Source organism: Lycium barbarum, chromosome 2, assembly GCF_019175385.1.
Source record: "Lycium barbarum isolate Lr01 chromosome 2, ASM1917538v2, whole genome shotgun sequence".
In the NCBI taxonomy this organism is placed as follows: domain Eukaryota; kingdom Viridiplantae; phylum Streptophyta; class Magnoliopsida; order Solanales; family Solanaceae; genus Lycium; species Lycium barbarum.
In genome coordinates, this window is record NC_083338.1 from 140,462,236 (window position 1) to 140,534,324 (window position 72,089).

At 34.1% G+C, this 72,089-nt stretch overlaps 6 protein-coding genes across 11 annotated transcripts; 1 reads left to right on the forward strand and 5 right to left on the reverse strand.

The window, feature by feature from the left end:
* Positions 1 to 7,376: 7,376 nt before the first annotated feature.
* LOC132627619 (AT-hook motif nuclear-localized protein 28-like) lies at positions 7,377 to 9,002 on the reverse strand. The gene is made up of 2 exons (XM_060343058.1): positions 8,129 to 9,002; positions 7,377 to 8,049 (listed from the first exon to the last, which is right to left on the reverse strand). Exons 1-2 carry the CDS (start codon positions 8,676 to 8,678, stop codon positions 7,568 to 7,570), a joined length of 1,032 nt encoding a protein of 343 aa, XP_060199041.1. The 5' UTR covers positions 8,679 to 9,002; the 3' UTR covers positions 7,377 to 7,567.
* An 18,577-nt stretch (positions 9,003 to 27,579) lies between these two features.
* On the reverse strand, positions 27,580 to 38,609 carry LOC132627620 (AP-4 complex subunit mu). Of its 5 annotated transcripts, none has more exons than XM_060343060.1 (13): positions 38,441 to 38,609; positions 37,249 to 37,343; positions 33,632 to 33,835; positions 32,706 to 32,822; positions 32,457 to 32,582; positions 31,904 to 32,033; positions 31,617 to 31,720; positions 31,398 to 31,502; positions 31,114 to 31,208; positions 29,061 to 29,148; positions 28,898 to 28,958; positions 28,699 to 28,772; positions 27,580 to 27,949 (listed from the first exon to the last, which is right to left on the reverse strand). In XM_060343060.1, exons 1-13 carry the CDS (start codon positions 38,496 to 38,498, stop codon positions 27,851 to 27,853), a joined length of 1,356 nt encoding a protein of 451 aa, XP_060199043.1. In that variant the 5' UTR covers positions 38,499 to 38,609; the 3' UTR covers positions 27,580 to 27,850. The 5 variants fall into 5 exon arrangements, with proteins under 5 accessions (XP_060199043.1, XP_060199042.1, XP_060199044.1 ...); XM_060343059.1 differs by having other exon boundaries at positions 32,457 to 32,585; positions 38,441 to 38,608; XM_060343061.1 differs by lacking the exons at positions 37,249 to 37,343; positions 38,441 to 38,609 and adding an exon at positions 36,799 to 36,816 and having other exon boundaries at positions 32,457 to 32,585.
* Positions 38,610 to 39,435: 826 nt separating this feature from the next.
* LOC132622994 (putative transcription factor bHLH107) lies at positions 39,436 to 41,533 on the reverse strand. Its single transcript, XM_060337696.1, has 2 exons — positions 41,191 to 41,533; positions 39,436 to 40,044 (listed from the first exon to the last, which is right to left on the reverse strand). The coding sequence occupies exons 1-2, from the start codon at positions 41,401 to 41,403 to the stop codon at positions 39,568 to 39,570; spliced, it is 690 nt and encodes a 229-aa protein (XP_060193679.1). The 5' UTR covers positions 41,404 to 41,533; the 3' UTR covers positions 39,436 to 39,567.
* A 7,416-nt stretch (positions 41,534 to 48,949) lies between these two features.
* Positions 48,950 to 54,889, reverse strand: LOC132627621 (protein pxr1-like). Of its 2 annotated transcripts, none has more exons than XM_060343066.1 (5): positions 54,712 to 54,889; positions 53,595 to 53,672; positions 50,405 to 50,773; positions 50,022 to 50,153; positions 48,950 to 49,619 (listed from the first exon to the last, which is right to left on the reverse strand). In XM_060343066.1, the coding sequence occupies exons 3-5, from the start codon at positions 50,705 to 50,707 to the stop codon at positions 49,356 to 49,358; spliced, it is 699 nt and encodes a 232-aa protein (XP_060199049.1). In that variant the 5' UTR covers positions 50,708 to 50,773; positions 53,595 to 53,672; positions 54,712 to 54,889; the 3' UTR covers positions 48,950 to 49,355. The 2 variants fall into 2 exon arrangements, with proteins under 2 accessions (XP_060199049.1, XP_060199047.1); XM_060343064.1 differs by having other exon boundaries at positions 50,405 to 50,753; positions 54,712 to 54,879.
* Positions 54,890 to 57,224: 2,335 nt separating this feature from the next.
* On the forward strand, positions 57,225 to 59,488 carry LOC132627622 (uncharacterized protein At5g64816-like). Its single transcript, XM_060343067.1, has one exon. It carries the CDS (start codon positions 59,012 to 59,014, stop codon positions 59,396 to 59,398), a length of 387 nt encoding a protein of 128 aa, XP_060199050.1. The 5' UTR covers positions 57,225 to 59,011; the 3' UTR covers positions 59,399 to 59,488.
* A 3,288-nt stretch (positions 59,489 to 62,776) lies between these two features.
* Positions 62,777 to 64,481, reverse strand: LOC132627623 (uncharacterized). The gene has a single exon (XM_060343068.1). It carries the CDS (start codon positions 64,346 to 64,348, stop codon positions 63,206 to 63,208), a length of 1,143 nt encoding a protein of 380 aa, XP_060199051.1. The 5' UTR covers positions 64,349 to 64,481; the 3' UTR covers positions 62,777 to 63,205.
* Between the last annotated feature and the right edge of the window lie 7,608 nt (positions 64,482 to 72,089).

Below are 72,089 nucleotides of genomic sequence, written 5' to 3' on the forward strand. Positions count from 1 at the left end.
TCCTCTTACCATCCCAAGACCTCCACCATTATCTCCTATAAATTCAAAAAGACCACCTAATGAGAATAATGGTAGAGAAAAACTATGAAACTCTCCTTTTAAAAAAAAAAAAAAAAGAAAAACGACAGGTGCAAATCTCTTGATCTATATCAATTGTTTTTTAACAACTTTTCTCTTTTGCAGAGCAATGTTGAATAATTGATTCAGAATTCTTTATTAGCATATTTACTGTTCGATTAGTTCATATCAATCGTTTGAAGAATATGTAATTATTTGTGGTATGTAAAAGTTGTGATATTTTTTTTTAAATGTGATATTTTTCAAATTTGTGTGATCTTTTAATGTTGGGATTTATGTTTGTATTATGTGATCTCGTCATGCCCGTGACTACTCTGCTAGAATGTACTTAGTATGCACCTTTTAAGTATTCAAGAACTTTAAGATGAGATTCTCCATTTTCCATGCTTTAACAAACATATACATCAAGTTCAGAAAAAGAACATACGAAATTTCAAAAATGAAAATCTTTATTGTATAGTTGAAAATACCACTAAAGTTAGTCAAAAATATATAAATCAGAAACAAAATCATTAAAATCATAATATGTCAATAGTATTTGGATCAACCAATAAGCAGAAGGATATAATATTGAATGGTTCAGAGGTAAAAAGTAAATGTTGCAAGTTGCAACAATACATGGGTCTCTTTATATAATTATCCCAACAAAACATGGCTCTTGCTCTCCTCTCATAATGTCAGCAATAATACATGGGTCTCTTGCTATACTCTCATACATGTTCAACATATATTTATTTGTCAGTTCGTGATTCATGATTCATGATTCATGATTGCTGCTATTAAATGTCATAACTGCAGGTAAAATAAATTATAGCAAGACATTATTTTCTTCCTACTTTCTTCTTCTCTGTTTCTGAAGCATAAAAATAAGGTGGGGAAAGCAAAAAAGAGAGAAAAAGAATAAATACGAATGGTGGTCATAAAGAGGTGTTATATCACCTTGTCTATGTCTAGCTTTATATTATATTATAGATTATTTAACCAAATATAATTAAATAAGTAAATTCATATTTATAAAAGTGATCACGAAGCAATTAATAATTATTTTGATCATCTTACTCGGTGATGAAAGTTCGTGACTGAAATTCGGTCCCACAATTCTTAACTAGGCATGGCAAGAGAATCAATTAAAAACTACTTTCAAGTTTATATATTCATGCATGTGTTATAATTGAAATAGAGTAATTAAAATAAAAATAAAAATCTAAATGAGAAAAACAAATTAACAATAAGTGAAACGATAAATTCATCAGACAAGATCAACATTAAGATATATACATACACACACGCATATGTATATATAAACTTGAACATCCAAATGCATGAGTCAAACACATCTTGTGCTTTATTATTATAGTATTGCACTACAGTATGTGCTGGACAACATGATTGTATAATATCTGCAACCGCGTGCATATAAAGTCTATAAATTATGATATCTATATTGCGCCGTAAAGCAATTTTATGATTTAACATACATTCATATAGATTAAAGTATTCAATCTCATAATTAGTCCACAAAAAGAATATACACGCCATATTATTTTAACTATTTACAGTGCTTAATGAGAATTAAACTTTGTGTCTGAAAGATATAAATTAGTAATTAAGTTATCTCAATTCTCGTGATCAAAGATTAGAGCCCTAAACAGTGAGTAAATACTCAAAATACCCCCAACGTTTGACCAAAATCCCAACTACACACCTAACCTTTGCGGGGGTCCTATTACCCTCCTGGACAAATTTTTTTAGTATCAAAATGACCATTTTTTGCTGATGTGGCAGAGAGCGTGACTGCACCGCCCAGTGGCGCGTGACAGCCTTTAAAAAACAGCATCTGAGGTGTTTTTGAGCGCCAACTCAGCTGCCACATAGATGCCACATGGATTAATTTTGAACTCCCTCCATTTTTAGGCTACTTCATCTTCTTCTTCACCCTATTTAATACCCACCTCCATTTTTTTTTTTGTCAAAATAATTTCCATTATAAATTCATAAAACATAAAAAATAATACCGCCCACGAAAATCTAATCTTGTTAAATAAAAAACGAAAATCTGAAAAAAAAAATGAAAAAAAAAACGAAAAATCTGAAGAAAAAAAAAACGAAAAATCTGGAAAAAAAAAACAAGGTTGAAAAATCTAATCTTGTTAAAGAAAATATGTTTGGAAGTTACTTGTTTGGAGTTGCTACTTGTTGCTTGGTTGGAGTTGTTTAAGCACTAATTCTTTGAGTTGATTTGGAGAGAAAATTAAACTCCATTGCTAGGAATTTGGAGAAAGTTATGAAGAACACCAAATGGGTTTCTTTAATTCTTGATTGTTTGATCAAATTAATTAATGAACTTTGTTCTATTTGGTGTTAGGAAGCTTCCTTTCACATTTGAGTTTGTTTGGATTAGATTTGAGGAAGTTGGTGTGATTTTGTTTTTTCAACTCCTAATGAAGATGATGATGATGATGATGATGATAATGTTGATGAAGATGAAGGAGAATTAGGTATGGATTTTCGGATCCTTACTAAAAATGGAGTATGGAAAATTGAGAGATTTTTTTATTTTTTATTTTATTTTTTTCCCCACCCCATTTAGGAGGATTTATAGTGTTTCCACACTTCCCCTCCAGTGTGACTCGAACCCAGGACCTACCGGTCGTTGGTGGAGGTGCTTAACCACTGAGCCATCCCTCACTTGTCAGATTTTTTTTGAGTTGATTTGGTGTGATTTTTTTTTTCAACTCCTAATGAAGACGATGATGACGTGGCAGGTGGGCCAGGCGCATGTAGACAAGCGCCTGTCCTAAATTGGGGGTTGTCATATTGGACTGCCACATCAGCAAAAAATGGGCATTTTGATACTGAAAAAATTTGTTCAGGGGGGTAATAGAACCCCCGCAAAGGTTAGGTGTGTAGTTGGGATTTTGATCAAACGTTGGGGGTATTTTGAGTATTTTCTCCCTAAACAGTAGTAACGCCTTCAGAACTTATGGTCTATATATGACTATAAAACCATGTCTCTAAATAAAATATAAAATTAAAATTTAAAATATTAAAAAGAAGCTTTTTTAACATACTAAATAATACTTTCGATTTTCAAAGTACAAAATTTATCAATAATACGTGTAATACGAAATGAGTTTAAAAAAAAAAAACCAAATATGACCAATCAAAGTATCAAACCATGTACATGCAATAAGTGTCCTTTGAATTTAAATAAAGAGAAGAATAAATGGAGCGTAAAGTATCCATGTCTCAACCTTACAAATTACGATGCCTAAATTGTCAAGAATAGCAAAGACTGCAAGAGGTGTGGAAGAAAACAGCAAAAGGCAATTGGACCAAAAATAGAAAGAGGCAAAAACTTGAAGGAAAAGCCATCATCATCAACCGTCTTTCATCTTTTTCCCCCCTCGGCCTTTTTGTCATTTCAATGAAAAAGGGATAAGAACCCCAAAAGATAAAGACAAACCAAAGTACTGTTTTGTGATCAGAGAGTCGTGAGAAAGAGAGAAACATGAAAGTCTTGAAGTGAGAATTTGAAAGAAAGCGGAACGAAATAAGATCTCTTGTTCTTGCAATTTTAAATAGAAGAAAATAAATTTTTTAGATTTTTTAGGTTTTTTTTTCAGATATTTTATGAGCGAAAAATAATTTTTTTTGTAAAAGGATTATAAAATCAAAAAAAAAAAATTGTAAAAAGTCAAATAATCATTTCTCCTTAAAAGTTTTTCCAAAGGGGCCGTTTGGCCGCTGGTTAAGAATGAAACTATTTGTATATTAAAATTAGCATAGCTAATGGAGTATGATATTTGATTATGATTGAATGAAATTAATAAGATTTCTCACCTTAATTAAACTTGTCGGAGTCTGAGTCCTGAATAAAGATTATGATTCTGAAAGAGAAAACCTTCCCTTTAATGATTTTATGTAGCACGGATTCGAATTTATTTAAATCACAATACGGATATCAAACCGAATAATAATAAAAAGTTTTTTTTTTCCAAAGAGAAATGATAAGATGAATAAATCTTATGCGGTATAAATTTAAATTAATTGAATCAACATATTTAAATTGAATCAACATATTGGATAATGCATGGTTAAACAAAAAGGCTTCATTTCATCATATTGAATAAAGTGTTTACATTCAGAAAAACAAATCAAAAACCCACAAAAACCATTCCATTCCCAACCCCACATTTCTAAGAGTCCGGAACCAAAATGTCCTAAAAAAATCACTTTGAACTAAAATATCCTAACAAAAAAAAATATTACAAAACTATCTTTAGTGCAGTAATTTACTGCTCTAAAGCAGTTCACGGAGACGGAGCCGTTAACTGCTTTAGCGCAGTATTTTACTGCGTTATAGAAGCAGTTAAAAAAAAATTCTATAACGCAGTAAAATACTGCGTTATAGAAATAGTACCAAAAAAAAAAAATTGGTCAACTTTATTTTTTGCAACACTTAGTGTTTTTTTTTTTTCTTCATATTTTGACCAATGATTAGTCGTGTGTCAAGACTCCGAAACGTCAATATTTTATATAGAACCTGATATTTTTTTCTGCGTACAATAATGTAGGTTCAATACATCAAGGATACGTAAACGTTCGTATCGTCATTTTAGGGGTTGAAAAGATGCCCGAAATAAGTTTTATTTATAAACTTTAGGTTTAAGTATTCTATATATACGTCCATTTTTGTTTGAAAATTTGTTGTCAGTAGCTTATGGTTTTTTATTTTTAGGGTTTAGATTTATTGAAAATAAAGTCGTTGTCAAAAGGTTTTTAACTGCTTTAGCGCAGTGTTCTATATACATAGACATCCATTTTGTTTGAAGACTTGTTGTCAGTAGCTTAAAGTTTTTTATTTTTAGGGTTGAGATTTATTGAAAATAAAGCCGTTTGCCAAAAGGTTTTTACTGCGCTAAAGAATTTTTTTCTTTTGTTTATATAGCGCAGTAAAATAGCAACACTAAAAAAAAAATGGAGATTTTTTTTTTGCAACACTTAGTGTGTTTTTTCATACTTTGACCAACGATTAGTCATGTGTCAAGACTCCAAAACGTCAATATTTTATATAAAACTTGATATTTTTTTCTGCGTACAATAATGTAGGCTCAATACATCAAGGATACGTATACGTTCGAATCATCATTTTAGGGGTTGAAAAGGTGCCCGAAGTAAGTTTTGTTTGAAAAAATTTAGTGTTTGACTGTAAGGTTATTTTAGCCAACTTTATATGTCGAGAAAATTAGTCAGCTTTATTTTCAAAAATTGAAATCGCAGAAGTGAAATTGACATTCACAGCTACATTTCCCCGGAATTTTTACGTTGAAATCTATTGCGTATCATCTTATAAGTAAATAAAACTGAAAATTTCAGGCCAATTTGGAGGAAAATTAAAATTGAATGGGATAAAAGGTGTTTTTTTAAAAAAATCGGCTCGGCCAAACCGCCTGGCGACAGTTTGTCCGCATAGATCTCGGAAAACTCCGTAAGTTAAAAAAAATGCGTAAATCGGACATCCGAGCGCAAAGTTATGACCATCTAAAGTTTGATCACTTTACAACTAGCATTTCTCCCTATATTTTTTAGAATTATATTTATATTCAAAATAAAATTATGTCTTGATTAAAAAATAACACGCTTAAATCAAAACCTTAAAAAATAAAACACTTAAACCTTAAATAAAACTTACTTCGGGTACGTTTTCAACTCCTAAAACGACGATCCGAATGTTTACGTATCCTTGATGTATTGAGCCTACATTGTAATACGCAGAAAAAAATATCAAGTTCTATATAAAATATTGACGTTTCGGAGTCTTGACACACGACTAATCATTGGTCAACGTATGGAAAAAAACACTAAGTGTTGCAAAAAATAAAATTGACCATTTTTTTTTTATACTGTTTCTATAACGCAGTATTTTACCGCGTTATAGAATTTGTTTTTTAACTGCTTCTATAACGCAGTAAAATATTGCGCTAAAGCAGTTAACGGCTCCGTCTCCGTGAACTGCTTAAAGATAATTTTGTAATATTTTTTTTTATTGGGATATTTTAGTTCAAAGTGATTTTTTTAAGACATTTTGGTTCCGGACTCCATTTCTAATGCCAATGAATGTTACAGTACTCTCTGTGCTAACAAAGACCTTACTGTGGGATTACCCTAGCCACATGTTATATTCCAAAGTAGAGTCTTTTTCACATTTATACCTACCACAAACACAAAAACTAAAGAAGCTAAAGGGCTTAACAATAAAATCAGAAAAATCCATGTAGACCCAGAATGAAGGGAAAAGTCTAGCATCATCTTTAATTCCACTTGCTGCATTTTTGCCAGAAACTGTAAAGCAAATGCCAGAAATGAAAGAAAAAAAAATCTCTTATCTCTTCGTCATCAAGTGTCAGCACCAGTACTGCAGACAGATGTGACCCTCCCTCCCACACTTCAAAGCAACTCCATGCCAACTTGCTCCCACTTCATTCTTTGAATTTGGAGTTTGATTTTGAATGGAGAACACTTCTAGAAAAACATGTAACAAAATGCCAACTAAGATGAAAAAACCATGTTTCTTGATCGAAAACTAACAGTTTCTGTCATTGCTATTAACAATAAAAATACTCTATTTTCAGTTTAGTGGTCAATAAAGTGTGTGTTTTCTAAACCATGGAATTTCAGATTCAAGCTCCAACGAATGTAAAAGTATCTGAAAATACTTAACTCATTTATTATTCAAAGAAAAGCTTTGATAGACAGAATTGTGCTTGCACTAATCTGAGATAGCAAGTATCCCGTTGAGCACGGTTTGAGAGTTCACTAACCAGGATTTAAGTTATAAGCAGAGTGTACTTGTTTTCTTATATTATTGTTCAATTTAAACCGGCTTATGTAAATTATTATTTCAAGTTGTTACGACAGTTGCATGTCAGATATGGTAGGCCTTAATAAAATAGGGAGAAATAAATTTTTAATCCATTACAATTTTTTTTTTGTTTTATAACCTTTTTACATATAAGAGATTTGTAAAAAACACATAAAAAATCTAAAAAAAATCATTTTCTTCCCAAGAACAAGAGATCTCATTTTCTCCTTAAATCCTTCCATAGATCACATCACTCAACCATAACAAACTCCAGTAGGATGACCACCATTATTTTATTAACCAAATGCTAAACAATGTTTGAGTGGTTAAGAGATACTAATGAAATATCAGCGCAAATTTTAATGGCTAATATCAACAAAATCACTAGAACTACTACCAAAACATTCTCCTATCTGCCTACTAAACAAAACAATAACAAAAAGAGCTAAGCCTTTAAATTTTTAATTACCATAAAGGTACATGAACTAATGTCAACTAAATAAACTAAACCAAAAACAAGAAAATCCCAAAATCAAAACCCAACGTCAGTGAAGGAGAAATGACAAAAGGTAACACATATCCCAATAACGTGAAAACAAAACAAGAACCTATCTTCAAGAATAATCAGTAAGGTGGTGGTGGTGGCGGCTGTGGTTGTCTAGCAGTAGGTGCCCAAATCACATCCGATGGCAAATGACAACTATACATCGATATTTCCGGCGCCGCCGTGGACGGTGGTTGTCCACTATCTCCGCCGGAAACCGCCGTATTCGGCGGCGACTGATGGTCACCGCCCTCACCGGAATTCCTAGGTAATTCTTCTTCAACAGGCAATCTATGAAAAGATGGTCCATTAAAAGTTGCAGCAATTAAGTACACTGTCCCTGCTGTTACAAGTGGCCCAACTACACCACCACCCACCACTTGACCTTGTGGACCTGCCAGTGAAATTGTGAACCCATTTGCGATCCCATTGTTTGATGGAACACTAGCATTTGGTTGAACTACTGTTGCTGATATGGAAAGTATATCAAATCTGCCATGAAAGGTAACAGTCGAAACAGGCGTCGTTGATGGTTGCCGCAGAGTAACGTTAGATACGGTACCTGAAAAGTAAGGGTGACTCAATAAAATTAGTGGTCTAAAGTCAAATTTTAATAGAAAGCCTTAGATATTGATTAGAACCTGAACCGTTGAGAACACAAAGACCCATATTCCGTTTTCTGCAGAATTTGGTAATAGAGTTGATAATATCAACACCAATTGGAATTTCAAGAATATAAGGGCTCATGGAAGGTTCAGCATCACGTGTTATGATGACAGGCGGTTTAGGTTTGTTCTTCGAACCAGGTGGACGGCCACGTGGACGGCGAACAACCTCGATGGTAGCACCGTCGTTGGCGACGGAGGAAGGAGGCTGTGGCGGCCCAACGGTGGAAACGGGTTGTGGGTTTAACGGGTCGGGTCGGTCCGTAGGACTCATGTGATGAGTAGTACTGTCTGCTTCTTCTGAAGTTTGGCATTCGCGAGTTAGTTGAAAAGCTGGGTGGTGAAAATTGGGAGAAGGATTATGTTGTTGTTGTTGATGATGATGGTGATGATGGTGTGAAGGATTTTGCTGAAAGTTCTGAGGAGATTGATGATGGTGAAGAAGTTTACCACCAAACATACTGTTTTTGTTACTATTACTACTTGAATGATCTTTTTTTTCTTCTAGTACATATTCTCCTTTCATTTGAAATAATAAAAAAACTCTTAATATATTTTTATATGTAATGAGTAAGATAGTGTGTAGTGTAGATGATTGGGTTGTAGGTATGGGCTATCCAATAACTATATTGAAGAAAGACTAGGCAGTGCACAGTTTTGATGAACAGATAAGGGAAAAGGATAGAGATAAATGAAAGAGAAATGGAGTTTTGGAATTTTCCTTGATAGGGTAATAAATGAATCTAGAAGTGAAGGGTGGGGTAGGTGGATGAACTTGGAAACTAAGACTAATGGCGCCGCTGGTTGAAGGCAAAGTAGGCTCCACATGAGACTAGAGAGAGACGAGAGAGATTTGGTTAGCTTGAACTTCTACTCACCGCCATACTTTTCAAATTTTAGTTTTTTTAACTATAAGAAATGAAACTCGACACCAAAATAGTGAGAGGGGTTCAATAGTGATAGTTTGGAATTTAAGAAGGTGTTTAGACATGAATGAGATTGATACTTGAATATTATAGTACTTGTTGAAGATAAAGTTGACAACAAATACTCCATTATAGAAATTAAAGTTATGTTTTGATTCATTTTTTTAAGTCGAGGTTTATTGGAACAATCTCTCTGTCTCGTAAAGATATAAGTAACATTTGCGTACATTCTACTCTCCTCAAACTCCATTTATAAAAATACGTTGGGTATGTTGTTATTGTTAGACATGTAATACTCTTTGAGGATAGAATGCGAAAAACCCTTTTGAAATCGTTTGGATATATCATGCGTTGATCTAGGGGTGTCAATGGTACGGTTCGGACAGTTATTTTATAAATTTTATACCGTACCAATTTTTCGGTTAAACCGTCCCATCATGCCGATTTCTCTTCGGTATCGGTACGGTTCGGTTTAGTTTCTTTTTTTTTAAAAAAAAAAGAATATCATGTTATAGTCACTAGTAAAAGTTAAGACACAATATTATACATACTTCTATAGAATTTTGACAAAAAACTCTCTAGATATTTTTACTGATTAAAAGGTGATGAATCAAGAAAACTTGAAAGACGACAAGAATAGAGATTGATCCCATTATTTTACGGTAGTGTAAATTAAATAATGTTAAGCAAAAAGAAATATATTTTAGATCGCACGAGGGGATAAATCAATGAAGATGAGACTCAAGAAATAAGACTACTAAGATTGAGTATCGACTAAGAGAATTTAAAATCATACGAGAGGAAAAATATCTAATATTTTGTAGCTTTCTATCCAAAATCGTTGGAATACCATGTAGCTTACTAGTTACTACTCGAGATGTTAGAACTAATTTAAGTTCAATAGGAGTAATATAATAGGTTTCAGAGTTGCAACTTTAGGTGTTAATTATGTTGCCGGCTTGTAGTCATTTTCATCATCCCAAACCCAAGGCGAAAATTTTAATATTTTATTGTATGTAAATTTAATATATAAAATATATTTTACATATATATACTTATTCGGTTCGGTTCGGTATTTTTTCGGTTTATTTTTATAAAATTAAAAATCAACCTAATTATTCGGTACGGTTATAAATTTATATAAAGACCGTCGGTTTTATTAAAAGAAACCTAAAAATCGGTTCGGTCGGTTAAGTCGGTTTTTTGAAAACCATTGACACCCCTACGTTGACCTACCGATGCAACAATTAGTAGGTATGAAATTATAGTAATTTTTTTTCTTTTTTAAATTATACTCCAGTAAATAAACGTGTTAAAAATAAATAAATAAATAAATAAATAAATTTAAAATCGCATGAAAGGAAGTTATTTCAAAAGACTTAATCTTTAATAATAATGTAGAATTGAAGTAGTATTTAACTCATTATTTATATGTTAAGTTTTTTATTAAGTCAAGCTTTGTGCGTGTGTGAAGCCAGATCAGTTACCAATTAATTGTCATCTTATGATGTCTCACTTGGGATTGTCTTGGCACGACATTAATAGGAGTACCATCACTCTTACAGTTTTCAATATTTCTAGCTCACTTACTTTGACAATGTTCTGTATTCTTTTAGTTTTATTCCAAAAATGTCAAAGATTTGGATGAGCTTTGAACAGCCTGAGTTGTGACCCTTGGGTATCCTTTGTTGGCTCATTAGAGTTATACAATCGCTATTATCGTTTGGTTGGTGGATAGAATAGATAAGGATATTTCATGACTTTTTTTTTTTTTTTTTAAATATGAGGATATTGCAAGGGATTAACTATCTCGCCTTATATACCAGATAGCTAATTCCCTCATTTTAGTACAAATAATAGGATAAAATAATTTTATGACTAGTTAATATCTATAACCAAGCATATGTTAAAATAATCCCACATTTTTATGTTAAAATAATCTCACATTTTGGTGGGATTAATTATTATCTTTATCCCAACAACCAAACGACCCCTAGTTATGCTCAAGGTTTAGTTATTCATGTAGCATTAGTTATTTCAGTTTTTACTTTGCATATACTTATACATAAATAGACTCATGACCTATACGTGTTTTAGTTACGTGAGATTGTAAAATGATGGCAATTTGCCTGATTGCCCTTATTCGGGGGTGATCTTTAATTTTTGCGAAATTCTGGGTTCGAACCACGGCTCACTCAAAAAAAAAAAAAATTGCAAGACAGAATTTCGTGGAAAAATTAGGCCTATTCAGGCAAGGCCTAACTTTTGTATTCCAGCAGAGTAAAAAATTATACTCGGTGTACTAAATTTGATACAAACCAAATAAACGCTATCAAATATTGATTTAACTATGCTAATTTTAATGTATGAATAATCCCCTTATGAGTTATGGCCCTTCCCCTCTTACTCCTTTATCACATTATAAGAAACAAAAAAAATGCAGTCAAGGAAATACAAGTTAAATTACATTAATAACTTGGCTCGAAATCAAAATTCTTATAGGTAGTTAGTGCATATTTTAATATATACATATATTGAATTTAGGTATAATCTATTCAGTTTCTATGAAACTGCATGTTACTTGCTGGATCCGCTCCGGAAGAGGTGAAATATATTTCAGGAAAACGTATATAATCATTTAAAAGCTTTTTTAAACGAATTTACATAATCATTTCATAAAAAATTACTATTAGTAATTTTATTTGTTTTCTATTAAATATTAGTTGTTACCTTAAGAAAAGAGAAGAAATCTTCTGGGACATATAAAAATATTCTGATAATATAAGTAAATTTGTACATTGTTAATGTGAACAAACGGAGTTATGGAAGAGGTATTTTTACATAGATTTTCGCCAGTTATCCCTTTTTGAGAGCTATTTACTAAATGGTAGCTTTTTAAAAATTTATAGATCTTTTAGACCACGGTCTAAAGTTTTCATTTGAGCAAACTAAAAGTCTAGTAGTAAGAAAATAGTACACGACGTTTCAAAAAATCTGGAATGTTAGATGTAAAGGGTGGGCATGGTTTGGGCCAACCCGAAATTCGAATTTTGTGAATATTTGGTTTAGATTTTTGGATTATGGATTGGACTACGGATTTTATTTTTAAATTTTTTGAATTTTGGATTGGATATCGGCTTTAGTACTTTGGGTTCTCTAATATATGAAAATCCGAAATTTTTATACCTTATATTTAGCCCTACTCATGTTATATGCGCCCAATACTAATTAAGTGCAATATAGAATTTTCTAAAAATTAAGGACCCGTTTGGCCATAAGAATTTTCACTTTTTTCTAGAAAATTATTTCACTTTATTTGGAAATCAATGTTTGGCCATGAAAATTCCAAATTTTGAAAAATGCCTAAAACCTAGTTTTTACTTTTTTCACCTTCAATACATTCAAACAACCAAATATTATTTGTAAAGACTATAACCAAACATAACTCCATCTTCAACTTCAACTTCGAAATTCCAAATAAAGTGAAAAATATTTGGTTTTCATGGCCAAACACCTACTAAATATAATATACCTTGCAAAACTGGATTTTACTTCATAACTTTAAGAATAAGATAACTTCCAATGAAACAAAGAGAATAATATAGATTGAACTGTGTAACTTGATACCTTTTGGTTTAGTGTTATTAACTCTTTGCTTAATTCACATATTTGGTTTCACATTATGCTAAGACTTCTAACTTGGTAACTGACCCACATGAATTTCGTTCTTAATAACCCTGTCTTAAAGGCACAAAATTTAAAATCGAAAATCCAAAATATCCGAGTCGGTTAACCCGAAACCAAGCTTAAAGAATCCAATCCGATCCGAGTTTATTTGTATTGGATTTGGATTGTAATTTCTTCTATCCAAAAATTGAAAATCCAAACGAAATTATCATATCCAATCCGATAGCCCAAACGCCCACCCCTAATTAGATGACAATTTAATGTTTTGTTAATCTCAAGTATTGTATTTACACTAATTTTTAAAATAGGAACAAAATCTAAACAATGCCCCTGAAAAGGGACATTAGCCTAAATTACCCAATTTTTACGTAACTTAGGGGGTGAGACATTCTGTTTCTTCCCTTTACCTTTTCCTGTCTATAGTATTGATACTTATCGTTTCTATGCATGAATGTTTGTTTAACACGTCGTAATCGTGATTTAACATCTAGACTTGCTAGTTATCATACTTGCTTATTTGACATGACAAAAAGGTGATTAAGAATGAAAAGCTAATTAAAGAGTTCAATTACATCCATCTAGCAAGAATATGCGAAACATAACAGGTTAAGCTTGTAATAATAATTACACGTTTTGAAAGCTAATTGTCAGCTTTAAATGTCAAAATCTGAACAAGTAACCTCTATAATCTCATATTAAGAATTTACTAGTGAATGTATCCGCGCTTCGCACGGTCATAAATGTAAATATTGTTAAATTATGTTAGTTGTATTAGGAATTTCGAGATAGAGAAAAAACTATTAGTAGTAATTATATATGTAGTTTGGAAACAATATTATTAGCTATTGTAAATAATAATATTTATTGCTAATTATATTTAGAGACTTTTGGAATTTAATAATGAAAAAAATTACTAATTTTATATAGAAGTATTGCCGCCTTGTCTTGTTCGAATGCAACCAAGTATTAATTTCATAAACAAAATTAGATAGCATAAAAATATGAGTCTATCATTACTTATATTTATATGGGTTTTAATAAGAAAAGAAAAAAGAATAGAAAAATAAGAGTCTTTGTCTAAGAAGTGCCACTTCAACTCTCTCCAAAATGAATAAAATTCATCATGAAAAATAATTTTTTAAAAATATTTTTTACTTTTCCTAAAACACAATTTCTAAATTTAGTATATAAAGTTTTCTTTTCATGACATTCAATTTTCATTTTTCACACGTATTTGTATCTTCAATTTTAAAAGAGAATGAAATGTGCAAATTGCGCTAGCGAGTTTATAATTAGTTTTCTTATTATGATTTTTAATATGGAACTCATTAATACCATTATTACAATGTTCTTAATTATTTTTAGCTTCAGTTGAACTTTTCTAGAGAACCTTATTAGTTCTCCTTTTTGTTTTTGTTTTAAACCTTGCTTTATAAGCTCTCAAAAAAAAAAAAAAAAAACTTAGGAAGTATAATTTTTTTGACAATTATCAGGCTGATCCCCTTCATCAAGGGATTTCTTAAAATGCAATAAAAAACTCAAAATTAGAAAAAATGAACAAAAAGATAACGTAACATATTTTGCTAGCAAATAACTGCAATTTCAGTAATGCTAATATAAAATGAAAAAGCATAATTTCATGTAGAGACCATCACATCTTAACTATTCTGCATGTGAATTCAAACCCTACGCACCTAATTTCTCTATCTCTATTAATAATATTCTGTAATATCAGTAATATTGATAATATAACTTGTAAAGTTGAAATTCTGGTTACGCCTTCTGTCTTTAATATTTGGAAAACTTCTAATATATGGTTGCAAAATAGTTTTTGTTGTAGTGCCTTGGAGCAGAGAGAGTTGATCATCATTGAGTAACACCAAACATAAGATAGAATTATTTGAATAAACCCAAAATATTCGTTGATTCTTCATGTCTTGCAACAACTTTACTTAGTATCAAAGACTCCTATCTTCATCCCTATAAAGTTGAAAAAGAACTCACTCAAAGAGAAAAAGAAAAATAGAAGATTAAAACAAAAGAGGGATTGAGGAGTCATCCAAATTCGAGAGAGGTAGAGCGTCTGGAATTGTAGTCCAACTGATCAGCCCGCTTTCGTGGGCATTGTTATTACCCATATGTCTTCTTGTTTCTCCTGTGATTAAAGATGAGAATTTTATCAGAAGGAAGAAGTACACACAAGCAATAAGAAACGTTGGGAAAAAAGAAAAAAAAAATAGGTAGATACAACAAAAGATAAGGAAAAATTTAACGACATACCATTATGAACTATAGATCAACCATTTTATTCATTGTTGACATGTAACTATATGAAGATTATCTTAATCCAAGCAATTAGTCATGTCTTCGTACGAAAAAATGCTGGGCGAAAATGACAATTAGTCTATAGTATTGGTGAAAAATGAAACGTAGGCATGGAGAATATATGAAATTTCTGCTGTGATCAAAGATGAGAATGAACCTAATTATAGTATATACTAATCCCGCACCGTCACATTATGGACATTCATTAACAGTATAAAACTTCAATATGCGAATTCTTACTAATAGTTATGACTCTTCTCATAACATGATGAGAGAGCATAGATTAAATGAGATTCATCCAAAGAGCTTTGTAACAAAAACCCACGTTGTTGAATAGTCTTCTGATCTTTCATTTCCCAAACGTTTTTTGCATTTACTTAGGTAATTGAGGAGATTATGTTTGAAAATTTAATGATATAAATATAAATGGTATACAGTTACAATTTTATGGGAATAGGCCGTAGAGGACTAAATGTCCTCCTCATTTAATAATGCAATTATTTCTTCTTCATTTAATAATGTAATTATTTAGCCACTTTTAGATTTTTAAAAATAAGTTAAATAATAATATTAGGAGTTAAGGGAAAAAACCCACAAAAAAGATAAATAGCAATGGTGGCCATAGAGAGGTGCTACATCACCTTGCCTATGCCTAACTTTATATTATATATAGATTAGTATTTAAAACCTTTTATTAAACGAGATTCTGGTACCTAATCATTGAAAAAAGTAAAATTACCTCATGAGGATGCATGTTAGGTCATTAAATGGAATAAGAAGACAACTTAAGAAAACAATCCTTAACTAGCTCATGTTTCTATCAAATGTTATTGCAAAAAAAAAAAAGGTGATTGTCAAAGGATGTAATGATTTTATCTAATGCGTTACGTGTAGATTGATTTGTTGACGAACAGAGAGTCAATAGGAGTTGGGTAGGCAGTAGTTGGTGCACTAGTATAGTTTACTTTAGATATCAAGAGAGTTAATAGAGTTTTAAATACACAGTGAGGGGACGAGAAAGCACTGATATGGTGTGATGATTGAGATCTCGTTATTGTTATTTAAAGGTTTTGTGTTTGAATTATAAGAATGGAATTTTTTTTAATAGGAACCGTTTAATCCCTCAACAGTGATCGATAGAGTCAGATTCCTCACCAAAAGATTCAATTAAAAATCAATAGATGAATAAGTTAAGGAAATTTAACATACAATATATACATTTTAAAACATTAACCAATCTACCAATGCAAGTGTTCAGCGAAACAATATAAATTAATTCCCCTTTGATAAGAATAGCTTCGATCCTATCTGACTGAAATTCAAATTAGTCGAGTCAATTGGCTTGAATACATGATAATTAAATTAGAAAAATAAAAATGAGAGAGGAGAGAGAGAGTGTAATGAAAATTGAGAAAACTTGAACCAATGGGGAAGTAAGGTGTTAGGTACTTGTGGTGGAGTTGTGAGCATGTGATGGAATAACTTTGGAGTTTTGTCATAATGGTAAAATCCTTTTCAATGCAAGTGCAGGGTAGACCATCCCTGTTGGGCCACCTTTTAGTCTAGAAGGATGGACTCTGTGGGCCCAAGGCCCATATCCCTGAAATGCCTTAATCCCTTGTGATTCAATTGGAAGACCCTCAATGATGCATTAAAGATAAATATTTTAGAATACTATATAGGCAAAAGTGATAAGCGCTCCCTAAACTTTTCCACATATTCTTTATGGTCATCTAAATTGACGCTTGTTCCGATTGAACACCTAGCCTATTAAAAAATATACCTATTACACACTTTTTGCTGATGTGGCATAAAATGAAAAGTGTGTGTAATACACTTGCCAATGACGTGATAAGGTGATGAATTAAATGTGAACACGTGGTATATGGGACCTAAATAATAATTAAAAATTGTATTATGTGTAAAAGAAAAAGAAAAATTTAATTTTAAGCAAGAAAGAAATAAAAAAGAATATTCCCTAAACCTTAATATCTAATGGCTGTTATCCATCGGAACCCCTTCACCCGCCGCCATCACCGCCGACGAACTGAAAACGTGAATCTAAATGTGAACACGTGGTATATGGGACCTAAATAATAATTAAAAATTGTATTATGTGTAAAAGAAAAAGAAAAAGTTAATTTTAAACATGCTCTTTATAGTAAGTCCCTTTCGGTTACCTTACTTGTTATAACTAATCAATACACTATCCGCCTCTCTCAATTACAAATAAGTGTAAAATTAATTATGACATAAAAGAGATAGATGTCACTAAATAAATGTTAACATCTATCAATACGACAATTAACTATGTTACTTCTTCCGCCTCTCTCGATTATAGAATTAGTAACAAATTAATTGGTAGTATAAATTAGATAAACGTTAACAAATAAAGTAACATCTAACTGTAAAGCATATAAAAGTTAAATAGAAAGCTTCCGCTCAAACATGTGAAATTGAGGAATGATATTATCTACTATTATATAGAAATATCTAGATCCGTCATTCTCCCAACACAAAAGAAAGTTACTCCATATTGGAGTTAATAAAACTAATGGAAATATTCTTATCCATTAATAAGAAAATAGAAGAAATATTCAAGAAGAATAATTCTGCTATTTAATTAAAAGTAGGAACTAGAATAATTTCCTAAAATTAAATAACCAAGGAAGCTATAAGGAAAAGGCTCTAGAATGGAAACAAAGTATTATTTTGCTTCCTCTCTATGTTTTTTTGTCCCTCTAAGCAGCTTCAAATGTTGATATTTATAGAGTTTCCTTCTTCAGCAAAATCTTCCCGTGTGCACACAAGCTTTTTGCAATATATTTCTTCCAATTTCGCCAATCAACAATAGGGTGTTGATTCAAGAAATTGGTGTGTTCATGAACTTTTTTTCCAATTTGTAAGTATACATTGCTGCTCCCTTTCTTTTATTGAGAATAAGGTATTAAGGTTTGTCTTCCTTTTCCTTTAGCTTTCTTAGTTTCAATTTTGATGGGTCCCACATTAAGGAAAATTTGCAAAATTGTTTTCATCTTTGCAGCACTTCCTTTTCTCTTTCTTTTGCTTTTCCTTTTTTGGATCTTCTTATTCATTTTGCTCTCTTGATTTATTTATTGAATTATGATATTTCGTGCAAATAAAATATAGAAATATTAATATTTAAATTAAATAACAACTTCATTTATATATGGATTTTTGTCTTATCAGTGCCCAAGTTCGTGTGATGGGCATCCAACTTACAAGGTACCCAAGTTCATGTGATGGGCATCCAACTTACAACACTCCCCCTTGGATGTCCATTAATTTGTGCCTCGTTAAAACCTTATTAGGAAAAACCCCGTGGGAAAAAAAGTCCTAATGAAGGAAAAATAGTACACATATCTAGTAATACGCTTTGAAAGCTGCCTCATTAAAAACCTTACCAAGAAACCCAATGGGACAAGACTTGGTTAAGGAAAAAAGAGAACAACACGTATTTCACTCCCCCTGACGAAGACCAAAATTTAGATGTCGGAGTCTTCGCATTCCAATCTTGAATATCATCTTCTTAAGAGTTGAAGTTGGCAAAGATTTGTTGAACAAATCTGCAGGATTGTCACTTGAACGGATTTGTTGCACATCAATAGCACCATTCTTCTGGAGATCATATGTGAAGAATAACTTTGGTAAAATGTGCTTCGTTCTATCTCCTTTTATGAAACCTCATTTTAATTGAGCTATGCATGCAACATTATCTTCATATAATACTGTGGGTATTTTTGTATCACACTTCAAGCCACATCTTTCTTTGATGAAATGTATCACTGATCTCAACCACACACGTTCTCTACTTGCTTCATGAATAGCGATTATCTCAGCATGATTTGAAGAAGTAGCAACAATGGACTGTTTTGTAGATCGCCATGATATAGCAGTACCTCCGCATGTAAAGAGATAGCTTGTTTGAGATTGAGCTTTATGTGGATCAGATAAATAACCTGCATCTGCATAACCAACAAGATCTGCACTACCTTTGTTAGTATAAAACAGACCCATATCGATAGTTCCCTTCAGATATCGCAATATATGCTTAACTCTATTCCAATGTCTTCGTGTACGAGAAGAGCTATATCTTGCTAGAAAATTAACAGAGAATGTTATGTCAGGTCTTGTAACGTTAGCAAGATACATAAGTGCACCAATTGCACTAAGATATGGTACTTCAGGACCAAGAAGCTTTTCATTTTCTTCCTGAGGTCGGAATGGATCTTTACTCACTTCAAGTGAGCGAACAACCATTGGAGTATTTAAAGGTTGCGCATTGTCCATGTAAAATCATTTTAAAACTTTGTCGGTATAAGCAGATTGATAGATAATGATCCTGTCTGCTAAATGTTCAACCTGAAAACCAAGACAAAGTTTTGTTTTTCCGAGATCTTTCATCTCAAATTCTTTCTTTAAATATTCAATTGCCTTTTAGAGCTCTTCTGAAGTTCCAATTAGGTTTATGTCATCAACATAAACATCAAGTATAATGAACTCTGATTTTGTTTTCTTAATAAAAACGCATAGACAAATGGCATCATTTATATAACTTTCATTTACCAAGTACTCACTGAGGCGATTGTACCACATACGCCCTGATTGTTTTAGACCATACAACGACCTTTGTAATCCGATTGAATATATCTCCCGAGACTTTGAACTAATTGCTTCAGGCATTTTAAATCCTTTAGGAATTTTCATATAGATTTCATTATCAAGTGAGCCATAAAAGTAAGCTGTAACCACATCCATCAGATGTATTCCAAGGTTTTCATGTACAGCTAAACTGATGAGATATCGAAATGTTATGCCATCCATCACGGGAGAATATTTTTCTTCATAGTCGATACCGGGTCTTTGAGAGAATCCTTGTGCAACAAGGCGTGCCTTGTATCTCACAATTTCATTTCTCTCATTCCTTTTCCGCACAAAGACCCATTTGTGGCAAACTGGTTTTACACCATTAGCCGTTTGGACTACTAGTCCAAAACCCCCACGTTTGGCAAGTGAATTCAATTCTGATTGAAGTGTCTCTTGCCATTTTGGCCAATCATATCTTCGTCGACATTCTTCGACATATTGAGGTTCTTGATCCTCAATGTCTTTCATAATATTCAGTGCAACATTATATGCAAAAACATTATCCATCATAATCTTCGATCGATTCAAATCTATTCCATCACCAAAAGAACTCAATGATAGTTCTTTACTCACTTGAGTCTAGGGTTTCCTAATATCTTCAGGAATATCAGGATTAATCAGATCTTGAATATCCTCATGATATTCTTTCATAGTGTCATTCTGATCATTTTTCGTGTTTTTTTTTCTAGGATTTTTATCCTTAGAACCCAATGGCCTACCACGCTTCAGCTGTATATGAGATTGAAAGGCTATGACACTAGTAGATTTTCCCTTTGGGACATCAATTCGGATAGGCATATTCTCTGCAGGAATATGTGACTTAGTTATTCTTTTCAAATCAGTAAATGCGTCTGCATTTGATTTGCTATTTTTTGCAAGTGAATGATCTTCTCGATCTCCTGTTCACGTATAGGGGGCACGTGGATCAAAATGAGATAATGATGAAACTCTCCACGCAATTTCTCTTTTGATTTCTTTTCTCTCTCCCCTTAATTGTGGAAAATGTGTTTCATCAAATTGACAATCTGCAAATCGAGCAGTGAATAAATCTCCCGTCAATGGCTCAAGATAGCGAATAATAGAGGGTGATTCAAATCCAACATATATTCCTAACCTTCTTTGGGGCCCATCTTAGTACGCTGTAGTGGTGCTATCGGCACATATACAGCATAGCCAAAGATTCGGAGATGAGCAATATTTGGTTCATGACCAAATACTAATTGTGACGGGGAGTATTTATTATAATGAGTCAGTCTGAGACGAATAAGAGATGTTGCATGTAAGATAGCATGACCCAGACGGTAGCGGGAAACCGTGTTTTCATAAGTAGTGGTCTTGCTATCAATTGTAGTCGTTTGATAAATGACTTAGCAAGGCTATTTTGGGTATGAACATGAGCTACTGGATGTTCAACTTTTATCCCAACAGATAAACAATAATCATCAAAAGATTGAGACGTAAATTCTCCAGCATTATCGAGGCGTATAGCCTTAATGGTATAATCCGAAAACTATTCCCTTAAGCATATTATTTGTGCCAATAATTTCGCAAACGCCAGGTTGCGAGACGAGAGGAGGCATACATGAGACCATCTTGAAGATGCGTCTATTAGGACTATACAATAGCTGAATGACCCATAAGGTGGATGAATAGGTCCACATATATCCCCATGTATACGCTCTAGAAAGGCAGGGGATTCAATGTCAACTTTCATTAGTGAAGGCTTAGTTATTAATTTACCCTGATAACAAGCAGCACATGAAAATTCACCACTTTCAAGAATCTTTAGGTTCTTAAGTGGATGCCCATTTTAATTTTCAATAATTCGTCTCATCCTTATTGATCCAGGGTGACCTATTCGGTCATGCCAAAACATAAACGTACTTGAATCATTAAACTTCTAATTTACGATCAAGTGTGCTTCAATTATACTAATTTCTGCATAATACAGACCAGAAGACAAAGTTGGTAATTTCTCAAAAACATATTTCTGGCCGGAGACATTCTTTGTAATGGCAAGGTATTCATCATTTATTTCGTTTAATGTCTCAACGTGATACCCATTACGGCGGATATCTTTGAAACTTAACAAGTTTCTTAGGGATTTAGAAGAGAATAATGCATCTTCTAAAACAAGTTTCGTCCCCTTTGGCAAAAATATAGTAGCACTTCCAGAGCCTTCAATCAATTTCGAATTGCCAGAAATTGTATTAACGTTTCCTCTTTTCCTACGCAAGTGAGAAAAGTTTTTCTCATCTTTGAATATGGCATGCGTTGTTCCACTATCAATCACACAAATATATTCATGATTGACCATTGATCCAAATAAAATCTTTGAGGCTTTCAAAGTATTTGCTCGAGATGGCAGAGTCTCATGCTGATAACGTGTTATAAAAATAAAAACTATGAAGTAAATACACCAGAGAGAAGTATATAGAGAGGAATTGATTGTATATCTAACTTCTTCAAATGAACTCCTATTTATAGGAGGAAATAAGTTAACAACTTGGTGGCCACACATACTTGGTGGGCAAATATTCTTGGTGCCCAAGTTCATGTGATGGGCATCCAACTTACAACAATATATATATATATATATATATATATATATATATATATAAAAGTAAATAATCAAAACCTTTGATGTAAAAATGGGAAGGACAACTGTCATGTGAATCTAAATAAGAATTACAGGGAAATAAAAACAAGGTAAAATGGAGAGGAGTCGGATCCATTAACTCTTAAATAAACACATCTTCTTTTAACATTAAATAGCCAATTTTACATTTAAGTATGTACTATGGGCATATAAAGAAGTCCTTTAAATATATTAAAGGGAAAAGGGTCAAATATACCCCTCTACTTTAGTTTATTAGCTAGCTTTGCCCTCTGTTAGCCAAAGTAGTCAAATATACCCCTCCCGTTACAAGTTGGGGCCAATTATACCCCTACTGTTAGCAAAGTTTCAAAATAACCCCTCATTTCTAACGTATTTCCACATAAACAAGTCTAGTCATTGGAATTGGGTGACATGGACGCCAGATGTCATTTAACTTATTCTATGTGGTGCCTACGTAACAATTTTTTTTAACAATAATCTGGAAAATTGATTTTTCTAAAAACAAATCTGTTAAAAATGGTTTTTATTAAAAATCTGAATTTTTTCTGGAAAATGATTTTTTTAAAATCAGTTTTTCAGATTTTTAAAAATTAATCCAGATTTAAAAAAAATAATTAGGACACTTTAAAAAAAAAAAAACTTTACAGTTTTGCAGATTTAAAAAAAAAATCATTTTCCAAATTTTTAACTAAAATATCCAATTTTTGAGAATATATTTTAAAAAAACGGGTTTTATTAAAACAAAAAAGTTTCAGATATTTAATAAAAGCCATTTTTTTTAGATTTGTTTTAAAAAAATCAATTTTCTAGATTATATTTTAAAAATTGCCACGTAAGCACTACATAGAATAAGTTAAATGCCATATGACGTCCATGTCACCCAATTCCAATGACTAGACTTGCTTATGTGGGAATATGTTAGAAATGAGGGGTATTTTTGAAACTTTGCTAACGGTAAGAGTATATTTGGCCCCAACTTATAACGGAAGGAGTATATTTGACTATTTTGGCTAACAGAGGGAAAAGTTAACCTATAAACTAAAGTAGAAAGATATATTTGACCCTTTTCCCAATATTAAATATCCAATGAACACTTACACGTTGATAACTGTGAGAAAGAACATCCATTGGAAAACATATAAAGTACTGATTAACGTGTGCTACTGCTCTAAGAACTAGAAGATAGGAGTAAGGTTAACGTACATTATATTCTTTTCAAACATTATTTATGGAATTACATTGAATATATTGTTGTTGTTATCGAGGATTGCTCTTAATTTTTCGTATGTTTCTTTTTTCATATTGTGTTAGTGGGTTACTCGTTAGAAAGTACTCAATAAAATTAACTCTTCTAATAATTCGATTTCAATTAATTCATATGTCGTACTTTTAACCAATTAACTCGCAAATATTTAAGGCCTCTTACCAATTACTCTATCCGAACAAAACAAAAATGTTCACTTAGCCATTTGCAAACTCTTTACAAAAATGTTAACTCTTAAGCAAAAATAGATAATTTAACTAAACTGCCCATAATTAAATAGGTATTGAGATTTGATAACATAACACTTAATAGGGGTAAAACTGAAAAACAAGATTAATTCTTTCTTAATTTGATAAGTGGATACTCTTTTTGAACCAAGAAAAAAAGGCTAAATAGACACTCTTTTTGATCCGGAGAGAGTAATATCTTAGTGATCTTGAACATATTAGTATTTCAAAGAGCAGAAAGACCTTATATTTGAACCGTTTGAAATAGCTAGCCAGAACAAGAAGTAGATTAAAAATTAAAGTTGAAAAGAAAGAACGGTGAAGAACAAGGAAAAATATGCTTATTATCATAAGGTATTTGATGCTTATAGTTTGACTAATTCTGGTTCGTGTCAGCCAGTTAGTTATTAATTGAACTTAACAAGTTCTTTTTTTTTTTTTCTTTTGTGCACTGGGTATGTCGTTGTGGTTGTAACGAGTTGCTTTTTGTTATTTTTATGAACTGTATAAAAGAAACGACATCTTGTAGTATGTATGTGCAAAGTTTTAAGGATATGTGTAAAGTATGAGAGACATTTATCAGTTTATGTGTCACCCTCGATCGAGCCTCAAACAACAAAGAAACAATAATTCGTAGCACTTTATAAACATGTAGTATAATATAATACTTCTCGCTTCCAAAGAGTTGACACAGTAACAATTTGTATTTGACTAAATTATTTAAAGAATTTGTTTAGTAATTTGTATCTATTAATTTTTTTTTTAAAATGCATTTAATGTGAAATTATGAAAAAGAATATATATACCAGTTGTCACAACTCGTATATTTATCACTTAACAAAGTGACTCACAAAAATTTGTTAAACGCTTATTCTGTTTGTAAAATAATAACAATGTATTTATTATTCACAAAAATAATAACAATGTATTTATTATTTTACAACGATTTATTAACGACTTATTGATAGAGTTTTAATGATACATATAAAATGTGAAAGCGATTTATTAGTTGATAGCACACCCTCGACCTTCATACAGCAGAAGAAACAATAATATAGGCCTAAGTTTTTAGTAAATGATTGAGTACTATACAGGATCCGAGGCCATAAAAAATTTAAAAACCTTAATCAATTTATTTAATCTGTTTTACTCTGTTTATCGATTTGATTTGATTTTGCGGTTTCAGTCAATAGCGAACCGAATGAAAGATCAGCCGCCATAGCCAAGTCTTTTATAAAGTATTATACCATGTTCTTGTTCCCCTTTACCGTAAGTCATTAAAACTAGTACTCCATATAATTTCTACTTTTGGATGTTCTCGTTTTTTTTTTTTTTTTTTTCTTGTCAGAATTTTTTATTTTGGGTATTTCTGCCCCCTCAATTTTGTATGATGGAGTATTTTCTAATTTCCTGATGATTTGGTAACAGAGGTACTAGTAAAGCTGCCAGTGAAATCTCTTTTGCATTCAAATGCGTGGGCAAGAATTGGTACTCTCTTATTACAAGCTCTTTTTTAGTGAGAGAGCACCTTCATCACAAGGAAAACCCAACCCGTCTCTTAATACACACTCTCGAGCAATATCCCATGGGATCCATCACCACTTTTATGTTGCCCGAAAAAGGATCGTCCGATGTTATTCTGGTACTTGAAAAGCCTAGTTATTTACAGATCCCTACCACGTTGGATGAGATCATTGGTCCCGTAGACGGCATATATTTCTTGTCAGAATACAAAAATTATTCTGGTGGACCCTGGCTACAAGAGACACTACTAGAAATAAAGAGTTCCCACCAACATTCAGTGATAAATTTGTGTTATAAAACATAATTTTCGCACTTTATTCCCACGAACCAGCTCACTAAAAAACACATGGTGGGAAGCAAATTCCCATTAAAATGCTAGGAAACTTCATAAATTTTATGTGTGAAAATACTACTATTTAAGTTTTTCTCACCGACATTCAGTGGGAGATCACTGAACATCTTTCAGTGAAAAATTCAATAGAAAAATAAAGATTTTTTAGTAGTGAGAGTTCAGACCAATTCCACCATATCTCGTGAAGGTTGTGTTGATCAAATATTTGGCTATGGCTTTGATCCATTGAGTCACGATTATAAGGTGGTTTACAATACTAAGGAATATTGGGAAGGAGACCCGGGCAGCAGTAAACCTCGTGTGTTTGCTGCCATTTACTCAATAAGCAACGATTGTTGGAGAAATTTAATATTCAACTCTGACACCAGTGCTACACTCATGCACAATTCATTGTGCTCGACCTGTGTGAATGGAGTTTATTATTGGCGTACACAGAGCTCAATTGAAGTCGGTCCGATACCTTTGAAAGAGATTTTCTACTCCAATTTTTTGACATGCATAATGAAGTGCTTGGTGAGATGCCAGGGCCTGATATATGTATATCTCTTTGCCTACTACTACAGCATTACTACGATAATCAAAACGAGCATTCTGTATATGCTCCCGTTGATATATGGGTAATGAACGGCGAAAAGTTGTGGATTAAAGTTCTGAATGTTGTCCCGACACCTGACAACCTGACAATTACCCACTCGGATTCTGGGGTCATGATAAGCTTATTCTTGTACATTATGTGCTGCTCTATGACTCTAAAACCCATGAATTTAAACATCTTTTTGATACAACAAACAAGGTTGGCATATGGGTTTTAAGTTACAGGGAGAGCCTAGTTTCCATCAAAACCAAGAATGTATCTCACGGGCAAAAGATATATCGGATCACATTCAAGAATATTTCAAAGACAAATAACTGTGATAGGAGGTGATTAACGTATCATTCTTAGCTAGATGCAATGGGAAGAAGTTTGCTATTAGAAAAAACGAATATATACGATGGGGAACTGAGTTTAATAGGACTTTGTCATTCAGTTAATCTTTCCATTGAGATAATGTGTACTCTCAATCTGTTGAAAATGAAGATAGACAATTGTTTGTTTACTTAAAAGTCTTCTTTGTGGGTCATTTTCACAGTGGCAACTGGCAACTACAAACATGTTCTTTCATAGACTTATTTTTTCACCTTAGCCAATAAGAATTGATACCTATCGTTTCTAAATAACAGATAATAGATTCTACAGCTGAATAATTTAAATCCTTGGTAAAATTATGAGCATAACACCACAAGAGTTTTGAACCTTAACTCTTCTCAGGAAAAGCAAAAGTTAAAAGGAAAAGAATAAATTTCACGTAATTTTGCAGCACAACAGGAAAAAGTGATTGATATAGACGAAAGGTACCTTACCAAAGGACACTACTCAAATGTCCGTCAGTTCCAGAAGGAGGTGGTCAATAATTTAGTCATCGGTACCCCAATTATGGTTTATGTGTGATTGCACCAACAATTTCAACAAGATTGCACCAACAATTTCACCAAGTGCCATAGCCCATGATAGCCATCGACTAAATAAATTACTTAGTATTAAATAAGTAATATCATCAATTACTGGATTACTGCCAAGTAATAAAATTCAACAACTTCCTATGCCAGACAAAATCTCCATTACTCATTTAATCCCCACTTCCTTACAATCTCACCACTATTTCTGTCTCAATCCAATATCCGCTACTTCTGACGGACTTAGAATCCACACACATCTCCCCAACCCCCCCCCCCCCCCCCCCCCCAAAACAAGACAGAAGAACCAGCAGAAATACGGAAAAAAGAAGAAGCAATCTTTCAGCACAAAAAGTCATATTAGCAAAATTCTCCACTCGTTGCACAATTTTCAAATGGAGAATCGCGAGAGAACCCTTTCTTTGTTTTTCCATCATCATCTAGACAATATAGTACAAACATTTGAAAGCCCAAAATAGAGTTGGCAAAGATAATTTAGAACTCAAGATCACCTCAACAGGAATGGACAAAACATGTTCTGGAAGATGTGAAAAAGCGAGAGAGAAGGAAGAAACTGAGGGAAATAATGCTGGAGACGGCCTCGATGGCGGTCATATCCGAGCAACATAGGAATTAGCCTGAGTCACATATCTCACCCACCGATAAGGATTATATGTTTTTGACTTCTTTGCGATTTGTAAATATTTCACCTGCAAGAAACATCCAAATATCAGGTTTGAGATATATAAACAGGATCCACAAACCCCCATCCATAACTTGTGGAGAAGAAAAATATACAACAGTTATTTATTTATTTATTTGTTTTTACTTCTTGCGCAGGGCTATCTCCCTCATGTTTGGAACTTCTAAAAGTTTGGGTTCATTATTGGTTTGAGCTGAGCTGACACAGTTTAACACATTACATTAGATATTAAATATATGTCCCTCGCTCTCTGTCCCAAACCATTCTCTTCCCCTTTAGACAAGCCTTCTATTCTAGCCTTAATTATCACAAAGGGCGGAGCCTGACAAACAATCTCGATCACCGCGCCTCTCGAACTAACCTTATTTGATGTGGCTACCTTACACATCTCTCCTGTTCAATTCCTTCAAAATGGAAACCACACATCTGCCGAAGAGATGAGGTAGCTAAATCTAGAAACAGCTTGTTTGAGGAAATTTCCATGCAGTTCAACCTCTATAGTCTCTCAATAGGCTGTTGTCCAAAAGGATCTAATAATTCCTTGTCCAGAGAAATTATCAATGATTCGTGGCATTTAATGTAATCCGTTTACTAGAACACAGGAGGAGAGAAAAAGATCAAAAGGGAACTCTTTGGGAAAACCAAAATCAAAATTGATATGATATCTAATGAACAAACAAATTTTAACATCCCTACTAGGGGAGATGACATTTTTCTTGTTCTTATGACAAGGAATCTAACTTCACAACTGTTTACCTGAAGCCTTGAAGGATTATGCATTGGGATTGTGAAGGTCATGCTCACTGGTCCAGCTTCCTTGGTGATATTTCCTGTATTAGGGCCGTAGCAGTATTACAATAGTCAAGTCATGTTGTATCTAAAGTATGGTTGGTAACAGAACTGCAGCATACATTGCTGGAATAATAAGTAAGATTGACATATTTCTTCTTCATACCATGTGACTCTTGTGAAAATGTTAGCTTGGCACGTAATGTATGATCTGATCCACCGAGAACCTGTTTTAAATTGCAGATCAGTAGTTATTTTAAAGAGTATTAGATAATAAGTCTACCTAGAATAGGGAAGCAAAATCGCTTGAAAAGAGATGGATATATTACCTTCTTCAAACTCCACTCAAGCCTCTTATTGGATTCCTTAAAATCAGTTGTTTGACCAACTGCTCCAGGTTCCAACTCAAAGCTTACTCTACAAATTTAGTGAGGGTAGACAAAATCAGTTACCACTTTGGTGCACTTTCAACATAATAAATACTCCAAGGTTATGAACGTTTTGAATATAAACACTAAAAAAGTAAATACTTTGACGAGATTTTAAGGACTTAAGTAACACATGACATAAATTCAGGTTTTCCGCTGTTAATATCACGCCCCTAGCTGCCAACCATGCGAAGCACACCTTGCTGGGGGAACTATATCATATGGTATGAAGACCAATTCCTCTCTTCCTAGCAATTTGTGGTAGTAAGACTTGACTGTGAAGAAGCCATATTTCCTTACCAAACCCCCCCCCCCCCCCCCCGGCATTTCTAATCATCCGGTGTACCATACAGTATCATGTGCTTAAAAGTAGGTCCAAGAAGTTCTGAAACTAGTTCTTGTATCCTGTGAGTTTGGTGTATAGTCAAGCTAGCAAAAATTTTAAAAAATCAAGAGGGATTAGATCTCCCTAGTCCCTACCACTGATACCAAGTATTGGCTTTGCTTGGATATTTGAAAAATTGTAAAGATTCTCATCATCTATGCACACTATCACATGGAATCACTGATGGAAATCTCAACATAATACCAAGTGTATACTTTGAGAACAGTACCTTCTATGCAATCCAAGAGCTAGGAAGAACAATATGCATAGTGAAAAAAAACAGGGTATTTTTCCTTATTTTTGGGTGGTAGATGTTGAAAGTATTATAGTTGATGTTGAAAAAGCATGTATTCATGGACTCACATATTTGCAACCAGAAAAAACAGACTTGGCTCATTTGAGGATTCCTATTGAGGGCTAAAAAGACGGATAACACTTAGAAAACTCTTAAAGTGAAATGCTAGGTGATAACTCACATAATTAGACAAGTATCATGATGAAGATTTATATACCTATCTTAAATGGATGTTCAAAATAGTAGTGTGCATGTTTCAAAAGCTGGAAACCTCTCAACAGAAGCTCTCAAATGCCACGCTAGTTTTTCTGGTTGCGAATATGTAAGTCTAAAACTACCTACTATTTGAGCAACTATAATATTTAAATATATGTCACCCGACAATCGGGAAGAATGGCCTACAATTTTTCCATCGCGCATATTGTTCTTCTAAGCTCTTTGATTACATATAAAATTTTGTTCTCAAAGTATGCACTTGGAATTTTGTTGAGATCTTCATTTGTGCTCTCATATGATAGTGCATAGATAATGAAAATTTGTGATAATTTTCATATGCCCAGGCAAGTCAAATGATTTCCGATCATGACTTCTCTGCCCTTGTTTTTTTTCTCATTTTCGCATTGCTTTGATTTGCCTGTCGGTATCTGACTTTTCTCCCCTTGTTTTCTTGTTTTCTTTTGAGCCGAGGGTCTTTCGGAAACAGCCTCCCTACCAAGGTGGGGGTAAGGTCTGCGTACATTTAACCCTCCCCAAACCCCACACTGTGGGATTCAACTGGGTATGTTGTTGTTGTTGTTGGTGGATAGATCTGACAATCTTGATTTATTTTCAATATTTAAATTTTTGGTAGCTTGAGATTCTCTTCTTTCATCCTAGCTTGTCTGCCAGTGAAATTTGCAATAGATCACCTATATATTAGGAAGCAATGAACTTTGCAAGATAAATTTTAGAGCCCGGAAAAACTTCATCAACCAAAAAAGATTGCAAAAGTTCAGAAAGTTGTTTGTATCTGTTACTTAATGCTACTATTCAAATTGCTAAAAAGAGAAAAGGTTCAGTGTCGCATCAGAACCGAATTGTTTCTTAACAAATACACACAAACAGGCCACAACCCACATAGCAAATTTCACCTAGCTTTCTCCCTCAGACAAGCAAGATTAGTTAGAAAGTACCTGAATGCCTAGTTGACGATGAGAATACCACAAGAAAATGCCAGGAAGAAAAAAAGTAAAACCCATGAAGATGCTCTGTAGCAGAGGTAAAAGTGAACATACCTGCTTGTATATGCAGGAAGCGGCATTTGTACCAAGATTGTATTTGCAGTTATGTCTGAAGGAAATTCAGCACGGATCTTCAAGATGACTTCAGCCTAATAGAGCAAAAGAAGCCCCAGTTATCTACCTACTTGTAAAACAACAATATAAAAAGATAAAAGAAGTTACAGAAAGTGTGTACTATCACTCTATTCTTTGACACAAAAAATGTGCAGACTACTACTTAAGCCACACTTATCTACAACAAATTTTAGATTTTCAAGTGGAAAGTAAACAATGTCTACCTTAAGTGATCCAGCTTCTTCAATCAAAGTATTAATACGAAAGGGAGGCTTGAATTCCTGGGTTATCCGGTAATTCATGACAGGAAATTCACCATCCGGCGGAACCTAATAAAGCAATATGATTTAGCATCAGATCTCACAGGGACATAATCTTTCAAGAGATCAATCACAAAAACATAATAAATATATCAATGACATGCTTTCTCTAATATCACTCACCAGAGTCAAGGTCCTGTCCACATCAAAACTATCAAGGTGCACAGATTCATGGAAATTGCAATCATCCAGTACTACTGCTCCAGACCCAGCCGAACCTCCATAATCTGTTCGAACAAATGTGATGCCATCACTTCTTAGATCGTAACAAATACACCACACGGAGAAGTGGAATACCAAAAACAGATGCAATTCAGAGGCAATAGAACTCTCAGATTGCAAGATAATTAACATGTGCTGAATCATCAGTAAGCAGAAAAATTGCAGGAGTCCATTAGTGACTAGATTACCATAAACTGATCTCCCACCGGCCCTTCCAATGCTCAGATCCTCATTGAGAGCTAATCTAATTTCTGGATTACCAGTAAGGTAGCTTTTCATTTGAATGGTCCCATCAATTTCAGAAGTCAATATATATCCCTGTATTCATCATAATGATAAGATATATGTACTAAAAGGAATGACAAGGTAGAAGGAATGACAAGGTAGAAGAAACGACACACTTTATAACTATAAAGAACATATTCTATTGGAATCGTACCTAACAAAAAATAATTTGCTAAAATCGAATGACATCAAACCGTTTAAATAATCAGTCAGAAATAATCTATTTGAGTGCCTGAGAGATGTTTGATTCACAAAAAAAAAAAAAAGTAACCATCCCAAGAAAATAAAACCAACAAGGATAAAGATGTTTTGGTTCAACCACACAACATTCTTCCATGCGCATTTATTAGTTTCACTTTCTATGTGGCAAATCAAGACATACTTTATCATCACATCATATTGCTGCAACAGTAAAGTAAAACAATAAAAGTTTCAGAATCAAAGCAGGAAACTCACACTGGAACTGAAAGTAATGCTTATTTTTTCAATTATATCCACGAATATTTCCTCCCTCTTTCTGCCCCCAGGTTCATTTGCCACAACAGATTTAGTAATTGCTGTCCCTGGCATTCTTTTGGTTCCCTGCTGCATTTAACAAAGCCAATGGCATAAACAAAGGTACAACTATAAATCAAATGAAAATGAAGAATATTAAGATCTGGTCAGGTCCTTAAAAAACAACACTTCCAAGTTAACATAAAATACCATGAACATGGCAGCAGGACCAAGGGGCGGCAAACGGCCAGCATCAACCATAATTGGCTCATTAAATATGTAAGACTTTAAGATTTCTGTAGACGTTGTTTGCACATAACCAAAATCCTGTCAAAGAAAGGAGAACACAAAAAAATTAAAAATATAATCTCTGCTTTAAAAAGATGATCTATATAACTCAGGATTTTCTGTGAGTGCATAACAGTTCATAGGCATTAACAGAAATTTAAGGTTCATAGACATTAACAGAAATTTAAGGTTAACGTTGTCCAAGAGATAATCAAACCCTACGGGGTACCCAAAATTTAAAAAATTAGTTAAAGAAAACTATAACTTTCACTGCTTCAGAAACTAGTCATTTATGTCATATTTGCGTAAGTTTATTGTCGCAATATATAAAATAGTGTGAATTTTCCGACTAAAGGGTTTAGGTAGAAATATATGATTGTTGTACATAGAATTACAGGGTTAAGTAAAATCTATGAAAATACAGTGTGAATTTGAGGATGAACTTTATAATAATTATTGTGGTGCTATGGTAATATCTTGAAACCCAGATGGAATTATTTTTATATGAAGTGTTTTAGATAGATTACTGTAGTAGTTCTTAACTGTTCAAACTTCACTTTTTTTTTTAAATGACCATGGTGTCCGAGCCAGCTGACGCGCACCTCAACTAATTTCAGGGGATACCTGCCACCTCCCACCAGCAACAGGTACCAGGTAACTCTATCCACCAAGTCTCGGACAGATGGTAACTGTTCAAACATCACTTTTTAAGAAAAAAAAATGCTTGAATTCATTGGCTTCAATATTAAAATTCAAATTGTCTCCCTAATAAATGGGCAGAGGGTGTAATTCCATGCAGACTATCCGAGGGAATGATCATAAAAATAAGCATAAGGCATGTGGCTTACAACAACTTCATCAAGAAGCTCATACACCAGCACAAAATTTTTCCGCAATGAATCTTCGTTTAGAACACCGAGGTAATCTTTGATTACACGTGCAATCCTCTGCAGAAGCTCCAATACAAGAGAAGGCGACAAATTTGCCCTAGATGTCGCGACAAAAAGCAGACCAACTACCTTCACATGGAAGTAGTTCACACCATCCACATTCTGCACACAAAAAAAAAAAAACTATTAGCACCTCTTTGCATAGTTGCAGTTTGCAAAACTGAATGCTTCATGTAGAAGGAGTATGCATAGTAAACAAAACAATGATCACTGACAGCTCCCATTTAACCAATTATCTGTCAGTTGAAATCTTTTCAAACTGGCACATGTGGGAAGCCTTAATTTGATCAACTCTGCAGTACAACAACAACAACAACAACAACCCAGTGAAATCCCACAACGTGAGGTCTGGGGAGGGTAGAATGTACGCAGACCTTACTCCTACCAAGGTAGGACGGCTGTTTCCGAGAGACCCTCGGCCGAGAGACCCTCGGCAAAATCCTGCAGTAGTGCGTATAAAAATCCTCTGGACAAATCAACAAAGCCAACAAATAATGATCATCTTAAGAAAGTAAAGAGTGTTTCAAGCTATTGGTGACCTTAGACATACCGGTGCAATAATCAAAAGGGACAAATACTCATGACGGATTAAAGTTGGTTAGACGGAGTGGGACTGAAAAGGCTACAGTAGTAAAACGGAGCATCAGAGATTAGGCATTTATGAGCAGCTTGACCAAAAGGACACTCCTTGATGAAGCCAATTAATAACTGCTGTCCTGCCAGGCAATGGTGTCCCAAGGGGATTTCAGGGAACAGAAGAAAATTTCTTTAAGCCTAACTCTTCGCTTGGAAGCTTATGCAGGTTCAAGAATGGGAACTAAACATTTTTGTGCTACACCTTAGAAAAGAAGCTTAAATGAGATAACTAAGAGCTTTTTCAGTCCTTCTAATGCCAGATCAACTGCTGTTGTAAGAAATAGATCAGGGAATGACCTAAATGTAGAAGAAGAATAGTAAACTGAAAAAACCCTCAGGGGTTGGCCTGGTGGTAATTGGCTTGAGCCTTGGGGTGCTCCCCTTCAAGGTCTCAAGTTCGAAACCCACTGGGTGCAAACAATTTCTGAGGGCCATCGGACTGGGGTAAAACCCTGAATTAACCGTGGTGCACTTGCGGGAAACTCCTTGCCGAGGGCCTGTGCACCCCCGGGATTAGTCGGGGCTCAAAGAGACCCGGACACCCGGTGCTTAATCAAAAAAAAAAAAAAGAATAGTAAACTGAAAAGGCAGATACAGAGAGTTAGATGGCCAAATCTCTCTCTCTCTCACACACATATATATAAAAGCTATCTTCGATTGGTAAATTATTTTCGGCTTCTTATGGTTTAACAAACAAAAAAAGACTCCTTATACAGGAGTCCGAGTCAAATGGCTTATTTCTTTGAATTCCTTTCTCTCAGTATAATTCTTGGAATTCGTAATAGCTATGACATATTTATTACGAATATTGTTATTGTTCTTGACTTTCAAACAATCCCATAAGATATTCTACACTATTTCTAAAGATTCTCTTAACTTGAATATACTTGCCACTGTCCTGAGAGCTGAAACTAACTTCACGCAGCGTTACTGTCTATCCGTGAGACATGACTGAATTTTGAGGACATGCATGCTGTCAACTTGACTAGATTCCTAATAAGACAAGCATGTTGCTAACTTGACTAGATCGCTAACAATTCATGGTGCTAGATAGAGGATGATTTACATGAACTGGATTATTGAGACGGCGGTTAACATTGCAGGTTATATAGCATAAGCCAACGACTAGAAAAATCGAGAGTGCTAACTGCCGTGCACTGACGACTCAGTCCTAAAGAATTAATAGTTCTAGAGCCTTGAGGTTCATAGGACTGTTCGCATACATGAACCTTCAAGTTCGCATGGCTGTGGGCATCAGCAACAAGGTTTTCATCTTCATGTTCATCTTAAAGAAAACAATTTAAAGTAATGTTGAAAGAGCGAAAAATCAAATCTAGACACAGAAATGTGAGGCATCACCAGGTTATAGCTCTAATCAATCACATGAAAAAAGAGAGAAAAATTCTTGTTAATTTGGTGGTCAATAGCATACAAGAGTGATCCTTACATAGTAGTTTAAACTACATGAAATAAGGAAGTTTGATTATTTATAATGATGAAGTAATCACTTGTCATAATTCTTTATTATGATGAAGTAATCACTTGTCATAATACAAAAAATATTCTACACGTGAATTTTAATGATTAATCATTGAGGATGCTTTAGAAACAACAAATCAATTTTTGTAATGAGATGGATAAAAAAGATTATTGCAGATAAGATCTAATTCTTACTCCTTTTTTCATCTGACTGTAAATCCTAAAGAACGAGGAATTTTCCATATATATCAATTGGATCAAATAGACTGCAATTAGCTGAACATGATTCTATTGCATACAGGTTCGAACCCCCCTGCCTACGACAACAAGGGATTTGCCTTCTGGGTTGAGCTCGTCGCACAGGGTTGCCTAGTGCGGGTTATCTCTCCTATGTGGTTTGCAGGCTATTGCACAGGAGCGGGGTTTACCCTGTGCGCACCTGAAGGGTGCCAGCTACAGGTTCCCTTGTCATCAAAAAGAAAAATTATTTTATTGCATATCTGGTATTAGTTCTCTTCAATTAAATCAGTAGGCTATTTGTCTAAATCAAGGAGGAGTCACCCCTTGTTATTACACATTTTTGGTGTGTGTGGGGTTGGGTAAGCGGGGGCGGGGTATATCCATATAAACCAACCATAGCCTGTTTTCTTCTTTGTTTGTGAAAGACACTTGTTGAACGGCAATCACAATACAGTCTTATTATTCGCTTGAATTCCATCAATGACATAAATATTATGAAAATGTTACGCAATATATTCAATAGTTCTCTTGACTTTAAGAGAATTCAATTTCTCTTCCTCTAGACAAGTTAGCAATTTCAAGTGCAATAAAAAGTTCTCCCACAGTTGTTATGTTCAACTATGCTCACCCACCTCTACAAGCTAACTGCAATTAATGAATGAAGAGAAGAATAAATTGGATTTTGATATGAGATGATGTAAACCTCCTACCATAAGGAAGTTGGTCTGCTTAGGATCATATGAGGATAATGGAATTTCATCCTTGAGATGAGTCAGGGAAAGCCTGACAGGCTAGAGAGTGGACTTTAGAACGGTTTATTGAGAACCTCCATCATTCGACTTACTGCTTCTGAACTGTTCAACAGACACTTGGAGTCGAATGTCTTTCAAAAATGTTGCGTACATAGACTGATTAATGAGGTGACTGTCTCTAGTGCTTTAAACATTCAGCTCCTCCTTGACAAATATAAAGAGGGAATTTCTATTAATTAAGCTGAAGTGAGGCAGATAATATGCTATGGCTCCGTTATTTGGAAATTTCTTTCAGATATAAATGACTGACAAGGAAGTGGTGGTAAGTCATTTTTTTCAAAGTTCGTTAACTCTTTTCAACAAAATAGAATGGAAATGTCATCTATGATACAAGAAAAGAATACCTACAAATACAGGAGGTGCTTCCTCTCCACCGTCTTCTTTCCAAAACTTTACTTTCCGGAAGAAAATCTCTGCACTTCCTTTCGGTACATCACCCCGATCTGCTTTCACGTAAATATTAATGGGAACTCATCAGATTCAGCCTCATTTATATTGCAGGGAAGCAAAAAAAAAATTAAGGACAATTATTCCAAGGTGGATGATCCACGTGAATCATTCATTCATCTCAATGTAATGAAAATAAAGAAGAACTGCCACTAGATCTTCAATTGTTATGTGCAGTTAACTTAGTTACAGAATACCGCTTCCCTGTCCTCCGTGCCCTTACTTTCCTTCAGAAAAGGAGGCAACTGCTGGACTTCACTTTTATAATTTGCAAAATATCTTGTAATTTGACAAATATAACTCGACTTGGTTAAGCTCAGTTTCAATCGACCCACTCCTTAACAAACTGCCAAATTCTCCACTATATAGCACATCATGAACCTAACTTCACAATTATCCGGTCAATCCAGAATATACTAAGCCCTAGAGAGAAAATGTAATGACATCGGTTTGACAGTCCAGAACTCTAAAAACCAAAAGGACCGCTAATATTCCATAAAAATTACCAAAATTTAAAAAAAAAAAAAAAAAAATCAGAACGATCAACTAATTTAAGCTGGTTGACTACAAATTCAATTAACTAGGCTAAGACAAATTCGTTCACATCCAATTGATCCAAAGTTGTATACTCTAGATCTTCAAAGTGAAACTTGAATAAAGCGCTTAGCAAGTGAAAATAATTACAATTTCAATCCAGAATATAATAAGCCCTAGAGAAAAAATGTAATGACATTGGATTTAACAGTCCAGAACTCTAAAACCAAAAGAACAGCTAATATTCAATAGAAATTACCAAAAATTTAAATTAAAAAATAAAAATAAAAAATCAGTGCGATCAACTAGTTTAAGCTCGTTGACTACAAATCCTATTAACTAGGCTAAGACAAATTCGTTCACATCCAATTGTATACACCAGATCAGCAAAGTGAAACTTGATTAAAGCGCTGAGCAAGTAAAAATAAGTAGAATATCAATGTATAGCTACATATTTGGAAGAATCGATGGAGCGAAAAATCACATTTTTATAAGAATGAGATCTGAAACAATTATACAATAGACATGATGTGAATCGTAGAGAAAGGAAAAAACTTACAATCGCGAATAACGATGCTATCGCCTCTCTGAGAAAGCACAAAGAACTGAGAAATCATTATTTTTTTCGATGAGTTTGCGATTTCGCTCAAATCGGCTTTTTTTTGAGTCTGATATTTCCTTTGTGATTGATTTACTTCCACGTTTTACCTGTGATTTTTTTTTCTTCCTAGACTGTGATATTTTTCGTTTGCATTCTATATTTTTTATTTTTATTTTTACTTTGAGAAAATTACACTTTACCCCTCCTATTATTTTTATTTATCATTAATTTTTTGGTACAGCCAATAAACAAAATATTTACTAATGTTAATTTACTTTTATTTCTTCCTTAAATGAGTAATTAATAATATATATAATTGATCCTTCCATATATTAAAAATCAAGCGAAATAGTGAAATTCGTAGGTCATCTCAGTAAATTCAAATACTACATTTCGACATGTATTGTGCAATATTGAGATTTTCCCTGGTCGTTATTGTATGTACTTGATCCTTCAATATAAATTCATTGGCATATGTAATTGATCCTTCCATAAAACCCATAAAAAGTGTATGTAATTGATCCTTCAGTATTTATATTGAGATATTTTCTAGGTCTTAGTCAATTATAATCAAAAGAATAAAATGAATTGTCTTTTCTTTTGTGGTTAACAAGGAGTGACATAACTTATCATCCAATTAATTTTAATTGAAATAATAGTAATTTTCATATATTTTAAGCATAACAATGAAGACAACTATTAAAAAAAAGAATGATATTCCATATGTTATTATTATAGGAGGAAATCGACAAAAGATGATACATTTTGTTGTGGAAATTATAATATGTACCTTCTCAAAAAAGTCATTTCCTTTTAATAATGTCATTAAGGGTAAGAACTAAAACTCTCTTCTTCTTCTTTTCACAGTAATCAAGATGTTTGCATTACCTTTGATGATATGAGGACAAGCATAATATATAACATCAAAGTAAAGAAAGAAACTATAACAAACATTGTTAAAATTCAAATCACATATTTCCGTAAAACATGAGATGAGACATAATGTATATACATCACCTACTACTAATAGCCAAGTTAGCTATTGACACTTAACCCTTGTTGAAGCCCATAGATCATCACACAAGTCAAGCCCGTTTACTAGCACCCAAATCCAGTCCACCAAAAGAAGCCCATTTATTAGCATCACCCAATTTTCGGCCCAATATCACAGAATTTCCCAAGCCCAAAGCCCTATTTTCCACAACAGCCTTTAAAGCCCTTTTAAGTTGTACCACATCCTTTTCTCCTCCATTTGCCTTATTACCACCCAACACCACCACCATCTCCGCCTTGGTCCGGCCCCCGACCGTGGCCATCTCCGCCTTGATCACCCGCCCTTGAACCAATCGAATCGCGGACGATAAGTCCCGGTTCAGACCCGGTCTGTCCTCACAACAAATAGTAGTTTTGACCGTTCGTTCTTCATTGTCACAGTAATTTACAATTACTTGATCATTTTCATTAGGTAGAAATAAAGATGACAACTCGAGTTGTTGAGCAATATTCTTCCTTAGTTCCTTTAGTTGAGTGACTGCCTCTGTTAGCACTCTTGGCTTGTCCTTCTGCATTCATGATATATATGCACATACAAATATATTAGTACCGAATTTAAAGTGTATACATCAACAACATAATTTTTTTAGACAATCTTAATTAGCTTAACGTAACGAATGATAAGTTGATAATACATTACATAACCTTTTTATTTATAATTACCTTATAAATAACTTGATCCGAGAACACTATCACATACAGAAGTTATGCAATAACGGAATTTTGATATATGAGAAAACAACTACTCAGGTACAAAATAAAGGAATACGATGGGCAAATATACACTCCCTCTATACCTAAAAGTTAGTCATGTGTTAAAACTTACACGTATTTCACTTTGATATAAGAAAATACTTAAAAGTTTAATGTTAAAAGATAAAATTACTCCAACTGATTCAATTTATCCAATATTTAAGTCCCTAGCCATCATGTGATGACTTATCCATACTTCAGCATGATATACATCCTAGTATTGGTTTTAGGCCTTTAGCTACCAATACGTACATGTAGATACATCCAATTTCTACTAGCTTCAAATAAATTCTATGCAATAAGCACACAAGATGATTTTAATAAACTGATTACTCCAGTATATTGTTCCATTTATGCAACAAACTTTCTATTTTTAGCACATTTCTAAATAGGAAACTGAAGGAGAAAACAATGAAAATGACTCAACGTATTGTAAAAGCTGTAAACACGATGGTATATGTGTATGGTCGGTCCCTTTGTTCTGCATACTCTTGTGTCACTGTAATTTGTGTGTGTATGGTCCCTTTTGTTCTGCATGCAACTAGAACGACACATTTTGATGCAAAATAGATTTTCCCCCCGTAAACAGACAGGATGAAATTCACTGTCCGACTAATTAATTCGAATATGCACCAAAAGCATAAAGAGGTAAACATTCCCTATTAAAAGTTTCTTCAACTCGAACCCAATACCTTAGTCAAAGAAACACATATATAGATATACACAAACTTAAAACGTAGTTTGTACATACATGGTCATATAAAATGAAGGGTAGTTAGTTGAACACCCTTCGTCGAAAAAATGATACTTTATAAAAATTATACTAAGTCCCTATATCTGTATATCTAATTATATGTCAACAATAACTTTATATGCATGTATGATGGGAAGAGAAAACCTACTTTAGGAAGATAAGGGAAGAGTTTCTTGAGAGTATGGAGATGAGAATTGATTCTTTCTCTGCGTTTACGCTCTGCCACGGCATGTGTTACTGCTGCATCTTTTGATTTATTTTTCCTTGTTGATTTTCCATATCTATCATCACCATTTTCCCTCTGATGATCAACAAGTTGACGCTGCAAAAACCCATTACACCCTTGTAATGAAGATAACATTTTTCACTTTCCAAAGAGAGAGAGAGAAGGGAAGAAAGAAAAGAACTCTTTCAATAAAGAAGAAGGTGGCAAATTAAAGGGATTTTAAAGAGGAGAGAAATAGTTAATTATAAAGATATGACTGAGAGATTATTATTGATTTATTTATTATTGTTATGAATGAGGATCAGAACATGGGTACGTAAGAAAGATTTGGGATGATGACATATATATAATAGGTAAATGTAAATATAAATAAAATATGAAGCAAAGAGAAAGAAAAACAGAGAGACAGAAAGGCATGCAGGTGATGATGAAATTGTTTGGATAGTATGGAACATAGAAATAGACGAGGCTTAAGAGTGGACTGACTTTTTACCGCTGGCGGTTAAAAGGTAAATTGTGGAATGAGACAGATTTTCAGCTTGATAACCCCCCTTCATGAGATCTTTGTTTCTTTGTTTCCCTTGTTTTTGAATTTTGTGGAGGAAAAAGATTAAATAATGTGTATTTTCAAGGATAATCTAATGTAAAAAGATTTGAGTTTAAGTTATATACGGCCTAATTGTCAGTTACTTTTACCTCTTCTAACCAGTAATTTATCCTATTTTCAATAATACAAATCCGATATTTTACTAAAAGGATTTAAAATATTAAAAATTAAAATACACAAAAATTCAAGGGGATTCAACATTATATTACTACTATTTAGAAACAATAGTTGTGAAGGACGAACAGGGGCAACATTGTAAATTTCGTGTGTTATTTGGTGCAAATTTGGAACAGGTTTTTGCTATTGTATATACAACTATACGATTCTTCTTCATTTTAATGATTATTTGATATTACAAGTTTGTGTAATACTTTTCACAAATAAAATTGTGTTATTTTGGAGAAAAAAATTCCTGCTTTCTGTACACAATACAAGACATTTCCAGAGTTCATAACCTTAAGAACATTAAGGCTTAGAATGCACTAACAATTGTTTATTGTTTATTTACTATTCTTCACATTCTCGGGTAACTTGAACAGAGAAATGTATGTTTTTTATAGCTTCAGAATATATAGTAGTTCTTCATCTAATGATGTTCTATTTGGAGAACAACAGAAGAAGAACCTGTTTTGGGATCTTTTGCTACTGGAAACAAAGCCCTCTGTTGCCAAGAATGGTAATGTGTCACTACCTTCTCCCCACAAGTTTTGTTCAGTTTCCTCCTACTATCCTTAATGAAAATTTGAAATATAGTTGTGTTGGAATTCCGTATGTTAACCATCTCACTCTTCTCCTCTACTTTAGGGACAATTTTGTGATTTTAGAGCTGAATATATGTTGCAACAGTTTTGTTTAACCGACCTCTATTTACTAAATCCATTATATGTCTCCTTAAGCTGTCGTGTACCACTCCACAATCTTCACATGAACATTAAGTAATTACAATATTTTATTGTGCTTCAAAAAAATTTCTTTTACAGTGATAAGAGTAATCAACATGTTCTAAAGAAGCTAGGTGAAACAAAATATTTTGTTGCTTCCTAGCTTGTAAAGATGTTTTATTTGGCACTGATTGTTATATTATAGGCTCATTATTTATTTTGTTGGCAGAAGATCATGACATGAAGGGTGAACTGGAGAGGAGGAAGCGTGAATTACCATCCTCCTGCCTCCTGTGAAATGATTGAATTACCATCCTCCTGCCTCTTGTGAAATGATTCTTTCATTGAACTATTAATGACTAAGATTCTCGATTCCTTACGCTTTGATACAATTCTTTTTTTGTTGCTGAATGGTCCCTACTGCTGTTGGGATTTCCCAGATTTAAGGTTGAACATGTTTTTTTGTCGAGTGGCAAATCTGAAGACATTCCTACAGCTATGTAACGTTGTTACCGGATGATGGTCTTTAACTGTTATATGCATAGCTTAATAATTACCTTCAAAAAAATTGAAAAAAATGTTTGCGGTAGTGTTATGTCGGGCCCGTGCATAGGACGGGCATCCCTTCTAGTGTGTGTATATATATTACATGCACTATCAATGTAAAAGCTCACTTGGTGTAGTCTTATTTGTTAAGGATTTAAGTTAATATATATTGATAATAGAGTTATTTAATCTATAATAATGAGGTATTTGTTTTATTTTGAGAAAAGACATGTTTTAACCCCTGAATTTGGCACGAAAACTCAGTTTGAAAACTAAACTTAACTTCTATTTATTTATCCCCCTTAACAACTTACGTTTCAATTATTTTCCACCTCAAATGCTGACGTGGCAAAAAAAAACAAAAAAAATAATAATTATGAGAGTGAAAAACAAAAAAGTGGACCCGCTCATATATATATATATATTATTATAAATTAAAAAATAAAATAAAGGTTATACAATTAAAAAATAAAATAAACATTATACAATTAAAAAATAAAAAGCATCTTCTTCACAATCCCCCTACCACTCCACAACCTCACCCACCATCTTCTTCCCACTCCACAGCCCCCCCCCCCCCCCCCCGCCGCAGCCCCGCCCCCAGCTGCTTCTTCTTCTTCTTCTTCTTCTTCACAAATCCCTCTTTCTCTCTATATTCCCATCATTCTTTTCTTTTCATTTTCACCATTTTTTGGTTTCTTTATTTTGATTTTGATTTTCTTTCAAAAATAAAGTTATGGAAGAAATGAGTTTGCTAATAATAATACTAATAATGGCCAACAATAACAACTAAAACAACCAATTGGACGAATTTAAGTGTAAGTGGGACTAATTTGAGAAGGAGTTGGATGAAATTTGTTGGGGGAGATGATGATCGTGGTTGTGGATGTGGGTTAAAGATGGTGGTGGTGATTTTTTTTTTCTTTTAAGGGCATTTCGTCCAAACTAATGATGGCCAATAATAACAATCAATTTGGACGAATTTAAGTGTAAGCGAGACTAATTTGAGAAGGAATTTGATGAAATTTGGTGGGGAGATGATGGTGGTGGGTGTGGGTTAAATATGATGGTGATTGATTTTTTTTTTTTGAAGGGCAGTTCGTCCAATTTGAACTGATAATAATAATGATTTTTTTTGCGGTGGTGGTGGAGGAGGCGGCGGCGGTAGCAGCGGCGTAGTGGTTGATAAAAGTAGGGTGAGGATGAGGAGAAAGAGAGAAAAAATAATAAAAGAAAAATAAAAAATTAAGTGTTGGCAATTTTGACATGGCAATGATGTGGCAATGACGTGGCAATGATGTGGCATCGACGTGGCGCGAGTGTAATACACCTCCCATTGTGAGAGTGGTATTATTTTTTTAGGGTGAAAAATAATTGAAACGTAAGTTGTTAAGGGGGATAAATAAATAGAAGTTAAGTTTAGTTTCAAACTGAGTTTTCGTGCCAAGTTCAGGGGTTAAAACATGTCTTTTCTCTTTTATTTTTTAGATTTTATATCACACTTTGTTAAAGTTACTCGTTGTTACATGTCAGCAAACGCTATATATATTAGTGCACGAAAATAAATATTTCAACTCCTTACAAATTATATATTGACTATACATAGTCGAGTTATGTAATACTATAACTTGCCTATGTACCATCTTCAATGGATCATTCAAAACAGTAATTTTCATTATCAGGAAAGGAAATTTCATGATTTCGAAATTATTGACACCCAAAAGGTATAATGAACTATCCAATGATGTGACCCTAGCAAGTCTTATGTTACATCTATGATATAGCATGGATATAGGAATCTTTGAACAACAAGAACCTTATAACAATAATAGTAGGAAAGATGAAATTCAATTAAAATAGTAATTTTTCAGAAATATGCTTTATGTATTCTGTCTTTTAAAGTTTGTCCCTTCTATCGATTTTATTACTAATTGGGTACTACAAAATCGATTCTTAAGAAAAATAATCATCTATTATACTCCAAAATGTTCACAGGACCGAACTAGACAGAATGTACTTTTCAACATTTAGTTTTAATGTTTTTTCTGAACGATAAAATAATGATTTAATATTCTGAGAGTAATTAAAATGTGAAAAGGAGAGATCAAGGATGAACATACTCAGAGAGGGGACTACTGCTAATATGCTAATCGGATTGATTCTGAACAGTACTTTTACCACTGCAAATCGAAAGCAAAATCAAATACTCCTATTTTAAAAAAAATAGGGTTAAAGAAAAAAGAGAGAAGTTTATTGGGGTGTAGAAATGTTGTTTTATTATGCAGAGTGCAGCGGATCAGACCCTCATTGCTTCCCCTCTGTTTTATTTTGTATTTAAGTTCTATGATATACACTTAAATTTTCAAAGTTTGTTATGCTATCAGTGTAATTTAACTGATACTTTTAACATAAAAGTTTAAGTTATATACACTATCAGTATATAAAATTTTAATGCCATCATGTCACGTACTCACATTTAATTATTATAGCAAGTAATCTGACGTATTTTCAAGATTAAAACCGATGATACTTACTAGACTAACCAGCAGATATCGTTTGATTGACTTGATACTGAAGAAATTAATTACTTTGACAGTGCATATTAGACAGAAAATATAAAAATATTTATGCACTATTAGTATATTTTGACTTGTCGCGGTACTTTTTTTTTTTTTTTAATCGTAGTATGTTACTTACCTTATTTCAGGTTACTAACCATACTTACGACGAACAATTAATTGTAGTTATGTTTTACTGACTTGATATGTAAAAATTCGTTTACGCTAATAGAAGATAAATTTGCTAGCTATAACTGCATTTTAATTATAGGTTACCCTATCTGGCTTGTTATAGAGATTTACCACTCTAAGTCAACTTAATCTGGTAAAAGTTAATTTACTAGTTATAACAATATTTTTCAAGTCATCGTATCTGGCTTGTTGTAGAGCATTACCTGTTGTAAATCAATTTAACTTAGAGACTATAAAAATTAATATGCTATCTGTGTACATTATTATATACCCCAAAACATATATAGAGTAAAATTGACACCACAAAATCTCAGACAGTGTAACACTGTACAAATATTCGGACTGATGCTAACTACTCATGGGGCATTTCATACTTTGCCTCCTCTACTATGGCTTAGCACGGGAGAAGACTTTTTCTTGTAATTTCCTTTTACTATTTATGCCATCCATGTAACATGTACCCTACTTCTTTTTGTTTTGTTTCCCCTGGTTGCATTTTTGGTCTATTCTCTTCTTGAAAATCTATTTAAATACTTTGGCTCTAGGGTTGTGGTGAGATGGATAGGATATTTTTACCATTAATCATAATGCAGATGTCTCGATTTCAAACACTAAGAATAAAAAAATTCTAGTAAGAAATATTCTCCTTTTTTATGGGCCTTGTCCGGTACAAATTTAGATTACTCAAGCTCTAAAATGAGTTTCCAACATCGGATTAGAAACCAAAAAACTATTGTGGCTCTCATTGATGATTGTAATTACAAGTAAGAACAAGCCTATTTGTCCGTCGCAAGCATCCCTTTTGTCCAACAGAAAGGCAAAAATTTCTTTTGTCCACTATCTAGTGTTAAGTTAAAAAAGGAAAAGAACAAAAAGAGAAGCTCCACTTCACATTGACACATTTAATTTGGGAGTCAAAGGGTTTGTTTGTTGACTTCAACTTTTCACATATTGTGTTAAAAGTTTAAAATTTGTAAACAGGTTTCTAATTATCAAAATTCTATGTCCAAAAAATTAAAAGATCAATGTCCAAATTTAGTCCAACTATTATAAGGTTTAACTCTCGTACTCCGGATTTCTTCATTTTTTCGGTATGCAAGGAGCAATACAATTGAATAGTGTTAGATCACATAGTTTACATTCCATAGCAATACAATTGAATAGTGTTAGATCACATAGTTTACATTCCATTTTTTTATAAGGCCAACAGGAGAGAACACCAAAATTTAGGAGAAAACAAAATAAACTAAGCACATATATCAGCTCCTCCACATAGTCAAAACCAAATATGATCCTATTTCTAAACAGGAAGATACCAAAACCTAAACAAGATTATCAAAAGGCAAAAAGGTGTATCAATTGCTGTCTCTTCTCTTCAAATAACTCAAACTTTGAACATCAAAGTGAAAAAATAAATAAAAGAATGAGGTAAAGTGAAGATACATAGATGAAACCAGACAAAAGTGAAGAGCCCTTAAAGAAACCATAAATTCTGATGTCCTAAAGAAGTGCTGGCTCTTGTCATGTCAATAGCCAATTGAGTACACATTTAGTAGTTACAAGTACTTAGGACTTCATGGCCATAAATGGCTAAACCAACTCTGTTTCAAAAACATGTTCACTATTTTGACATGCTTTTTGCTAGCTTTTCACTGGGTTCCACCACCTGCTCATAACAGCAAGCACTGCACAATTTTTTCACCTGCATCGCTTTGAAACAAAGAGAACTCTATCAATCTCCTATATCAATGGATGTTTCTCTTTTAGGCATAATATGGGACCTCCCTGAACTTGGTTACGTTTATTCAATGCACACCTAAATTATTGCTAGTGCTAATTTGATACCTTAGAACTCCCCCCCCCCCCCCCCCCGCCCTCCCCCCGGACGATATTACCTAATGAAGGTGAAAGACATGCACTGCCACGAGGGTCTAAGGTATCGAATTGCCAAGTTGAATGAGTAGCTAAGACAAGTGATAGTTTAGGTGTGCACTGATAGTCGAAGCCAAGCCAAGTTTCAGGGGATTCCAAGGAATTTTGCCTTTTTTTTTTACTCGTGCAGTTTCATAGTTCAAGCAAGTTAAATTTCCTTTTGTAAATGCTTGTATTTTCGAGTTACTTCGAGATCATAAAGTTAAATCACTATCCCTCATTTGAGTTTGTGTACTGGAACCCTCGTGTTATGTTAACTACTACCAGTACTACTACTTTGATTTTCATCACTACAAAAACTCTATATATGTAACTATGGCTGTAATTCTCACTAGTCACTACCACCAGCTATACTGATTTGAGACCGAACATAACTATCAATGCGACTTCTAAATATAAGTTCAAGGTTGCCTCTCAAATATTAAACATTGAGATAGATACTGTGTTGTGAGTTGGTGTCATAGAAGAATTCTTGAGGAATCTCTTCAAGATATTATTCTTCTCACTTACTAGCAATGTAACTGTAGCACCAACACCAATCATTAGTAAATGTTTTCCAACTTTTTCATGTTTAGTTGGTCAAAAATTTTGAAAAACATTTTCTCTGAAAAAGAAGTTTCTTAAAAATGACTTCCTTAGTGAAAGACAAACTCCACAAGTGACATTCAACATTAATTGTGTCTTCCCCACCCTCCAACACACACTTCATCTTCACCCCCATCCCCATCCCCACCACCCCAACCCCACCTCCCATAATATTTGTCTAGATTATATACAAATGCTTTTCGGATAATATTTTTTTGCTTACGTACCGAATACAAGAAAATAAGTAAGAAACCCACTTATTTTCCGAGAAAACATTTTCCATAAAAAACATATTCGAACACACCCTATATGTCATCTTTCACTTTCCAATCGCAGATATCATTCAGAATTTTACACTGAAACACTGAAACAGCCAAATGTTACTCTAGGCCCAAGAGCAAATAAATCCCATTAAGGCATTAAAAGTGCTAAGTTAACATTGTTTTGGCCACATTCACTATGCAGGGGAACACCTAAAAGGGAAAAAAATGTGCATTTCTATAATTTGTATAACAATATCACCATAGATATGGGTGGATCTAGCGGCAGGGGTTGTACCTGTACACACTGTCTTTTGTTTGGGTATACATGTAATTGTAGATGTTCTAAATGTATCTCTAAATGCTAACTTTAAAACAAAAGTGGGTGCTAGTACTCCGCACCCACTAACTTGTAATCCTTAATCCCTCTCTTGTATAGCTCTAATGACACTTCAGCACTACATTGGTAGTTTAGGTAGATATCTAACTCTGAGTTACCGGGGATCAAACAGTTGAGAAACGAAAGCTACTTTGCAACATGATCAGCAGATCCTGCAGCAGGTAGACCACAAACAACTGTTCTTTTAATTGCAGGAAGACGCTTCTTAGGATTAGATGGAGACTTTTTAGGAGCCGAAACATGTCCCTTGGGAATAATTGGGGATTTTGGAGGAGCAGCAATATGTTCCCTTGTACAAAATGGAGACCCAGAAGGAGCCATCAAACCAAGCTCGCGCATAACTTTCACTCGGCGTGCGCTTGGTGTATATTTTTCAGCTGAAGCGGTCACCTGAAAAGCATGCAAACGTTACCAATGAGTTAAATATTACACATTACTAAAGGATTACATCTATCTATATATATAAATCAATGTACACGTGTTTCCAAGCCATTAGGATTTAGTTAATGCATCCAAGTTCTCCTTTGATCTGTCGGAGATGTCTTATTCTTTTCGATTTTTGGGAATAAGTAGTCAGTTGAAGATGTTTCTCAGTTTAATTTTTTGGGTTAATAAAAAGAAACTCAAGTGAAAAAATTTTGGACAGTGTGAATGTAGGAAAATGCAATCTTAATATAGTGCGACATCAGAGTACGAAGTTCAATAAGTGCATGGTAACTCAAGTGCATAAGCTACTACTGGAAATACAGGTTTTCTGGAAAAGGTGGTGGAAGGAGAATCAGTTGTACTCACTTCATCCATGGACCCGCTCTTTTCCTTGAGACCATCATTTTGGGCTTCACCAGATCTTTTTTTAGTTTTCTGTGAAAGTGAGGGTTTGATTTTTGCCCTTTCTGGTGATTTGCTCAACGAAGGTCCAGACTCCTGTAAGAAAATGAGTTTTTCAACGTCAAATCTATGGCACAAATATTTGGATACGCAAGATTCAAACAAGGAATTCATGGGGCCGAACTTGTCTTCTCATGGAAGTAGGAGATTTTTTTTGTCTACACTACACTTTTAAGGTCTTCTCGGTAGCAAGATAGTTCTCCACTTGAGACCTTCATTTTACATCGATCAACCTTTTGCTTCAGAAAACGGGACATGATTAAAGAGAAAGGAAGATGCACACTCACAGATTTTTTGTTGCTTGACTTGGATGTGTTCGGCATTTTGTCTCGCTTTCTTTTTCGGCTTTCCTCTTCCTTATGCTTTTTCGAGCCTAACTTCTTCACAGATTCTTTGCTGCTTGACTTGGGTGTGTTCGGCATTTTATCTCGTTTTCCTTTTTGGCTTTCCTCTTCCTTATGCTTTTCTGAGCCTAAATTTTTCACAGATGTTTTGCTGCTCGACTCAGGTGCGTTCGGCATTTTATCTCGCTTTTTTTCCCAGCTTTCTTCTTCCTTATGCTTTTCTGAGCCTAAATTTACTTTTGTCATCTTCTTTGCCTGCTTTTCATCTGTTTTCCTCGGAAAAAGACCTTGGCTGAAACCAACACGACATGGCTATCAGTCAGGCAAGACTTGACTTGAAAGCTGTGATTTTAATGAACAACTCATGCAATTACACTTATAATTACCTTCTTAGCATTTCTTTCATTTATTTATTATTCTGACGATTGAATTTCTAGGATTTTGGTAGGGATATTAGTGTTAAATTCCTAAAATTCCCAAAGAAAGCAATTGACAAGATTAACGTTAATTTCCAGAAGCTGAACACACCATTAGCATTTAAGGAAGTCCCGATTGACCAGGTACAAACTTACAAAGTAAAAATCTCCTAATACTGCTAGGGGTCTGCCGAACTCCCCCTCCACCAAAGGAGGCTTTAAAAAAAAAAAAAAAAAAAAAAAAAAACTGTAGCACTTCTAATACTAAAACAAAAGGAAATCTGGCAGATTTGCAAATTTTAAAGTAAAAATCTTTTACATGAGCATTGTTAAACAAATTTGGAAACATGATATTAACGATACTAAAGGTCCAGGTCTAAGCCCACCGGGCTTTGATTAAACTGTAAAGCATAGTGCGATAGGTACATGTTACAAGTTTGAACCCTACCGAGGTCCCTGGACTTAAGACTGATATTTAAGTGCACCAATTGGGGCTAGCTAACCCATATGGATTTTCTATGTTATATAAGAAAACAGGCCCAGGTCTAAGATGATGATGCCTAATTAGCTCTTTATTGGAATGGGAGTTGTTGGACAGAAAGGAGAGAGGTGATTTATTCCCATTGTTCATCTGGACACTAAGTAATTTGAGATTATAAATACCATGTGCCTTAATTTTATAAAAGAAAAGAAAAACCACCTATCTTAGCAACTAGGTTAATACTTCATTGCAGTTCAGATCTTTTATATGTTTATGAATAGACACTAGGTTTGGGATAACCTAGTTATATTTAGCAGAACTTGAAGGGACATAAATGGACTTAGCACAATGTCTCCATGACAGCTAAAGTAGACACGGTTCTATTAGCAATGGCTATTCTCCTGTTGCTAGGTCAGGGATGACAGTGAACTTGCGAAGAATGGGTCATATGATTAGTTGCAAAAGAGTCAATACTCCAGGAATTGAAACTTTTGAACCAGAGACACTTAAAGCAGATACGACATGAAGTTTACTGAAATTGCACAGGAACTGGTATCTGTAGACTTTCAAGTGGCATTCTTAACCTTAAGATGTCTTATTTGTTGATTTTTTTTCTGCTCATTCTCCACTAGAATTTAACCTAGTCTGGCCGGCATGGAATGAACTTCTAATCATGGAATCGACTCGATTTTCAAATCATGAGTTCATAACCCTAGCCAATTCCCATTTTGGGTGGAACAAATTTACTAATTCTTTGACCCGCAAGGGTGGCTCAGTTGGTTGAGCATGGGGCTTTCATAATGGAGGTCTCAAGTTCGAAACCCCCTGCCTACGACAGTAGGGGATTTGCCTTCTGGGTCGAGCTCGTCGCACCGGGCTTTCCTAGTGCGGGTTACCTCTTCTGTGTGGTTTGCGAGCTATTGCACAGAAGCTGGGTTTACCCTGTGCGCACCCGAAGGGTAGCGGCTGCGGGTTCCCATGTCATTAAAAAAAAAAATTTACTAATTCTTTGATTCTAGTTAATAGGAGGGGTGTTGAACTAAGGACCCTAGAAACTGAAAAGAGCCATCTTGAATAATAGCGACAATCGGGTTCATTGATATTCCTGGTATAGTAGGTTTTATCACACATACAATCATACTCAACTCGATGGAATTGTTTGATCTTAAAGGGGAACAACAATATGATTTGACCAAACTTTCCTAGAATGAGTCATATGCCTTGACTTGATTGTGTTCATTTATTGGGTGACTGACATTTATGGTGGTGCATTAACTAGGTGAGCTTGATTTTCTCTCATACAGTTAATTTCAACACTCATTGAAAGTTCCAATCTATCACAGGATACAGCACATTACTAAATTGATGATGGTTGTACATACCAAATCATTAAAGTTCAATAGATATAATCTATGTTGCTCGGACTCTACAGAAATGATGCCGCACCCATATCGGATCCTCAAAAAATGCACTATTTTCGGAGGAACTGACACAAGCCTGTCAATATTTTTGAAGAGTCCGAGCAACATAGGATATAATCATATAATAACTATTCAGCCACTATTCAGCGTCCATATATATACACACAAGGTAGAAGCTTATATTACCTCTCACCACCTCTTAATAAAGCTAAAATCAAGTGAATAAAAAAATTATTCAACAATCTCCCATGATGTCTCCTCTGGAAATAATTTTACAAACTTGCTCCAGCACTTGCTAAAACTGAGGCATCATCAACAATGATAATCTGAATATCCATGAGTACCTCCCTTTGAAAATTCATTAAGTCATAGAAAAACATCCTTGACAACAAGCTTGTATAGTGATGGAGCTGGTTCTCAGCTAGAAACAATTTGAGTCGCCTACAGGGTCCACCTCTCACGTTTCCCAAGGAAACAATTGGAGGGATTGCCTAACGGTCCATCTTTGGCGTTTCCTAAATAAATACGTAGCTGACCAAGGTACTTTCGTCTCATGTTTACAAGAAATATATGCACACTTCCATCCCAGGGTCATACACACCAGCAGTTTTCAATGAAACAAATATCAACCATATCTATCTGTTTTTAAAATATGCAACAAGGTTTTCCAGTATATAACAGAAATCATGCAACTTCATATGATATACATTTGGACTTTCCATGGGCGGTTTGAAAAGATATAATACAAACTAAAATTCGTTAACGTAAATATAAACTTCAAATAGAAAATAATGAAGTAGTTGATATAGTCTTACTATTTGCCTCGTATAGCCGAATAAGAACTTCACTGGCTTTTTTTACTAATTCCCACTCCCTGTCGTTTGATTAACAACCTGTGGATGAAAGAACAAAAGATAAGACACAAGTACCACGTTGAGTAAATGTGTGATCCCCAAGAAGAGTGAAATGTTGAAAGTGTGATTACATCATAAAAGCAAGTACTATCATCAGTTTCTTAGCAATTAAAAGACTAGACCCAGATTATATTGCCAAATTGAACCTCTCTATTTGTTTACCGATTCAGCTTTCTTCCCCACGTCCTCGTTAATATAACTTCTATTGTTTTTGCTTTCAAGTCATCTTTGACAACTTTCAACTGTCTATATTTTTTGCATTCAAGATTTTGAATTGGAATCTATAACTTGAGAACTCCTATAACACAAGTTACACCTTCCAAACAAATTGAAAATCCCCCAGCATTTCAGTTAGCACAACATTTACAAAGTATAATGAACCTCATTAATGTATATCGATTAGCACATCAGAGTAATAATTGACAAAACAGATTAACCATTTATAATAAGAAAAAAAAAAAAAAAAACACGATAGAAACCACGTTACATTGCACAAGTTGCTTAATGCACTGCTATGGTAATTTGTATAAGGCCGTTCTCACGGATGATTCATATTATCGATGATTGGTTTGATCAATACCATTGAAGTCATGTTATTCATATAAGATAAACCTAACATAGTGGAAGCTCAAAGCCAAATCCATTACTATATCATTTCTGATTCATTTGGGTCCAGTTTCATTTCACTGAAAAACAAAATTCTCTAAATGTCACATACCTAATTTAAGTGTGTCAATATCAACTAACCCTCATTTCAACTTACTTAGTATCGCCTACATAGATAATCAGATTTCCATTTTGTTCTATTCTTTCACATGCATTTCAAGATCCTTCAATGTCTTTTTTCCTATCAAGAATGAAGCATAGCAATGAATGTTCAACTAGTTAAACCCCCGAGGTATCAGAAGTGAAACAATTATCTACTAAAACAAAATTAATGACAAATTCAATGAAATTGTACAACAAAAAATGGGGAAAAAAGAGAGAAGAAAATGAAGAAGATGAAACAAGAACATACCGGCTAAGAAGCTGAAGCAAAACAAGAATGCGAAGAGGTGATTTACAGAATATAAAGTAATCAAGACTCTTTATTCTATATATACATGTATGCTGGGGGGAAATGTATTGGGAATTGGGGAGAGGAAGCAACCAAAAAAAAAAAAAAAAAGTTTTTATACCGACAAATAAAAATATTATTTTGATGATTTTTTTTTTCTCCATATTTTTTTGGATCATGTAATTTTGATGTCTTTTTACAACTCCTTGTTTGTACCGTCAGATCTGATGTAGTACTGTTATTCGTTTCTTACTTTCATACACTGCATTGTTACTTTCATATGATTTGTAAAGATACTTATGACTTTTATTTTTTATTAAAAGAAAAGAGGAAATCAATGCTTAAAATTTCACCAAAAAGTAGATGATTTGAGTGTTGTATTTTTATATGTCATTAGTTTTAAACTGAGAAAGTGTCAGTATCCACGTTAGAAATTATATTAATGGTGGATAACTTTAAACGAGTAATATTAATTTTTTACATGTCAAGTGTGTATTTGAAGTTGAATATTTTTTGAAAATTTCCTTTGTAACGTTTCAATTTTGTAGAATGTTCTAACAATATATTTAACATTCTATCTTCATAACCTTATACAATAAACTAGGTAATCTACCCGCGCAAAGCGCGGTGTTGAATGACCACGTTAAACTTATAAATAATTCTTCGGTAATATTCTAAAATAAAAATAACTTAAAGATCGTTTCTTGTAAAGAGTAAAGATATTTATAACAATATTTTCGTACATAAATGAGGAGATTTGACACTGTCACATATCTCAAAAATCCAAAACTTTACATATCACATATTCCAAAATTAATTTAGTTTAGAGCTTTAAAAAAATTATTTGATAGTCACAAATATAAACTTTACTAATTTTATTTACAAGAATAAAGAAATATCGGTTAATCGAACCTACCCACACCAAAATTACCACTTTATCTATAGATTACAAAGACACAAAATAACCAAATCTATCTAACTTTATAAATCCTTAAACAAATAAAAAGGATACATTTTATCTAATTATTCACAATTACTTATCTGAAAAAAATAAAGATATGTCTCTGAAAATCGACATCATGATTCATGAAGCATAGCCTCAATTTGTTCGGCAAGAAAATGCTTAGCTAATAGTAATACATTCCTTATCTAATTGCTTTCAAAATTCATGTGCTTGATGTTGGTACATCAAAGAGTATTAACATGAGACCATCAGACCAAGTTCATTAAATGACTTCTTACACCCATTACTCCTTTTGTGGCAGCAAGTGTGAACATAAGACTAATATATATTTTTGTAAATTATTCCTTTGTGTGTGTATATATAGTTTTGAAACAGCCTCTCTACCCCACAGAGGTAGGGTTAAGGTCTGCGTACATCTTACCCTCCCCAGACCCCACCTGTGGGATTACGCTGGGTATGTTGTTGTTGTTGTTGCGTGTATATATAGTTTGAGCTGAAGGCGCACACTACCAGAACCTTGTCTCTGCCCTTGCTGGAGATGTGCCAGCAACTTTCTTAGTCTATCCTGATTCCTGGCCCGTTTCCAAACACACAATCCACTTTGAACAAGATCCTTATCATCGATTTAATTGCTAACTCACCCATAGTGGGTGTGTTTGTAAACTCATGTTGTTTAATCAAATTCATGGCTAGCACACCCATGTTAGGTGTTTTTCTTGAACAAGATGCTTGTCATCAAATGAACAAATGGATTTGGGGAAAAAGATGAACAAATGGATTAGTATGATTCACTGCACCTTCAAGCGTTGGATGGTATGATTTGATCGAGAATGGAATTAGTATGATTCGTTCCAAACCATTAGATTCTTCTTGGAGGCCAAAATGTGTTTGAGTTTCTTATATAGACTATAGAGTGGTTTGGTATTGGGCAAACTATACAGAAATAGTTGAGGTTTGAACATATATGATAAGCATTTTGGCAGGCTAAAAGTGTAGTTTGAAGTTCAAAGATGAAGCAATTGCTCATTAGACAACTTCTAGAGGAATGCTAGAGGGTTTCTTTTCCTAAAATAGTTTTTGGGCCATATTGAGTGTACCTTGCCACTAGCACAGGTATATGGTAACTCTAACCACCAAGATTTAGATAGATGGAAAACAATGACTTCGCTTTTTTGCTTTTGTTGGAATTTTAATCATGGTCTCCTATGGTGATTTCCAGTTTCAACCTGCGGGTGCAGAATGCTATAGACTATCTAATGCCAGTGATCTCATAAAGGTATCAAAAATCTAAGAGTTTCATGGTCATGGAGATGTTTAAATGTTCTTGGTCTGAGTTGATGTCCTGTCTCTTCTCCGGAAACTAGAAGTGTCGTGAAAGATGATAAATCTTCTAAGCCCCCTCCCTACCCGCAGGGAGAGTTTAATAAATAATAAAAAGAAAAGACCTGGAGTATTAATTTTTGGACACTTTCAAATTTCACATTATTTATCAGTTTGTTTTTTGACTAAAGAGAATTTGTTTTAACCATAATTCGTGGAATCATTTGTAAGCAATGAACAAGTTCTAAATGAATGTGACTCTACTAGAGTTTAGACTTGAGACACCATAACTTCACATCTATGATAAAAGGAATAGTCTTTCGTATAAGAAGCTCAAGAAGAACATAAAAAGTGGGTGCAGCTTAGTCTATAGTATGCTGATTTAGAGATATTTGACAAGTAAAAGTTGAAGTAAGTCTAGTCCATCAGGAAAGCTTGGCGCAATTTTTTGTTTGAAAAAGTCATTGGAAGTAAAATGTTTAGAAAGAATGCTAGGAAGTATCGGAAACAACCTCTCTACCACACAAAGGTAGGGGTAAGGTTTGCGTATATCCTACCTTCCTAGACCTCACTTGTAAGATTACACTGGGTATGTTGTTGTTGTTGCTGGAAAGTATGACGCAAAAAGGTCTTTTGTAAGCTGAGAAGGCACCCTTATGTTTATGGTGATGTGTAGAAATTAAAGGTCATTCTTTGGATTGATTTGTTGCAAAATTGAAGATTTTGGTTCCATAAGTTGCAAGTTACCTTTACTTGGGCCCTTTTATAACAGTTCCTGCTTGTTTATTAGGGTGGCCAGGGTAGTTGATGTTACAAGAACAAAGTGTTGAAGGACATGTAAATAGCTAACAAGTAGGACTAGTGCAACAGGAATGTTATGTTTTGTGCTGAGCTAACTTTATCATAACAGAGTAGAAATTGGTCGTGATTTGCAAGAATTACTCAAATTCATTTAGCCAGTGTGATTAGTATTTTGTATGATAAATAGTAGAATAGGTGCTTCAAGACACGTAATGGCTATTATTCGTTGTTGCACCCAATTTCAGCTAATATTACTAAGCTAGTTTTTGGGATATCTAAGTTGGTCAAGTCTAGCATAATGGCTGGACAGACTTTCAGAGTGACCATCCATTCTGCTACCAACTTCCACTTTGGAGACTCATGTAACTACCACTGAAATAAGAAATAAAAAAAAAAAAAAGGCAATCCTATGTTTTCCCTTCCTTTTCATAAAAAGTTGTGAAATTGCTGATTAAAGGTATGAATTAATGATAAGGGCATAAATGATTGTTATCAATAAGGGGGTATAAGTGATATGTTCATGTTCTTCAGTTAGCTAAAGCATAAGAGGAACCCTTAATTCACACTTCCCCTTCTTTCTTAACACCTCCTAATTTCCAGGTTGAGCAACAGATATCAATTCTGTTAGATATTGTAGGAGTGGCAAACTGACGGGTCGGATCGGATATGGGTGGGTCGAAGACAAGTTAAATAAAAACAGATTAAATATCCGACCCGCTCATATTAACATTCATAAAAAATGAGTTAACCTACGGATCATATTATCCATGGTTTTAGGAATAGTCAGGTGAGAACACAAGCTAGAAGTCAAAATAAGCTTAGACTGTCTGAAAACAAGAACTCATGAAAAATAACAAGCAGACAAATAGGTATTGATAATATGGATATCTGGATATTCAATTTTTAGTGGATAATATGGAGATATTTGATCCATTTTTAAGTGGTCAGTTATCCAACCCATATTTTATGGGTCGGATTGGATGGCTGTTTTTCCAAACCATTTTGCCAACCCTAGATATTTGAATGCATTTGCCGCATTAATCCTTGTTTTGTTTTATGCTAAGTTGTATTTTTGTTGTTATGCTATTTCTTACTTTACGCGAGTTGTGTCTAGTCAATAGGTAGTCAAGGAAAAGTTCGAAGCTTTGAAGGCTAAATATTCTCCAGGTAGCAGTAATGGTGGAATGGTGGTGGTCTTTACTGGGAGCTGCTGTACCAGCTGTAGTGGCAGGGCAAGCTTTCAGGACGAAAAAGAGGAGAGATGAGGAGGAGAGGTTAAAGAGGGCCAGAGACCGTGAGAAGAACTCTGATGATATATTTGTTTGTGAAAGAGTGTGTACTTCAAACAGGATGCTCAAGAAGGTTGGTGCATTTTCCAAAGACCCGATGCCCGATACTTGTGTTACTGTTTGTGGTGTTTCTGAGCTCGATGCTTGCGCTGATGCATGTGCTCGGACTGTTTGTGTTAATCAGCATCAAGTGCCTAACTGGAACGATATCTGTCTTAAGAGTTGTCAAAGTGAGTGTCTTAGGCTCTCACAATCTTCTGTAGTGTCTTCTTAGCACATAGCTCTTAAAATTTTGCTTTTATCATTTGGAGAATTCTGGTCTATTGACAATCTTCTGAAGTTTATGAATATTATTTGTGCTGTCTATTGTGACTATGCATCGAGGTGTTTGATATTGGTAGCTTATGAATTTAAGACTAATATTACAATGGAAACTTGTTTGCCAGAACCACCGTATTTCAATCAATCAACTATGCCTCAATCCCGAACTTATATGAATTTTGTGTTTTAGTTCCACTTTGTTCTAATCAATTTCCTTCTAATTCCAAATAATTCACTCAAAGAAAATTAGTTCTTAAAACTAGATGTTCACTAGATATCATATTTTACATTATATGGCAAACAAGTCTCTAACCAGTTCAAATGATTAATCATATCAGACAAATTTTATCTGTCAACCTACTTAATCCTCCTCCATCTAGGCATGGGACTCACATTGACAGAATGAATAGGAATACCACCTGATCATTTTGCCCTTGTTAGAGTTCTTTTTTCTCTTTTTTGAGAAATGAAGTGCTGTTTTTAATAGCTGAATACTACTACTGATTAAGCTTGAAAAGCCGCATCATATTTTTCTCAGGTTGATTCCTTTTGGATTTTTAGAGACAGCCTAACTGATCAACATTTAGATTAGAATTAGCATGGAAGCGTTTTTCATATGCATGTGTTTTAATAGATTAGAAAGTGTTATCTACGAGTGAAAAGTAGCACGTACGGTGTGGAATAATTGAGGTATATTCAAGCTGACCCGAACATCACTATTAGGAGTTGTTTTGAAGTTTAATGATCACGCAAATCCAGGAAATACGGGAATGCTACAACGGCGGAGCGATGGTGTGATTCGTACTAGGCCTATAAAATTTGAAACTTCGAGAGGTTCTTTGGTTCAGTCGCTAATAATATAGAGTTTTTAATATGAATTATTATTCGATGAATATTAATACAACAATAGTTATGGAGAGTTTGCAGTACCAAAGTCAAGAATTAGCTTTTCTTGGTATTGCTAATACACGATTTCTTTTTCTCGCATAATTTTTGAAGGCATTAGTGACGCTGAAATGCAAATCTTGTATCAGTATCGAAGAGTCTTTTATACCATAAGCTAATATTGCTGAATTTTATGCCAAAGATTCATTCTTTTTATACGGCAAACAAAACCAGCCCTGATGGTCTTGTAGACATTCTAGCGTCGTGTTGATTCGTTTGGTCCATCAGTGGACATTCTACCCCTCTTCTCACACTAATCTTTGTTGCATTTCTATCAAATTCCTAGTGAGCCAAATTTTTAGTTCCAATGTTTGAGGAAATGCACAAAAGAGGATTAATTATGGTTATAGAGGAAGTATAATCTTTGCTCGTGTGTGCCTTTAAACATAGTTGGCTACTACTATAAACATCGAGTGCGATTAACTTCTTATTGTGCGTTGCCGTGCTAGCTGTAGTGGGCTTAAGCTTTGAGGATGAAAAAGATATAGAGATTAAGGACATCAAACTTTTCTGCATTCACATTTTTATACTGTTTTAAAGTTAATCACCAAAGAGACGTAATTGCTCGAGTCAGAATTAGTTCAGATTTGACATATGGATTTTAACTTCAAAAGGATTGTGTGTTCTGAACATATTGGAGCATCAGATAAGTACCACGAAGATCATCAGTTCAATCTAATTTTGTTCGAAATACTACTACGAGACATCTACTTATGAACCCAAGAACACCCCCCCCCCCCCCCCCACACACACAACAACAAGACCTGTTTTAAAATAAAAAATTGTGAAACTTTCACGCACCTCCATTAATTTTATGAGCTATGTCTTACCTCTCACCAACATAAATATCGGATAATTTTGTTCACCAAAACTTGAACAGACAACGGAATCACCTAATATTTTCTTGGATTCCGTTGACCATTTGATTCTGAGATGCCTAGTGGAACACTACCTAAACCACTATGAAAACCTTTGTAGTCCTTCAAGATTGCTTGTTCTCTAGCGTAAGGCCAAGATTTCTTGACCTGAATATACCCATTCTTTTAGGAACATCACTTATTTAGGAGTTAGCAAATTAAAACCCATGTTTTAGCCACGAGCTTAGTGAAAATTAGCAAAGGTTGAAGGACTTGTGAGCCAAGTCAGTGGTTCGATCCTGCGCCATGCGAACTAAGCCTGGGGGCTAAATGGAGAAGGGTAGAGGGACAGGCTCAATATCGCCGATGGCTGCAGTCTGTCTTAAGGGGTTTTGGCGCCAGACAGACTTCTCGGTCATTAAAAAAAGAACCATGTTTTCAGCTGCTAAACAGCCTTGATCAATTTCTTTGGTGCATACTTCTACTTGAACCAAGTAATCTCCCAGCTCAATAGTTTCCTCTAGTTGTGGATCCTTTTAGCTCCTTGCTTCCGCCCATTAATTGGCATTTGTCACCAAGAAAAGAAGCAAGGAAAGAACGAAGAAAGAGAGCACTGTCCGACAAAATGCAACCTGCTCAGAGACTAGAGACATAAATACTTGAATTTGCAGAAGAAGAATGATTAGATATTGCAGCATTTTGAATGATACTGCAATGAATTGCCCAATATGCTAAAGCACAAACATTGCCTTTACATAGAAATGGTAAATTGACCGAGTTGATGATAAGATGATTTATAGACAATATAAATACGGACTCGGGGAAAACTTGTAGAAAATTATTAAAAGTTACCTCAGGTAGCTGATCAAATCTTTCGGAAACCGCCTCCCTACCTTTCAAGGTGGGGGTAAGGTCTGCGTACACTCTACCCTCCCCAGACCCCACATTGCGGGATTCTACTGGGTATGTTGTTGTAGCTGATCAAAACTTTACAACACTAGAAGTACAAACACAACTGCTATGTCTCGATTCCAAACTCTCTCTAGAGAAACAACTTTAGAAATATGTGAAAGAAGACGACACAGGATTTAGAAATTTGAATTAAAAAATCATTCAACTACAAAGTCTAAAATTCTTGAAAATTGAACAACATACAGTACCTACAAACCCAAGAGAGCTACCAACAACAAGACAAATTTCTACAACGAAAACGAGCACATATTTGCAGCTCCAAGATCAGCATATACACTTCTTCACACGAAGAAAAGTAACTATTTTTGGTCACTACTCATGGACACATTCAATAAGAGGATTCTTGATCACATAAACCTAACCAATATGCCAAAGCACAAATATTGCCTTCACACATAAATGTTGAATCAAATGAGCTAACGATAAGATAAAATTTTAGACAATATACACATGGAACTCAGGAAAACTTATAGCAAACCGTTAAAGTACCTCACATACCCGATCAAAGCTTCACTGCTAGAAAAAACATAACTATAGAAAAATGTGAATAAGACAGATAAGAGAATTTAGAAGTTTGAAATAAAAGATCATTCAACTACAACCAAGTCAACAACTACAAACCTGAAAATTGAATAAATATAGTACCTACAAACCCCGGAAATCTACCAACAAGAGAAATTTCTACAAACACAAGACATCTAACAACAACAAGCTAAGAGCAATTTCTACAATGAGAAGAAGCACACTTGTGCAGTTCTGGGGTCAGCATATATACTTCTTCACATGAACGAAGAAAAACAGCTACTTTTGCTCACTACTCAACTTACTACGACATCGAATCATTCAATTTAAGAAGATTCTTGGCAGCTCATGTAAACCTTACCACTTTCATCTGCCTCAAACCTCCATGACCCCCTAATCAACTCGATCACTAAACATTAATTCTTGAGGCAATTCATTTTAGAAACCATAAACATGAATCCTTTTTAGGCATACTTCCTAGGCCTACCTCTTTTCTTAGCTCCTGTTGACACCGGTCTCGGAGCAGCAGCAGGAGCCTGAGGCCGAGGCTGAGCTGGCACCGAAGCCGGAGCAGCAGCCGAAACCGGAACAGGACCCGGTGTTGGAGTAGCATTTTGGTTAGCAACATTCACATTCCCCTCAGATGAAAACATAGGTGGCATCCAAGTAGGAAATGCACCAACAGCAGCAGCAGCATTAGCAGCACTTTTCCCATTTCCCAAATTCTCCAAATCACCATTCACAAAACCCATTGGAAAAAAACCCCAAATGCAATAATAAGCTTCTCTCCCAGGCACCAAAGGTGGCATTGACAAAATCTCAGTAGCAGTAAAAGCTCTCTTACATCTATCACACCTTAAACAACACCCTTCATAAACCCTAGGATACTCATACAAATTATAACAATAAGGACAAGCTGTCCACAAATTCACCACACTTTGCCCTCTCATCCCACCACTCACCGGTGTCGCCATCTTAGCTGGACCCGGGTTCGGGTTTTGAACCGACCCACTCTGAAAGCTCCTCTGGCTCACCGGACTCGGGCTGGGGTTCTGATTTTGACCCGACCCGGACCCGCTGGCCCGACTACTCCTCCTCACAGGCAACTTCTCATCTGGTTTTTTCTGCTGTTTATTATAAGGACCTCTTGGTCCTCTTGGTCTACCTCTAGTTGGAGCCAAATTAACCCTTGTAAAAAGAGAAAGCTCGTTATCATAAAGACCCTTTTTTGTTGGATCTGAAAGAACAGCCCAAGCATCAGCAACAAGACCAAAAGCTGAATCTGCAGATGGGTATTTGTTCTTATCAGGATGAAGAAGAAGAGCAAAACGACGATACTGTTTCTTGATTAGTTCAGAGTCTTCAGTACGACCTTGGATTTGAAGAATAGAGTACCAATCATGGTGATTGTTGATACGTTTCGTTGAAGCTAAAAGAACTTCAGCAATGGCTAAGATCTGGTCAGGTCCTTCTAATAAAGGCTCAGTTTCTTGAGCAAGAAGTGCGAAATCTTTGCAAGGGGCGAAATCTTTTTCCCGTAAGAGTTTTTCTGCAACACCTAGTAATCTTTCTGCTTCTGCTCTGCTTGTTGTTGTATGATGTTCCATTTTTTTGCGCTTTGGTTTTTGGGTTTTGATGATCTGAAAATGGGGACGGAGAAAATGATGGGTGGATTTGGGGGAGGGGGTTGGTTACTGTAGAGTGTGCAAAGGTTGTCTTTTTAGGACCAAATGAGGGATATAAGTGAACTTTGTTGTTTAAGCGTTATATCTACTGTGTAATGTTTTTTAGGGCTCGTTTGGTACAGGGATAAGGATAAATAATCACGTGATTCTATTTAAGATGAATTTATCTCATGTTTGGTTAGGATAAAATGATGGTATAACTAATCTGAAATTAGTTAGCCGAGATTGTAGTGTTATTTTATTCCTGTAAAAGAGTGGAATAACTAATTTCGGGATAACTAATCCCAAAATAAGTTATCCTGGGATAACTTGTTTCCAGCCAAACAACCCCTTAGAATGTAAGGGGTCGTTTGGGAGCTGGTTAAGAGTAATTTATTCATGTATTAAAATTCTGCATAAGCTTTTTTTTTAAAAGAATCCTGCATAAATAATACTGCATTTGGTAATTAGTTACGAGGTGAGTTATTCATGTATAAAATTAGTATGGTGTTTGATTTGCAATTTAGAAATCCGCATAACTAAGACATGTATAAGTTATGAGAGATTCTATGTATTATTTTATGCAAGGCAAAAGGTGGAATAACTAATTTATGAATAACTAAATTCTGCATAAAATAATACATACCTCATGACTAATTCATGTATTACTAATACATGTATAACTCTGACCAACCACCAAACAATCCCTAAGTAGTTTGGTGGACATATCTGTCATTTCATAACTGTACTTTCCTGTTTGTTCGTAGGATACATTTTCTCGCAGTAAGTACTAGAGCTGGGCGTTCGGTATTCAGTTCGGTATTTTCAAAGTTCGGGTTCAGTAATCGGTAATTGAAAGTATATACCAAACACCGAACTTTCAAACTTCGATTCGGTAATTCGATAATCGAAAATCAAACTTCGGTTCGATACGGTGTTCGATAATACCATATTGAAATTGAATTCCACTGTATCAATCAAGTATTCTGTGGCATCAAGCCCCCAAGAAGTAAACTCTTTTACTTTGCAACATGTGATACCATTGTTGAGGGAATTGGAATACTTCAAGGAATATAAGAGGAAATTAAAAGCATATGCAGGCAAAAAGAAAGCCAAATACATAATAAAGGAGTCACTATATTTAGTCAGCATTGGAACAAATGATTTCTTGGAAAATTACTACTCAATGCAAAACACACGCTCGTCAGTCATCTCAATACACAGAAGCACAATTTCAAGAATTCCTCCTTCGACTTGCCCATAATTTTGTGAGGTAAATATATCACATGGGTGCTAGGAAATTTTCCTTAACTGGACTTCCTCCAATGGGTTGTTTGCCACTAGAAAGAGCAACAAATTATATAAGTGGCAATAGAGATGGATGCAATGAGAAATATAATAATGTGGCTAAGCATTTTAATGTGAAGTTGGGTGGTTTGGTTCAGAGGTTAAATACAGAGCTTCCTGGGATTAGAATCAGTAGTTCTCTCTCAACATACCCCTAGCCTATTGGGCATGGGCTGGACTAGCAATTTAATTACAATGGGCCTTTAGGCTTAAGTGTATTTATTTCGGTATTCGATATTTATCGAATTACCGAACGGTATATTTCTAAATATCGAATACCGAAATCGAAATATCAAATTTTATATTTTATTCCCGAAAATCGAACCGAAAACCGAAATACCGAATACCAAAATATCGAAATAGCCAGTTCGGTTCGGTAATTCGATTTTCAGTATTTTATGCCCAGCCCTAGTAAGTACTACTAAGAGGAGTACTGTTTAGTAGATAATTGGCCAAAGTCATAGATGGACTCCTCAACTTGTCCTGATTTTCCATCTAGACCCCCCAACTGAAACGTTGACCATCTGAACCCCCGAACATAAGATAAAAATGTGTCATTTGAACCCCTCGTGCCAGCTGGGCACACGCGTGAAGCTCACTTGCTGTGACATGGAAAAATAGACCAGTGACATGGAGTCATGTCATGTTACCTGTTTTTTTTTTTTTTTTAAAATAAGTCATGTCAACAAAAACAATTAATTTTAACAAAAACTCTATTTTAAAATCTATTTAAATAATTAAAAAAATTGAAAAACCCAACCCATCCTCTCCGATAGCCCACCTTGCCACCGCCACTGCCGCCGCTGCCTCCTCCGCCGCCGCCGCTTTCTTTTTTAAAATTTTTAATCATTAAAAATTAATTTTAACAAAAACTCTATTTTAAAATCTATTTAAATAATTAAAAAAAATTGAAAAACCCAACCCATCCTCTCCGATAGCCCACTTCACCGCCGCCACTGCCTCCGCCGCCGCCGCTTTCTTTTTTTAAATTTTTAATCATTAAAAATTAATTTTAACAAAAACTCTATTTTAAAATCTATTTAAATAATTAAAAAAAATTGAAAAACCCAACCCATCCTCTCTGATAGCCCACTTCACCGCCGCCACCGCCGCCAATGCCTCTGCTTCAAAATCTATTTAAATAGCGTTTTTGTTAAAATTATTTTTTAATGATTAAAAATTTTAAAAAAGAAAGCGGCGAGGGCGGCGGAGGAGGAGGCGGCGGCAGAGGAGGAAGCGGCGGCAGTGGTGGCGGTGAAGTGGGCTATCGGAGAGGATGGGTTGGGTTTTTCAATTTTTTTTAATTGTTTAAATAGATTTTAAAATAGAGTTTTTGTTAAAATTAAATTTTAATGATTAAAAATTCAAAAAAAAAAAAAAAATTGGTCTCTCACGCTCTGTTTAAAGCAGTGAGCTTCACGCGTGTGCCAGCTGGCACGAGGGGGTTCAAATGACACAGTTTATCTTATGTTCGGGGGTTCAGATAGTCAACGTTTCAGTTGGGGGGTCTAGATGAAAAATCAGGACAAATTCAAGGGTCCATCTATGACTTTGCCCTAGATAATTTCAGAAGTATAACACATGCATCTTCTAATGTTTTAAATATGAAACGGACATTCTTGTTTTATACTCCCTCCGTCCCAATTTATATGAAGGTGTTTGATTTAACATGGAATTTAAGAAAAAAGAAAGATTTTTAAAATTTGTGGTCTAAAATGAGTCATAGATATTTATGTGATTATAAATCATTTCGTTAAAGGTGAAATGTGTATTTTAAAATTGAATTGCTACTAAATACAGAAATATGTCATTCTTTTTATGACAAACTAGAAAGAAAAAAGTGTCATATAAATTGAAACGGAGGGAGTATTTAATATATAAAAATATTTAAAAAATAATCTATTATATCTGAGGTAGGTTTAAAATATTCTTTAAGTATGCTGAAAGTGACGATTTTTGCCTTAATTGATACTTTAGCACTTTGATTGACAAATTTAACAGGAAGTGTACATGAAAATATAATCGGAACTCACATTTAGATGTTGGATTTTGCAGTTTTTACTATATTTAGTTCGTTTCTCGTGTCTCGTGCAGTTTTTGTTATTTTAAAATTCATTTTAGCGTTTTATGCATTTTTTATGTTACATTCTAAGATTTGACGAAACTTTCAAGGTGTTTCAAGTTAAATGTTTTTTTTCACAGTTCTCGTTAATTCGAACAGCTAGAGCTTATTAAACATTTAACAAAAATCAGAAGTGTTCATTTTTGACAAATTTAAAGGATCAAAATTGGTTAGGACTATATTTAAGCGACCATTTAAAATCTATCCGAAACTTAAGGTACTATTTTGTCACTTTCTCTTTAATCTAACAAAAGTATTTTGTAACCTAAAAATGGACAATGTACCCCCTATGGGCTAACTTATTTTATTTTAACTTTTTATTATTGGATGCATGAATTTAAGTTTTTTCATACAAATAGTTCTTCAATTATATTAAAAATGATTAATAAAATAACAAGAAAGACGTGCGTAATATTTAGAAGCATAAAAGAGGTATATATGTATTACAAATTGGAATTTCAAGAGAGATTTGTGAATTATCGCTTAAAATAATTATAGGAGTACTTTATTAGAAGAACAAAACTCGAATCTATAATTTAAAGGGAAATGTCAAAACACAATTAAAGTATCTATTTCCAATGAAAAACTTGAGTGTGCTTGAACCTTAGTTAAAATAATGAAAGTTTTCAAGTAAGAAGAAAAAATAGATATAGCTAAATAGATGTGCCTTTTTTATTCTTAAAGGAATAAGAAAGAAATTATATAAAAAGTTCACCGCTATATATAATTAAATCATTGAACGCCATATCATCAGTGGAATTCTACCAAACAAGAGGTGAGGATTTGGTGCCAAATGCACTTTCCCAATAATCGAATAAAATATAATTTATTGGATATTTAATCTATACCAAAACCTCAGATTTCGTACTATTTTTCAAACTACAAGTAAATTCTACCACTCAATTGCATTTTATGGCAAATGAAAAATAAAAGGAAAGAAATTGTGGCCGTTTACAACATCCATGCATCTACCCATTAATTAAATTTTAGTGATTTGTCAACTTCAAGCCAAAATCATGAACTAGCTGGAATCTCACGTTGCTTAATGAGCAATAATTAGAATCGAATTTAAAATTTATTAGTGTAAAATGTTAGTATTTGAATTATAAAATTTTAAATTAATAATTTATATATGTTAAATAAATATATTAAGACAAATACAAATTTATGTCAGAATTGTTGATTTTTTTCTGAACTCGCAGGCAGGTTGTTCATCCAACCCTTGCAATGTAGTATCAATTTTATGGCCTCTTATTCAAGTGGCTCTTTGTGCTTGATTTAGAGCCTGTTTGGATGGGCTTATGCCTATAAGCTGCAAACAGCTTATAAGCTAAAAAAAATAAGTTGGAGTAATCTAACTTATATTTTTTGGCTTATAAGCAGTTTTCAGCTTATAAGCTGCTTTAGATAAGCTAAGTCAAATGGGCCCAATTATTTTTTTGAGCTTATTTTAAACACAAAATAACTTTAAGCTGGCCAGCCAAACACTCAAAAAAACTGAAAACAGCTTATAAGCAACTTATAAGCCAATCCAAACGGGCTCTAAAAGTTGGACCACACCAATTTATTTATTTTAGCTTATAAGCTGTTTTTTTTTAAGCCCATCCAAACAGGCTCTTAAACTAGTTTGGACGAAGAAACTGGAAGAACATTGTGGTTGGATTTTGTTGAAATTACAAAAGCTGGTTGAAGAAGATAAAGTGAGGCTATTGGTTTTTGAAAGTTTCAGTTGAACCTAATCATTGAGAATTGTTGGGTCGGTTTTAAACGTTAGATATCAAATTTGAATTTGAAGCAAAAACATGTCAATGAAATTTCTAAACAGTAAATTATTATAAAATTTGTAGACAGTAAATTATGATGACTAATATGGATCATATCACAATTCCCGCAGATCCCCTGAATTTTTGATTAGGGGCGGGCATTCAGCTTGGTATATTCATACTTCGATATCGGTAATTCGATAGTCGGTATTGGAAAGTAGTTACCAATTACCGAACCAAAGTAATCCGATTCGGTAAATCGGTATACGGTAATTTAAACTTCGATTTCGATTATTCGGTAATCATAGAATATGTGCCAAATAAGTTTGTAAGGAGTTCCTTCTTTATTTTTAGGGAGATTGGATGAGGAGGCATTAGGTTTATTCATCCTCTCATCTTGTCTCTGGTTGTACCATGGTTTACTCCAAACGCTTCATTCATAACTAAGTGATTCAATATCTTGTTAGTTAGTAATAATTCAGTTAAGTATTATGCAAGATCAAAAAAGCATGATAGACAAAGAAAAAGAATACGATATAGATTTCAGTTATACAAGTCATCTTGGAATGAGTTCAATATGGTCAAATAGAGTGCATTAATAAAATTTCGGGATTCAGTATTACCGAATTAGCAAATAGCATTTCCCGAATACCGATTTCGATTTTCCGATCCCTAAAATTGAAATCATAAAAATCACTCCTGAATATCGAAATACTGAGTACCGAATTACAGAAATTCTCGGTTTGGTAATTCGGTTTTCGGTAGTCTATACCCAGCCCTATCTTTGACAAGATAAATTTTGCTCATCAATTAAAAATTTGAGCCACCCGTTTGCTATCGGTTTTAAATGCGCCAAAACTTATTTAAACTGAGGTCAAATAAACAGAGACATTAACATATACTCCCTCTGTTCATTTTTACTTGCCCTGTATACAAAAAAAAGTTGTCCCTCTTTACTTGTTCAGTTTAGAAAACCAAGAGATAATTTACCATTTTTTTTCCTATTATACCTTAGTATTAATAAGTCAAATTTTTTAATTCTTTTTTCCAACACTTTGGAATTATGAAAAGATTTCCAATTCTTTTTTCCAACACTTGTATAAGATGAAAAGATATGAAATTTTGGCTCCAAAACTATTTTTTTATGGGGGAATACGTGAATTGTTGGAACCCAATATTCAATTAATTGGCTGCACAATTTTTGTGATATGCTTTAATTGATTTCAATAATTGGGTTATTTAGCAATAATTAGTGGTGATATGTTATAATTGTCATTCTATTTTTGGCTTCTTAATGGGCTTGTCAAATCAATAAATGACAAGTAAAATTTACAGAGGGAGTTATTTGTGAAACACCGAGCAATTTGCACGATTTCCCTTATTCAGGGGTGTTCTTTAATTTTTACCCTTCGCCTAAAATATCTAGAGGTTCCGGGTTCGAACCCCGACTGTGTCAAAAAAAAATTAGGCCTATTCGGGCAGAATTTCACCAGAATAAAAAAAAAAATCTTCCCTGAAAAATTTCGCAAGGCAACCTTTTAAGGCAGAATTTTCGCGAAGCCTTTCCTTGTGATTTTTTTTTTTTTACTGAGCGGGGGCCCCAACCCAAAACCTCATTGTATTTTCTATCACTTTTTTCAGCTAAGAATAAAAATTAAAAACCAGCAATTTGAGGGACAAAAATTAAAGACCATCGCGCTTTTGAAGGACAATCCGTGTAAAAATGAAAATCACCCTATTATCTTAGTAAAGTCCACTCTGGAATCGACCCTATCTAACAAATGAGGCCCAGACCAACATTAAGCACTCAAGAAAGAGGCCTTATTTCAAAAAGAGGTTAAAATGGCCCAAGTCCAATCATTAGAGATGACGCGAGTTCATTTCCAATTTTCTAGCAAGCTTGTGAACAGTGTGATTGTAGTGGTAGCCAGTGGCGGAATCAGGATTTTTATTAAGGGGTGTTAAAATATAAAAAAGTAAATATACGATGAAATTGAGGGGGTTCAACACATAATATATATACATAAAAAAGTTTTTTTTTCGTATTTATGCAGTATAATTTTTCGGTGAACGGGTGTCTGACACCCCTTGGATGCATATGGCTCCGCCGCTGGTGTAAAGTAGCCAATGCGCGGCACGAAGATTCTTTGACGAGACACGTGACAAGTATCGAAAGAATTCATAGTTAATCCTGAATTGGACGGCGCTGTGGACAATGATATTTTATTAAATTTAAATCCACAAGAAATTTGGATTATATTAAATTCAAGATATATTAGTCCAAATAAATATTATGTGCTAATATGATTGACTTAAATACTTAAGTCCAATAATTGTGGATTTGATTAATGATTCAATTTTGTTGGGCTAGTCCTTTAATTTGGGCTATAAATAATAAGCCCACTTTGCTAAGCCATGATATCATCTTCCTAGAGGTCCAAATTGGTGTCAC

Bases quoted from the DNA above. Each gene is read 5' to 3' on its own strand.
- LOC132627623 (XM_060343068.1), bottom strand. From the start codon at position 64,348: ATGGAACATCATACAACAACAAGCAGAGCAGAAGCAGAAAGATTACTA.
- LOC132622994 (XM_060337696.1), bottom strand. From the start codon at position 41,403: ATGTTATCTTCATTACAAGGGTGTAATGGGTTTTTGCAGCGTCAACTT. The intron at 40,045-41,190 runs GTAGGTTTTCTC...TCATGAATGCAG, and splicing joins TCTTCCCTTATCTTCCTAAA to AAGGACAAGCCAAGAGTGCT.
- LOC132627619 (XM_060343058.1), bottom strand. From the start codon at position 8,678: ATGAAAGGAGAATATGTACTAGAAGAAAAAAAAGATCATTCAAGTAGT. The intron at 8,050-8,128 runs GTTCTAATCAAT...CTTACTTTTCAG, and splicing joins TTGTGTTCTCAACGGTTCAG to GTACCGTATCTAACGTTACT.
- LOC132627621 (XM_060343066.1), bottom strand. From the start codon at position 50,707: ATGACAAAAGTAAATTTAGGCTCAGAAAAGCATAAGGAAGAAGAAAGC. The intron at 50,154-50,404 runs GTGAGTGTGCAT...ATTTTCTTACAG, and splicing joins AGTCAAGCAACAAAAAATCT to GAGTCTGGACCTTCGTTGAG. The intron at 49,620-50,021 runs GTGAGTACAACT...CATGCTTTTCAG, and splicing joins AGAGCGGGTCCATGGATGAA to GTGACCGCTTCAGCTGAAAA.
- LOC132627622 (XM_060343067.1), top strand. From the start codon at position 59,012: ATGGTGGAATGGTGGTGGTCTTTACTGGGAGCTGCTGTACCAGCTGTA.
- LOC132627620 (XM_060343059.1), bottom strand. From the start codon at position 38,498: ATGATTTCTCAGTTCTTTGTGCTTTCTCAGAGAGGCGATAGCATCGTT. The intron at 37,344-38,440 runs GTAAGTTTTTTC...ACGTGAAAGCAG, and splicing joins TAGCATCGTTATTCGCGATT to ATCGGGGTGATGTACCGAAA. The intron at 31,209-31,397 runs GTAGACATTGTT...TTGCTCTATTAG, and splicing joins AAGAAGCTGGATCACTTAAG to GCTGAAGTCATCTTGAAGAT.